The following is a 72089-nucleotide window of genomic DNA, read 5'->3' on the forward strand; positions in this document are numbered from 1 at the left end:
GAGAGGAGGAGGGGTGTTATTTTATATTGCAGACACCTTACAATTTACACTGTTAAATTGCCCCCCAAGCCCACCCTCTTTTGAAATCCTAGTTGGCAGAATATGCCTCCCCTTTTCTAAGCCCATCTTGCTTGCTGGCATCTACCACCCCCTAAAGCCCATCTACAATCCCTGACTGATATCACCCAGTTTCTTGGCTCCATTTCTTCTCTGAATGAGAAGAGTGAGCTGCTAGTTCTTGGGGATTTCAACTTCAATTGGCTCGACCCTAAAAACCACAAAATCCAGATACAAATCAAATCGCTTAACCTATCGCAACTAATTTCCCAACCCACACGGACAAACCTGAAATCGCACAACCATTCCTTGCTTGACTGGATTCTCTCCTCAAATCCAAGCAGAATCCAATCCTCTGGCATCCTTCCTGACATTTTCAGTGACCATGCAATAGTGTACTATGTAAGGAAAATTAAACCGCCCCAATCAAGCCCTAAAGTTCTTCTCACTAAAACATTTAGAAACTTTAACCCACAACAGTTTCTGGATGACCTTACCAACTGCCCTTGGCACAGAATCGATTTAATTCCCGACCCTTATTCTGCGCTGTACTATTTCCAGTCCGAGTTCTTAAAACTCTGTGATACCCATGCTCCACTCCGCAGAATAAGGGTATGGAGTGCCCACTTTCCATGGGTTACACCTGACCTTATAGCACTCTACCAGTTCAGGGATGCCTTGTGGAAAAGCTACAAAGTAACTGGCACTACCAAGGATCTCAATCACTACAGATGCCTGCGGAACATGTGCACAAGGCAAACAAGGCATGCAAAGCACAATATTACTCTGACAATCTCCTCCAGAATACATCAAACCCAGCTAACTTCTGGAAGGTTATCAACAACATATTCCAGCCTTCTAACCATCAACAGCCAAGTAATATCACTAAGGGGGAAATTACTCTGACAAACCCCACCGACATTGCAAATGCATTCAATGATTACTTTGTGGGGTGTGCTACTAACATATTAGCGAAACGCAACCCAAACCACAAACCTGAATCTCATCCTGGGAGTACCCATATAGCCCCACCCCTTCCCAACATTGCCCACAATTTTCAGTTTGGCCCAGTATCCGAAGAGGAGATTACACAAGCGCTCCTCAAATTAAAACTAAGCAATGTGGACCTGACCTATTACAATCTAGGTTCCTAAGACTTGGTGCCCCAGCAATTGCCAAACCAATTGCTTCCATAGTCAACTCTATCCTGTCTGCAGGCCACATCCCTAAGACCTGGAAAACTGCCAGAGTTGTCCCAATCTTCAAAAGTGGAGACAAAAACAATGTCTCAAACTACAGGCCAATCTCCCTTCTCCCAAAGTCATGGAAAAATGTGTCCACTCCCAATTAAGCGATTACTATAACAAGACAAATTTCCCTAGCCAATTCCAATCAGGCTTTCGCCCCAAACACTCCACGGTAACTACCCTGCTAAAAGTTTGCAATGAAATCCAGTGTGGAATGGAACAGGGTCAACTCACTGGTGCAATATTCCTAGATTTTGCAAAGACTTTTGATACTGTTGATCATGTAATCCTGCTTAACAAACTACAGAGCTCTGGAATAATGAAGCATGCTTTAAACTGGTTTCAGTCCTACCTATCATTTAGATCCCAACATGTGTCCATCTCAGGCTCTAACTCCAACCCCCTGGATATCACATGTGGCGTCCCGCAAGGCTCTGTTCTGGGGCCCCTACTCTTCTCAGTGTTCATCAATGATCATCCCACAGCTTGTAAGGAAGCCTCAATATACATGTATGCAGATGACACAATCCTATATGCACACAGCCATAGCCTCTCTGACCTTGAACACAAACTTCAGTCTGACTTTTTGAGACTTGAAACCTGGATTTCCCAAAACAAACTGTTTTTAAACACCGACAAGACTGTAACAATGGTATTTGGGACCAAGACTAATTTTTTTTAGAAAGCTTCCAGTGACTGAGCTCCAGATCAGAACCAACGCTAACACCACCCTAACTCCTGTTACTGTTTTTAAATACCTGGGCATATGGTTTGACTCCCACTTAACATTTGGAATGCACATTGATACCCTGACATCCAAAACCTTTGCCAAACTAGGGGTACTTTACAGGAACAAATCCTCCCTAAGCCTGCTGGTCAGAAAGCGTATTGCACAGCAGATGCTAATGGCAATTATCGACTATGGAGACATAGTATATGGCTCGGCACCCCAAACCCACCTTGGCAAACTTGACACCCTCTACAATTCAATTTGTCATTTCGTTCTCCAATGCAACTACAACACACATCACTACAAAATGCTCAAAGAACTAGATTGGTCATCACTCGAGTCTAGGCGCAAAGTTCACCTTTCCTGTCTTGCCTTCAAATACTTTCTGGGCAAGCTACCCACCTATCTGTACAAGCTCCTCACCCCTACCACATGCAGCATTTATCATCTGAGATCTGACTCCAAAAGTCTGTTCATGGTCCAAAGGCTCAACAAAGTATCCGGTCGCTCCTCCTTCTCTTACCGTGCACCCCAAAACTGGAACAACCAACCAGAGACTCTCACATCCACCACCATTTTAAGTTCTTTCAAAACTAAGGCTGTCTCACATTTTAATCTGGTCTTTAACTGTTACATAAGCCTATAATATACATCTTCTTTAACTGTGCATGCAATGTATTGTATATAATGTATACCCTGTTCATTTATGTAACTGTATTTGTAACCATGTATTATTTGTCATATTAACTATGCCCAGGACATACTTGAAAACAAGAGGTAACTCTCAATGTATTACTTCCTGGTAAAACATTTTATAAATAAATTAATAAAAGTCTCGCAGCTGGAAAACTGGGAGAAAAACAGCACCGGATTTAGACCTAAACCTTTCCCATTAAAATATACTGTTTGTTTAATATGAGGCAGTGTTTTAACACCAGTTTTGCCCATCTTGTTGCAGCCAAATTACTTTGATAAATGTCCCACTATGTGATGTATATTTGATGTAGCATTGGGTATTTTTGTCTTTTGTTGTATACATTTGGCCACGCCCAGTACCACTCCTTTTGACAAAAATATATGTATATATACAGTAAATATGATATGATGTGGTGGGTGCTGGGCTTAAAGCTTGCAGGGATTGTGTATTCAGGACAAGATACAGCCTTTGTTATCGTATTATTGTGATATACTGTATGGACTTGATATTTGTGCTGATTATGCTGTAGCAAGGCTCTTTGGATTTGTTCCATGCCTGGTGTCTAAACCCTAATTATTCCACTACAGCTACAGGTGTAATGAAGATACTTTCATTGCAAGAGAACAGGGATCCTTGGAGGGAAAATTTGATGCTACAAAAGTAATATTTAACCTGAGCGCGAGGTGTGGTATAATGTAACTTAGTTGCTGAAGGATCCATCCACAGGGTGACATGTGGGTTGTCATGATGGGTGGGGGTTGGAAAGTTACTTAAGGAGGGTTAATTAGTGTTTTCAGTTCACCATCTTGAAGAGTATCCCACCCTCTCTCCTTTAAGATGAATGAATATCAGGAAAAAATATAAGAGAAATAGAAAAGAGGAAGGCTGTGATGTGGTCTTGAGGTAGTGGGAGGTTTTAGGATTCTGTTTAGGGTTATCTTGTTAATGTGTGAGTTGGGTGTCACAGTTGGCAGGAAGAGTGTGCCATGGGGTAAGGATTAAGTCAGTCTTGGCTCATGTAGATGAGGTGTGTTTACCTTCTTCTTAGATGTTATAGGCAAGGTTGTGTCATGCCTTTCTTGGCGGCCGTTATGGGAGTTTTTTTATGGGCCATATGGTACCACGAGCAAGCTTCCATACGAGTCTACTACACTAAAGACACCAACCCCAGTTTGGGGCTTGAGGTTTGTATAGTACAGTCACATTGTGTGTGTTTTTTGGAGAGTGCTTATTCACCCACCTTATCCCTGTGTCTTAATACAGTAGGATTGCACTATTATTGTGTTTCTTTTTTCATGTACCAACCGATGGCTTGTGCTCCCTGAGTTTTCCATTATCACTGTCTAAGAGAACCAAGGAGAGAGGTTTATCAAAGGTTGAGACGCCATCATCGAGTTGTGTTTATTTGTATATATATTTTATTCCATTTATTTTTGCTTCCCCACTATTGATGTCTGGCTTACAGATCTGTAATTCCCCAGTTGTGATCTAGCGCCCTTTTTAAATATAGGCACCATGCCTGCTTTACGCCAGTCTTGTCATACTAAGCCTGTGGAAATGCAGTCCTTGAATATTAAATGTAATGGTTTGGCTATTATTGAACTTAACTCCTTATCTCCAATAATTTGCCTGCTCATCTCACACTGAAAGGGTCCTATATTTTCTTTTCTATTTTTTTTGTTATTAAGGTACTTAAAGAACTTTTTAGGGTTGATATTACTTTCTATTGCAATCCTTTTGTCATTTTACATTTTTGCTAATTTGATATATATTTGCTAATATATATATATAAAAACACAAACATAACCGCATCAAAAAACAAAAAGGGTAGATATGATCACAACCCACAAATATACCGAAATACAGGTAAGTGACGGTGCTTTGGGAACTAAAGTATGAAAATGCAGAAAGACAGAGAAATCCCAACACAAGCACTCTGACCATGTAAAGTAATAATAACCAAAACAGTTTATTTTGTCATGGACTGAAGCAACAACGAAAACAAGGTGAAAAATAACATACAATAAAAAAAAGAGAGAGAGAGAGAGAGAGAGAGAGAGAGAGAGAGAGAGAGAGAGAGAGAGAGAGAGAGAGAGAGAGAGAGAGAGAGAGAGAGAGAGAGAGAGAGAGAGAGGTGATCGAAACAGAAGTAAAGTTGTAAGCTGAACATAGAACATACAGAAAAAGCACTCTCTAAACAAGACTTATTGGATATTTCAATTTAGTACTCTAACTCGGGTTGCTAAGGCTAGTTATTGAACTTATTATTAAGTCTCTTACCCGGAGATGCTGCTCTGCTCTGGATGAACTTGGGTGTTGATGTTATCTGTGAGTGTTACGGTATGACATGTCCCAACTCTAAATGTGATTCCACGTGCAATCATCCGGCCTTACAGAGGGATGTGGCTTGCACACTGGGACCTATATTGGGGCTTACCTGATGTCCACACTTCTGCAGTGGCCAAATCACTACCCACTCTCCGCTGCCATCCATTCTGACTGTATCATTTCGAGGGTCCTTCTGCCTTGGAGACGACTTCTATACGGTTTTATACCAAAATGATTATTTAATTATTTATTCTGTACATGCATTCATCACCTTTTTATACCACAAAAAAATGTTAATACTACATTATGAGATTTCACTTTTCTCCTTTTTTTAATTATTGTATTTCCGTGCATAAGCGGCCTCTTTGTTATGTAAAACGTTGGTATGTTAGTATATGGTAGTTAATTCAGTTAACATCTGAGAAACTATTGGAATCAAAAACAAAGAAAATAAAACAACACAAACAATTAGCAACACATTTGTACAACATGATGCTATTAAGGCTTAGACATTGTAATGAAATTCTTAGCATGACTAGATTGCTTAGAGTAGTGTGATCGACCATGGACAAAACTACAGTAAACTCCCATTTTGCTTGAACGCCACAACTTCTGCATTACATTTAGTGGACCTATTCAGTTTTTCCTCATTTTCTACAGCAGATTGCGTTCACTGCTTCAGGAAAGATGTGAATGAAAGTGAAGGTCAAAACTGAGTTTTTGGGAACTCAGTATGGGAGGACGAGCCTTCCTCTATCTCCCAGGCTAACAGAAGGCCCAGTGTAGAGCAGACCACAAGAAACTCATTGTTAATGGCAAGGACTTTTCAATTAAAGTTCAGATTTGCTAGATCCGGCAGGGTGATTTTTGAGCAAATCAATGTGATTGAAAGGTTGTTGTTGCTGTACAGTTAAAAAAAAATAGATTTTCTTCTTTTTCTTAAGTCTATATTCACATAATTGAACTAAATTGACCACATTTCCAAAGTTTGCCCATACGGTATATACCATTTGCTTTCACAAAATATTGGTCTCAAAGAAAAATGTACAGCTGGTGATTCTTGGCAAAGTTTCACATACAGTGTGACCAACCCAGAAGAGTGCCAGCGGTATAGGCATAATCTGGGGGGGCAATAATTTTATCTGGATCTGTTTAACCCACAAATGTTATTCACATATCTACAGAGACACACAGGGTATATGTATCACATGTGGTAAAAAAGACCATTGGCCCAAAAAACCTGTGCCATTTACTCTGCATCACAATCTGTCAATCATGGGGATTTAGTTCAATTTTTCCAGCATTTTTGGAATGTATATAGGAGGGGTTAAGGGAGGAGTGTGTCAGTAAAAAATGATAATGGGATATATAAAAATGTGTGAATTTAACTGGTGCAGTTTTCCATTCTGTTTGCTTATTCGTTTTATTTAGGTGTGACCATACCTTAAGAAGAGAAACACATGTAAACGTAGTAACAAAGGAGGGAGAGGGAGTAGGTGGTATGATAACTTTTATTGGACCGACAAGTAGTTGATATTTTACAAGCTTTCATACCTCTCAGGGTCCATGATCCAAGGTCTTTTAAAATCATGTAAATAATTATAAACGTCCACTTATACCAATATTTGAGTTAAAAAGTTTAGTTTTCTATTATTTCAGCATAAGTTGAACTATCCATAAATTATTCAATTAATATTGTTGTTACTGACAAAAGGAGAACACCTTCTATAACGTCAGTAGCAACAAATCCCTAATTGTTTTGTTCTGTCAGGATCAAATGTTTCATCTCAATTCTTATACCCCAAAACAACATTACAGATGTACAGTATACCCCTTTTCGCATTAGATTAGAACTATTTCCTTTCTATCAGCATCCAGATACATTTCTTTAGGACTTCTCTGATCTCCCGATTTCTCAGGCTATATATTATAGGATTGAATAATGGAGTCACTACTGTGTGCATCAGAGAAAGGACCATGCTTAAGTTCTGTAATTGTCCTCTGGATGGAACCATGTACTTGGCAATTAGTGTCCCATAATACATGCACACAACTTCTAGATGAGAGCTGCAGGTGGAGAAGGCTTTCTGTTTCCCAGTGGTGGAGGGGATCCTGAGAATGGTTAGTGAGATATAAACATATGTTAAAATGATGAACACAAATGGAAAAATAAATACAGGGATGGTAAGAACAAAAGTCCTTATTTAGCCCTTGTTGCTCGAGTTCAAAGCGACCCTGCAATGCGCTCCCTGTGGCGTGCTCGGGCTCCTCATCGCCATGTTGGATATCGGAACTCGGCTCTGGCTGTCTCTGCGTGGGGGGGAAGAACTTCGTTACAGGATTTTGAGCTCTCTTTTGCTTCCCTTCCATTCCCTCAGCTTCAGGTGTTGGGTTGGCAGCTTTTCTGGGTATTTTTTTGTAAGGGGTTTTGCTCTTTCTGTTGGATTTCATAGGAGGGTGCCGGGAGCTCTCTTCCTAGTCAGCCATCCACGGTGACGTCACCGGAAGTGTCCTGCCATATGTTTTTTGAGAATCACACAAGTGTTTTTTCCCTGATGAGAAAAAAGTTTACACATTGGGGCTATAGCCAAAGTAACATTAAACAGGCATATCAAAATGCAAGGAAAGCCCAAGAGAAACTCTCTTACAGGACAAAGAGAGACAATTAGGTTTATTGGGTCCAACAGCTCCTAGTCGACAGACGTTAAGAACATCTTCATTAGACACTGGCACAACCTCTTAGATGAGAATAAATTTAGAGAGGTCTTAAAGCCAAGTCCAACGATGTAAAACAGATGCTCTAAAATTCAGAAGGATTTCTTGGGCCACAGTCATTTCCAAAATCCCATTGTCTGACCTCCAGGAAATTGACTCCCCCAGTGAATAGTGGGCACCTAGAATGTGGGAGCTGTAAAGCATGCAAGTACATTACACCTAGTAAACAATTTGAGAATAGCAATTGTAATAGAACCCATACCTATCCAATGTGCAGCTTTATTAACTTTAAAACTATGAGGGTTATTTACTTGATGACTTGCACAAAACATGTGGGCAAGATGAGCTGCCAATTTCGCAGGCATACTCTTGACCATATCGGCTCTGTGAAGAACAGTTTGAACACCCCCGTATTCCAGACATGTCCGTGAAAGACCTATAGAAAATGTTGATGGGTTACATTTCCAGGGCATTGACCACATATTGTACCCCATAATAAAAGGGTGAGAGAGTGACTGGGGCAGTTAACTATTAAAAAAGGAATCACGGTGGATTTACACCATGAACACCCTGACTCCTAATGGGTTAAATTTGGATTTCCTATACTCTCCCTTCGATTAGTGTTTTTATTTTTCTGCAGACATTACATTGTTTCCTTCCTGAATATAACGGAGTATTAGCTACTCTCTGATTGATAATAGGGGATCTTCAGAATGTATTTAACAAGTGTCTTGCACATGTTTACACTCTATGTTGATTCTTGAACCAATATCTCAATAGCATGAGGATACTCAGCAACAAAGAATCACACACACTTTAGCATAGACTAGACTAATTACCTGGTTTGTGCTGTGTATAATGTACTGAACTGCAGACATTAAAGAACAGCCCATTAATTATATCAGCCCTCTCCAGACCTATCAACATTAAGCGTTTATCAGTCTCCATAGAAACCTGAGGGAATAAAACACTCCTCAGGCTGCAAGAGGATCCCACCCAGATAAATCAGATTGGTGAAACATATGTTGTGTGCGTCTGACGTAACCCACACGTGACGTTTGCTCCATAGCGGGTGTGCACAGAAGGGGCTCTCTGCATCACTAACTGATGTGATACACCAGTATACTACATCAGATAGGTTTGGAAGCCACAATCTACTTTCTGAGAGCTAAGTGGCTACGTGTCAACAATTTAGAAAGAATGATGTGTTTGTTATAGACCTCCTCAATTTTGTTCTTAGTAGCAATTATTTCTGGTTCCATGAAAAACACTTCTATCAGACCAGATGTACATCCATGGGAACAACTTGCGCCCCCACAGACGGTACACCAAATCTTTTTCTAGGTTGGTGGTAGGAATGCATTGTATGCACTGATGACATGGCAATATATACCTCACACATTGAATTATTGGTGAGGTATATTGATGATATTCTGATCCTGTGGAAGGGGACACAAAAACCTCTTCTTGATTTTATAAACACAATTGATAAAAACATCAACCTTAAGGTGACATATAAGATTTACCTCCAAGACACCGTTTTCCTATATCTAAGAATATACCAAGGGACAGATGGTAATACATTCACAAGCATGTATCATAACAAGACGGCAACAAATAGCCTCTTACCTTGATCAGTTCCTAAGAGCGAAAAATAACTGTTTCACACCCTGAATTTGAGGCACAAGCTGCCTTAATAAAATCTCGGTTTTGTAGGAAAAGGCTACAGCAAAAACAGTGTAACAACAGCCTACAAAAGGGCTAAATACACTACAAAAGATGAACTATTGGTCACTAAAAAACCTTCAAACGCAGATTCAAAAATGGTCTGGTTCAAAGCGATGTTTAACAATCAATGGTCTAACATTATCCAGAACAACTGGCATACAGTATCCGACTTGAGAATGATGACCTGGTATACAGTATAGCAATTTTGAGGCTGACACTAAAACCACATGGCTGAGTTCAAGCAAAATAGTAGACAACTTTAGATGTCACAGATGTAGGGCATGTCCTTATATTATACCATCTTAAATTTTCCCCAGCTGGAATGCTGAAAGGAACTATACCATTAGATATTTCATTAATTGTGTCATGTGAAAAGGAAAATCAAGCGCAAATAATATCACAACAGATCAAAGGTAACACAGATGATTTACTATCCTTAATGAGTGCAGCTCCTGACGTAGAATTAAAACAAAATTCAATCAGCAAACGAAGGAGAAACAGGTGCGCAAATCACACCAGGACATGTAAAAGAAAGTAAAAACACAAAATAGTGCAATATTGTCTACTTCAGCAAATTAGCTTCAATGCTGAAAGTTCTATAAAATTTGCACTCACGTGTTTAACGTGAAATGAAAGCGTTGTGGTTATTCAAAGTTACCAACTTATTTCTCCAGACAGGTACTCTAGATCCACATAGAGAGGGGGAAATTCCATATACAAAAGAGGGGAAAAGCAAAATAGTATAATATTGTTTTTAATGTTAAAAACACAAAGTATTCCACTTACATAAGTGCCTTTGTTTGAGAGCATTCAGACCACACTGGGTCATAGGGTCAGACAAAATATTCACAGCAACAGCATCTGCTCCACGGCCGTCACAGCAAGTACTGGGCTGATTAAAGTTATCCTCCACTCTAGATGTCATCAACAAGGGCTCCTTTAGTGGTCACTGATATCACCCAACACGTGTTTCCACTGTAAAGTCTTCCTCAGGGGATAATCTAACATCCCTCTCTGTATCCCTCCCTTAAATAGTGTCCCCGCATTAATTTTCAAAATTTGCAGGGCATCATGACGTCATCACGTCACGTGAAGCATCATGTGACGCGTCGTCATGGAAACATTTGCATATTCATGCCTGTCAATGCTCTGTAAAGCTCCATAGCATACACTGGCGACACACTTTATTCGAGCTTGGCTAGTCCCACGAATTCGGGTATACCCGGGTGTATTGAGGTTTGTGACTGTTTTCTGCCCGAGTGCATTGAGTTATTTTCCAAGCAGGGATTGAAGCATTTTATTCCCACTGGCTGCAATACTGCACAGTATATATATATATACTGCATTACAATTCATGAATTTATGCCATCTGGTAGACACGCGAAGCATTGCAGCCTATTAAATCCTAATCATTATCATTTAACAGATCAGCCGCCCATCAGCCAGGCATGAACCCAGGCTGGGAAGGCAAATGCAACGGGGCTTGTCAGAGGTGAGGAGTGGCGCATTCCAGGTATCTGCCAGGTACATACCGGGTATTTGCTCGAATAAAGTGTGTCGGTGCAGTATTTGCCAACCATTCTCCTATAGTAGGTCTATCAGTCCACCATCTTGTGGTTGGACTCTTCAATGCATCAAACTTTATTGAGCACAAACAAAAACGAACCCCCAAATGCAAGCCCCTGAGATTTAAGCAACACAAGGTAATGGGTTAAGATAGCAGAACGCCACTAATGACGTCATTTAGTACAGTACAATAACAAAGTACCCTTGTACTATTGTAAACAATTATATCATATAAAAAGATGTGGTTTATACTTCCACTACACACATATATTAATATATAAATGGCTATCACTGTAACAGACATGATGCCATATAGAAATATTACAGTACTTATACAATGAAAAAGACATAGCAAAAAACATGAAAGGCATAATTTAAATAAAATACCATATACATTTATTTAACCATTCATGCTTTAACATCAGTGAATATAATATATTATACATGCAATGATGCCAAACAGGAATGGATTACAAACAAAAACAAATTAACCCTTGCTACATTTTAGCTGTTGATGAATCCAAGGCGTAATAGTCTAAAAATAAAAATATAATAATTAATTACATAGAATATAAAAGAGTCAAGGTTAAATGACATATTTCCGGAATTATTAAAGAGTAAAGGTACATCCCAAAAATTAGGTCAGGAACGCATTTACAGTATGTCAAATTCGACATTTAAGCCTCTTGGCTGTAGCGTTCTTAACCTATGAATCCAGGAGGATTCTCTCCTTGATAGAGACTGAATTCTATTTCCACCCCTCCAGTGGGCTGATGTTTGTTCAATCCCCATATACTTCAGTCCAGAGGGATCTGAATTGTGACACTTTTTAAAATGAAGAGACACATTATGCGTTTCAAGCCCAATTGTAATATTACTGTACATATGTGTTCCAAGATTCTAACCCTTAATGGGCGGATAGTTCTTCCTACATACTGATAATTACAGAGACAAGTCAAGAGATACACTACATATGTGCTTTTACAGTTGACGAATCCCTTCATTTTAATAATGTCATTAGTATTAGTAGAAATAAAGGTCTCCGATTTCTCAACCCCAAATCTGCAGGCCTTACATTTATCGCATTTAAACAATCCCTTTGGTTTTCCAGGTAACCATGTTGTACTATTATTACACACACTTTTTCTCAGTGCACTTGGAGCTATGTTGTCTTTCAGGTTCCTTGCCTTTGTAAAGACCACCTGAGGATAGGAACTATACCATTAGATATTTCATTAATTGTGTCATGACAGGTGTTATATACCTATCAACCTACATTTGTGGAAAACGGTATGTGGGGAATACATATCGTTAAAATACTAGGACAATCCTTGAGCACATTGACACAATTAGAAATAAAATCTATACTCCTATCTCAAGACATATCAATGAACAACATGGAGGCAATGCAATGATTCTTAAATTTATTGGAATCGACATAGTACGTCAGAATCCACAATAAGGAGACTGGGAAATTTCAATATGAACAACCGTTTGTGGATGATAGTGATGACAAACTGGCATTAGATAATTGTATTGTATGTATATTTAAATGGTCAATTCTGAAACCATATTTCACAAATCAAATATGATCAATAATATTGTATATACAATATACAGTATATATATATATATATATATATAACTACTAAACACAACTTAAATTAGGAATGATGGGGTGTATTAACCAAAAGTACGAAAACAAAGAACTTAAAGGTGCAAATATTTAACTACAGACATGAACATAAAGCAGTGTAGACAATAATTAAAGAGGAAAGGAGGTAATGGCAGAAGTGTAGGTAGTGGATGTACTGTTCAGAATAGACATATCAATGGGTTGTAAGGGGCGAATTCAGAAGTTAACCTTCAATAATGTGTAAATGGACAAAATAAGTGGATCATATGAGAATCAATTTCAAAGTTTCTGCCATTGATTATCCTCGGGTGGAATAGTGTCAAAATAACATAACTTTCCTAAAAGCTGACCTGATCTCCTGATTCCTCAGGCTGTATATTATTGGGTTGAGCAATGGGGTCACCACAGTGTAGAGCAGGGATAGGGCTTTGTTAACTTTTAATGAGTGTCCTCTAGATGGTGTCATATATAGGGAGATCAAGGTTCCATAGAATATGGAAACCAATGTTAGGTGGGAGCTGCATGTAGAAAAGGCTTTTTGTCTCCCAGTGGAAGAGTGAATTCTGAGGATGGCGAGGATGATATAAATGTAGGTTGCAGTAATGAACACAAATGGTAGGAGAATTACCGGAGTTGATAGCACAAAAACGGTGCTTTCCACAAAGGAGCTGTCTGAGCAAGAAAGTTCCAGGATTGGAGCAAGATCACAGAAAAAATGGTCAATTACATTTGAATTACAGAACTGCAATGTATCTATCAGAATAACTGTAATTAGTGATATCATGAAGCTAATGAACCAGGACCAGACAACCAGGTGTAGACGAAGCTTGAGGTCCATAATAGAGGTGTAATATAATGGGTTACAGATGGCCAAATATCGGTCATAGGACATCACTGTCAGAAGAAGACACTCTGCAGTTTCTGAGACAGCAAAGAAGTACAATTGGGTGATGCAACTAGTGAAAGATATAGTGCTACCATCCTTCAGTATGACCTGTAACATATTAGGGGCGATATTTGTGGTCAGCAATATATCACATAAGGAGAGATGTTTGAGAAAGAAGTACATTGGAGAGGACAGGTGATGACTTGAGGAGACCAGAGCAATGATCAAGATATTTCCACTCAATGTCATGATGTAGACATGCAAAAAAATAAAGAATAGAATAATGTTCAGGTTGTGACGTTTCTCAAACCCCAGAAGCAGGAACTCTGTGAAATTCATCTGGTTTCCCTTCTGCATGTCTCAATGTTAGTATCAAAGAATTCACAGAACTTAGTCGGTCTCACGTCCTGCATTAAACTCAAGAGAGAAAAAGGAAAATTAGAGGTGTGCTAAACTGTCCAAAATGTATTAGCAACATTTAAAGTTTTTTTTCCCTCCAAATACTTTTTTTTGCAAAAATTTTCACCGAGGTCTCAAAGGGCTCAAAATGAATCAATTTTGCAAAAAAATATCGCCAGACACTAAGCAGATTCCACAACCCACTGACTGATTTTAATAATCCAATCCATGGATTGGATTCTTAAAATCCGTCTGCGGATTGTGTAAACCATGGATGGTGCTAACAGACTGCTCTCCTGTCTAATATATATTGGGCACTTGCGTTTTCTGGCAGATATATAAATACGTGAATATTACTTACCTAAGGTCTGTACAGCTGCTGATTAACTTCTGGAACTAGAGAGACATTGAGCCAGTCATAAACAGACTGCCCCTCTGTCCTGTCACGCAGTGATACACCAACAGGGACGGCTTTTAAATACCTGTCTGCAGGAATAACCTAACTGAGGGCTGCTAAGACACTCAATTAGTCATTACCTGATTAAATATACTGCACAGTTATGTCCATGGGCTAATAGATAGCGGTGTACATTACTCACCAGTAGTCCAAAGAATTGAACTAGAGAGACACTATGCAAACAGACTGCTCCTCTATCCAATCCACGCAGAAGTTTATAACCCCCAAAAGATCTTGGGGTGCTGTGAACATACTCTGAACAGGTTGTCTCACCACTAAGACAGATATATAGAGACTTATGTTCTATTGCATACAAGCACTTACACTGTATCTGATTTTAGACGCATTAAAGAAAAGTCTACCTTGCACTTACCCGACCCATGTGACACATACTCTATAGGAGCACCTGTGAAGCTACACACCCTTTATAAATTCGCTAAGTTTATTAGGCACTAATGTTCTGTTAGTTAGGTTTGCGATCCATTTTATATTATTGAGTACTTCTCACAATAAAGTTACGTTTTTAAATCCTTATCATACTTCACCGTTTCCGTTGAGTTTTTACCCTGGCTATATATCATATGTATACCACTTGGTCCCCTATTAAGGTTTAGCTACTTTTTGGAGTGCTCTCATGATAGGGGATTCTTTTCTCTGGTATATTTCTGTTATTTCCCCTGATAGCAGAACCCACCTGTAGGGCTACCTTTCCTCTGCCTCCTCCACCCTCCCTGTCCCCACTTTTGCCCTAAGTTTACTAACCCCAAGGAGGCTAAGACCAAGCAGAAAGCTTGGTATGATCAAAATGCCCGTAGCAGATCATTCAACCTAGGACAGCAGGTACTTGTTCTAAAGCCCACTCGGCAGAACAAATTAATGGCTGCCTGGTCTGGACCATACACGGTTCTCAGAAAGATGAATGAGTACAACTATATTGTACAGTTAGATGGTGAGACAGGAAGAACTAGGACGTATCACATCAACATGTTAAAGGAGTATTTTGCACTGAGTGTGGCATCAGTGCTGACTATCTGTAGCCCACCGATTGGGGATACGGGACCCGAGTAATGCTCTGCTGACCTCCTAGGGGAGACTAGGAAGGGGGGCACCGTAGAGCAGGTTGAGATAGGGTCCGAGCTCAGAGAGCGGCAGAGTGTAGAGGTGAGAGCTATGCTAGATCAGTATAGGGTTCTGTTCACGGACCAGCTGGGCAAAACACATATCACAGATCAGCCAGTGCTCACCAAGCATGCCTATCGAGTATCAGCAGAGGTGAAGGGCAGAATAGAGAGGGAGGTAGAGGAGATGCAGGCCCTAGGGGTAATTTTACTTTCCCAGAGCCCTTGAGCTTGTCCGGTAGTCCTAGTATCTAAGAAGGACAGGACCACCCACTTCTGTGTGGACTGCCGGCAGCTCAATGCAGGGACGGTGTCAGATGCTTATCCCATGCCCCGCATGGATGAGCTATTAGATGAGCTCGCAGGGGAAAAGTATCGGACAACCATGGACCTTAGCAAGGTGTATTGGCAGATCCCTCTGACCCAGGAGGCTAGGGAGAAGTCAGCATTCATTACTCCAAGTGGCCTCTATAAATTTCTATGGATGCCATTTGGGATGAAGAATGCCCCGGCTACCTTCCAATGCCTGGTCAATAGGTTACTGGAAGGGATGCAGGGTTTCACAAGGGCATACCTGGATGACATCGCAGTGTTTAGCGGGACGTGGGACAATCACCTAGTTCATGTAGCAGTGGTGCTGAAAAGAATTAGGGAGGCAGGGCTCACATTGAAACCCACCAAGTGTTTAGTATGTATGCCAGAAGTTATGTATCTAGGGCACAGGGTGGGCGGAGGGCACCTCAAACCTGAACAAGCTAAGGTTGAGGCTATAGTGCAGTAGCCAGTCCCCAAACCCAAGAAGCAGGTTATGGCTTTTTTAGGCACCGCTGGCTAGTATAGGAAGTTTGTCCCACAGTACAGCGCCGTGGCTAAACCCTTGACTGACTTGACACAGAAGTGACTCCTAGTTCTGGTAGCCTGGACTTCTGCTTGTGAAACATCGTTTCAGGCACTCAAGACAGCGCTAGGAAGCGCACACATCCTTGCAGCCCCTGACTATTCAAAAATATTTTTGGTGCAGACTGATGCCTCTGATTACAGTATCGGTGCTGAACTCAGTCAAGTGGGGGCGGAGGGGGGAGAGCATCCTGCGGTGAACCTGAGCAGAACGTTATTGCCCAGGGAAGTGGCTTATGCCACCATTGAAAAAGAATGTTTGGCCATTGTATGGGTTCTGAGGAATCTGCTGCCCAATTTGTATGGCAGGACATTCACGGTGATCACTGATCACAACCCCTTGTGTTGGTTGCAGAAGGTGCCTGGGGAAAATGGCAACCTTCTTCGCTGGTGTCTTCCCTGCAAGAATTTGACTTTACCATCAAGCACAAAAAAGGCAGTGAGCATTGCAATGCAGAAGGACTATCACACCAGGACAGTCCCAGTGAACCAATATCCTCAAGACGGGACAGGCCAGTTAAACCGCCGGACGAGGCAGTTGTAACACAGCCTGGCATTTGTGTAGGGGAGGTGTGACAGTGAAGGGTTTAACTAGGCTCATCAATAATGGTCAAGCCCACTTGGTTAACCCTGACCCATGTGTTAGGGTCTTAGAGTGTCAGCTCTGGGACCCAGATGTCGAAAATGTATAACTGCAACTGTATATCAATTTTGCAACATTAAAAATGTATGTGTCTTTTGCCTTTACTGGGGTGCTGATCTGGAGATTTCTAGGCTGTAAGTTTCAGGGTGGGTTTGTCAGAGGAAGTCTTTACAGAATGTGGCTATATATCGGGGTTACAAAGTTATGGGATATCCCAAAAGTTGTATCTGGGAATCGAGTGAGATTCTCGGATACAGACAAGCACATTACTCCGCCAAACTCTAACTCTGAAAGCATTATTGCGACTCACCGCCAGGATCCCTGCTGCAGCATCTTCCAGACAAGGTAAATGGGTATGAGGGGGTTAAACTATATCTGTGGCTATACAAGGTTTCCCTAGTATAACAGGGGTTCATCAGCATAGCGGAGATACCCAGATGTATACCCAGGTACCCTGAACCTAGTGTAGGGGTTCAGGGGCTGCTCCAGCTAGGTTATAAAGCTGAGCAGGTTTTACAGTGTTTAAAAGTTTAAAAGTATTTTTCTCATGGGTACCAAGAATGAGGCTAGTGAATGTAGGATATTTGTACACTCACTCCATCCCTGGCACCAGAATAAGGACGCATAACTTTTAGCACACCAAATACAATATATTATATTAACTGGGTATAGTTTAATAGGTATATATATTTTGTTAACCTGCATATGAACTGAGGGATTTTCTAAGTCCGGGATTCCGGCCAGCTCAGTGTGACGGTGAAGAGGTAACCAGACCAATAATAAAGGTATTATGCCCGGCTGGTTGCCCCTAAACCCTGTTGGGGATTAAGGTCAACATAATGTTATGTTGAAATTAATGCCATGTTTTCCCTGTTTATCACGTGTGATGTCCCCTGGGTCATACTGTGGAAATGGAGTGTCAGTTCTGCAGCTCAGAACCTAGCTGCAGTCCTGTTAATATATACTGTATGTGTAGAATGTGCCCGCTAAGCAAGGGTGGCTCCTAGGGCTGTACAAAGAGTTAATTGAATAAGCGTGCCTATGGTGAGCGGCAACATTGAAGCCCTGAATTACTTCCTAAACCGCAAACCCTCCGGGAAAGCCTTAACCACAAACTCAAGTGGAGAAGTGGCTTGCGGTCTAGTTGAAGTGGCGGAGTGCAAAAATGCATCCTGAGGTCTCGTTAACCAATGAAGGTCAATTGAAGTGCTTCTGCGGTTATTGATCCCGACAAGCAGTGCTACATTGTATGCCGGCTTCTGATCGCAGAACGATTATAAATCAAACCGCAAACCACATCACAGAGCCTATTCAATTAAGGGGCTAACTTGCGTTAGGAGGGAGCTACTGTAGCACTCTAATTTTTGAAATACAGATAGCTAAGGACTGGTCATACACATACATGTTGTTTTAATACCACCCCCTCATATAGAAATCACATATACAAATAAACCTTGTTTTAGGTATTTTAAAATATAAAGACAGGAACCCTTACCCTATCAGCCTGGCAGTTAAAACATTAACATGCGCATATGTTTGGGATAAATGAGCTGAGGGATTTCCAACTCCATACTTCAAAGGGCACCCTGCTGCGCTGGTGCCCCAATGTCTAGAGAAGTCCGGTGTTGAAAGCCTCAGAGACCCTAAAGTGTTAGGGCGGGCGGGATACAGTAAAGTACCCTGTACCGGTGTGAAGTATGGGCTATTATCAAATGGTAGCCGACACCCAGACTTACTGTCGCCAGGTAAGAAGTTGGGTCCCGTATGCTAAGCAGCATAGGTGCCAAGTTAGCGCATGCTCTTAGCAGACCGGAAAGCCACCTCTGCCAGGTTTTTGAGCTACTGGCAAGTCTGGGATAGGCGAGAAAAGTTATTCCCCCAGGGGGATTGGCTGTACAGGTTAAGGATAGGAGTCTTAAGCCTATAAGAATGCCTGCAGCCCGGTCTTAGATTCAGCTAAGAAACATCTTAAGTGTCAAGCAAGGTCTGTTCCAGTGTCAGCGGAGTTCTGGAGTGTGAGGGGTTAAAACATCGTAACAAAGAATTGCACCCCTCTTCTAGAATTCATTTGAGCTAAGGATTCCCGAACGAATCCTGTAAGGACTTAACAAAAAGTTTTCCTTCGGCGGAGTTACAGGGGCTGCATTCCGCACCCCTAGCCAAAGAATGTCGCACGGCTCTATTTGCACACCATCCCGCTCCCATGCAGTGGTGCCTAGAGACTTTGTTTTCGAGTTATTCGTTCCGTGGACATTATATTTAGTTTCCCCATCCCAATAAGTGTATATTAAGTGTCATTGTGAAGAATTGTGTGTTTGTCTTAAAAGGAAATAAATTACAATTTATTTTACCCTCCTTGTTGTGCTCAATCCAGAATCCCGGTATTAATGTGTTAATAAGACTTGGTCTCCCATGACACCCAGATGGTGACCAAGCTTGGTGCCTCTCTGTCTGTGTGGAATCTGTACTTGAAAGCCTCAGGGATACCAAGGTGTTAGAACAGGAGGAGTACTACAGTTATACCTCAGTATCCACGTCCTGGACTAACACAAGGCTATCTGGCGACCATTTGCCCAACCCCAGACTCTGTGGAGCCTGGACAGCGGGTGGGCTCAGTATACAAAGAGGCAGAGGTGCCAGGTTGGTGCATGCCCCTTTGGCAGACTGAAAAAAGATTCCCTCCCGGCTTTACAACCCAGCAAATTGGTGATTGGCTAGCGGGGAAATTGCCACGCTCTGAGACCTGTAGAGGTCTTGTAATGGAAGTCAGAAACCCATAAGAATACTTGCAGCTAATCAGGAGGGCAGATTCCAAGCGCCAAACCAACAGCGGCAAATTCAAAGATGCTCAGAACTGAATAGACACGAGCCGGCTTCAAATTTTTTTAAGGCAGAAAAGTGTCTAAGTCCTACTTTTTATAACGTAGTGGTCGCGGTCGGCATTGCATACCGAGATCAGTTCCAGGACTTTTGCGAGTAACTACCGGTCATGGGAAAATGCTCTTAAAAGGTCATCTGAAGGAATTTCGTTCCGGAAACGGATTTATTTTTAGCCCCATTCCCAGTAAGTGTGTTGAACTTGTATTTTGTAACATTGTGTGTTTGTCTGCAATAAGAAATAAATAAACATTTATTTTACCATCTTGTTTTGCTCAATCAATGATCCCGGTTATAAAAATGTGTTAAGAAACCTGGTCTCCCGTGACACATATCTTACACCCACCCTGAATGAAAGAGCCATTAATGTAATCGCAGATCTTCCACAGCACCTTGACCAAGATTACGAGACTATCAAAGCTGTATTGCTGCACAGTTTCAACATCACCCCTGAAATCCATAGGCTAAAGTTCAGAGCCCTTCAGCACAATGGTCCCAGCAGTTATTCTGAGCTGGTGTGGCGTCTGACATCTTTGTGCAAGCAGTGGATTGGAGGGCTGGAAGTTGAAAGCTTTGAATGGCTTTTGGAGCAATTTTGAACCCTGTGCTCACCTGAATTGAGAAAGTGGTTTAAGGACCGAGATCCTAAGTCCACCACAGAGGCTGGCAAGCATGCAGATGCAAGTACTAAGAAGAGTGATAGTGCGCAACTAATAACGTGATATAATGATAAAATGCACAATTGTGAATACAAAGTGTAATAAACAATAGTGATGACCTTGTTGGTGTAAGTGCACAAATAGTGCATCTGCAGCCTTTCTTGGGGGGTGGCTCGACACCCCTGGGACTAGAGAAACAGAGAAAAGACAAGGCGCACAACGCACATAGTGAAATACAGTTTAAAAAGTTAATTTTACTAGAAGATAATAAGTTCTGCGTACATCAAAGTGTATAAAATCAAGCATTTGATAAGTGGGGTTACCACACAGGGGAACAGCTGGACTCGTCAGGCTTCATCCACTATCAGGAGAGGAACCGGAGACCAACGATCATCCGACCAGGTAGGGGGGCCCTCTGGATCCGTGGAGGGCACTCACTCCGTTCCTGGATGCTGAGATGTTAAATCCGCAGTGTGGATATGCACAAAAGTCCCAAGAACAAGTGCAGTCGTCTCTGCTGCTGCCTTCCACTGCTACACGCCGACAGCACGCCGTTACGCCTCGTGGGACGCCCGCTGATGACGTCACTGGTTGCTCTTTCAGTGCAGAGCCCAAGGCAATGTCTACAGTGTCCACAGTATTAGCGCAAAGCGCCGCACGGCATCCAGGGAGGCACAGGATGAATCAGGCAGGGATGACTGATAACAAGGGACAGGGAGGGGTGGATAAAAGATAATAAAATATAGTTAAGAAATTAGCTGAAACACACTCCAACGCGTTTCGTAACACACAAGAAGTACCCATAAGTACCCACCTATGGTGCAGCAGTTAAAGTCAATGCACTACCGCTCCACACATATATATACACAAAGGTCACAACATGTAGCAACCGCATGGTGTAACACTTGCAAACATAGAGACTCTTAAATTCATAAGTACCCCCTCTCAGGGCAGCGCAGCATAATGTCTGCACGAAAAGCTAGGAAGCAGTACACTTAGCTCAATGTCAGATGTATCGGCAGGTACATAATGCCGCCCAGAGGAGTGGGGAGAGCAGGAGACTACAACAGCAGGGCAGCAGAGGTATAGCTCGAGCAGCTGGAATCGCCGGAACGCTGGAACGCATGTCAATAGCGTACGTCCTGTAGGGTGACGTCACGCCGTGTGATCACCTGACGCACGTTTCGCGCGGGTTCACGCTTTCTCAAAGGTGAGTGCACGTTGTAAGCATGCGCAATTTATAGCAGATGGTAGTCATGGCAGACATAGGGAAATTTAACCCCTGTGCTGCCGTATATGTACCCTCACCCCAGAGAGCCCTAGTTACGTCCCTACACCGTAAATCCACTGCCACCAACAGCCTCCTCAGAGCTGGCAGTCACCACCCTAAACACCAAATTAGGGGAATCCCCCAATGGGGTCCACGGTTGGTTCCCATGAGAAAAATGCCTTTCACGGGAGAACAGCACTTTTAACACCTTAATACCCGGATCCTTTGATTGAGCAAAGCGAAGCGGTAAAATAAATTGTGATTTATTTACAGAATGAACACACACAGTTTACAAAGAACACTTGAAATACACTTACTGGGATGGGGTAAAATGAAATCTTCTATTCCCGGAATGAAATCTTTAAAATAGAGTCTTTAGGCACAATTTCCCAGGAGTGGGAGTTGTGCGCAAACAGAGCCGAAAGCAGTCTTTGGACAGTGGCGCTGCTCGCAACCAATGTTTCTCCTCCGAAGCTGCCTTCTTCATTATACCGCCGTAGAATTGGTTCTGGATTCCTTAGTTCTAACAAACTCTTGACTTGGGTTACAATGTTATAAAATTTAAAATCCAGCTTAGATTAATCTTTCACTGCATGATGAATTTCACTCCCGATCAGCTGCAGGGATTCTTATACAGAAAAAATCCCTATCTGTAACCTCTGCAGCCAATCTCTGTAGTGGGAATAATATTCCTACCTATCCCAGAGTTGCCCATACTTGGCAAAAACTATTTAAAACACCACTAAAAAACACATCTTACTAAATAAAAAAAATAAAAAAATTGCACAAACTTTTCTAAACAAACAAGCAAATTACACTTAAAATACATTTAAAAAAAGCATTTGTAAAAACAACCATTGATTGTCCCTGTATGTGAGTATGTATGTATTTATATCCATAGAGACATACATAAATACAGTGGCAATGAATGAGCATCCAAAAATAATTTAATCACAATAAATAATAATCAAATACCTGTAAAAGAAAAATAACATACATTCCATATTTTTACTTACTTTTAGATGTCTTCATCCTCCGAATCCCGGGGACACCACATGCTCTCGAACCAATCCACGAACAGGAACCAGGTAAAAAAAAAAAAAATCCCAAATCTTTATCTTCTTTCTTTTTCTTCTTCTGTAAATTTGTAATCCAATTTGTCACTTTCTTGGGTCTTCTAGGGGTTGGTGAAGGGGGTATTAGCCCCAAGGATGGGTGTTTAGGTCTACCGGGTGGGTAGTGGGAGGGGTTAACCCCTTCATTACCTTAGCGGTATTAACCGCTAAGGTAATGAAAGGGTTAAGTCCACCCGCAACCCCATCGCAAGGCCTAAACACCCTCCAAGGGCCAAATACCACCTTCCACCACCCCTGCTACCCTCAATAAGCCTGGCACGGGTATTTAACCCCTTCATTGCCTTAGCGGTTAGCCGCTAAAGTAATGAAGCTGCTTGAATGTAATTGTTAATAATATTGTGCGGTAGCAGGGGGTCTCCTGAGCTGAACTGCTTTTATTTCAGCATCGGGGACCCCCTGCTCCCGGAGTTAGAGGACAAGATATTTTTAATCACCCAGTAACGTCACACGGACCCTTTAAAAATGGCGGCGACACTGGCGTCCGATGCCCCATAGATGAGCAGGGGGTCTTTGGAGCTGAACCACATTGGTTTCAGGTCCGGGGACCCCTGCTTCTCGAGAGACAGGCCCCGTTATGGGGTGCCAGTATCCCTGTGCAGTATTTCAATCCCCCAGTCAAGTGATCGGGACATTTCCATGCATATGAGATACCGGCACCCAATAACGGGGCCTGTATCTCAAGAAGCAGAGGGTCCCCGGACGTGAAAGATAGATCTCGCCAGGTGAGCCCTTATCGGCAGGCAGGTCCTATCATCGCCAGCAACTCGCCATGTTTAGAAATGTTGCTCTCACTGATATTCGAGCCTTTCTGCATACCGTGAGAGCAACTCGGCAAAAACATGGCGAGTTCAAAACCCTGTCTATACTGTAATGTCTATCGAGATTTACTGCATAGGCCCCTAAATTGTGTAAGGTAGTAGAATCACAGCCGGAAGTCATTTGCCTCAAGAAGGACTTGGAGAGATTTGAAACTTGGTTAGGTAAATGGCAGATGATATTGAATACATATAAATGTAAGATTATTCATTTGGGAAACAAGAATAAACAGGCAATTTGAAAATGAAATGAGGATAAATTAGGAGAATCCTTGATGGAGAAGGATTTAGGAGTGCTTGTAGACAGCAGGCTTAGCAATAGTGCTCAATGTCATGCAGGAGCTGCAAAGGCAAACAAGATCTTATCTTGAATTAAACAAAAATAGATGGAAGAGAAGTAAACATAATTATGACCCTTTATAAAGCATTAGTAAGACCACACCTTGAATATGGAGTATAATGTTGTCACCACTCCTTAGAAAATATATTTTGGAACGTAATAAAGTGCAGAGAAGAGAGGCTAGCTAAATTATAGTTGTTTGCATTAGAAAATAAGTGAACTTAAAGTGATTTGTTACCGGCGCTAACCACACCCAATCTGTGATAAAATAGTGCACAAAATTAAAATTCAAAATAAAATGTGTCAAGGTGATCACTGATCAAATTCTCAACCTTCCAGGAATGTGTACAGATTCCTTTCAATAGTAGCTTGTCCGGGATGGGAAGGGAGCGAAGATAGCAGGGATACACCATGAAAAAGAAAAAATAAATGCATACAATAGTGTAATAAGTTCTTTTCAATCTGGATAAAACATGTATGTCTTGGCTCTATAGCAATGCCTACTTACAGCAGGTCAAAAGGTAAAAAGCATTGATCTACACAGCAGGTAGAAAGGTGTCAGGATCTTCAGGAACAACAGCCCAGGTTTACAGCATAAGAAATCAGCACCTCAGCTCAGACGTCAGTAGATGTGAGTGGATCAGAGACATTCAAAAGAAAGGCAGACCATAGTGTCGATCGTGCATAAAATTTATATAAACAAACAACAAATTTTAGGAATTGTACTCACATTGTGTACATAATCATAGTTCACATAAGGCTTTACTTGAGGGAAATGGAGTGCTGGTTCAGTGTGGAGCAGCTCACCGGGGATCTTCTCCTTAGACTCACAACAGACCGGGTGGGAGATGGCGTCTGACGTCACATCCGCTGTTGGGGTGACGGCATCCGGTCTTGGAGGCAAACGGTGGGGGAACTCAGCAACTCTGAAGCCTTCAGTAGAAAGAGCAGCTGCAGCAATGAAAGTGGCTCTACGCGTTTCGTCGTACTAGACAACTTCCTCATTGCTCCTGAGGAAGTTGTCTAGTACGACGAAACGCGTAGAGCCACTTTCATTGCTGCAGCTGCTCTTTCTACTGAAGGCTTCAGAGTTGCTGAGTTCCCCCACCGTTTGCCTCCAAGACCGGATGCCGTCACCCCAACAGCGGATGTGACGTCAGACGCCATCTCCCACCCGGTCTGTTGTGAGTCTAAGGAGAAGATCCCCGGTGAGCTGCTCCACACTGAACCAGCACTCCATTTCCCTCAAGTAAAGCCTTATGTGAACTATGATTATGTACACAATGTGAGTACAATTCCTAAAATTTGTTGTTTGTTTATATAAATTTTATGCACGATCGACACTATGGTCTGCCTTTCTTTTGCATGTCTCTGATCCACTCACATCTACTGACGTCTGAGCTGAGGTGCTGATTTCTTATGCTGTAAACCTGGGCTGTTGTTCCTGAAGATCCTGACACCTTTCTACCTGCTGTGTAGATCAATGCTTTTTACCTTTTGACCTGCTGTAAGTAGGCATTGCTATAGAGCCAAGACATACATGTTTTATCTAGATTGAAAAGAACTTATTACACTATTGTATGCATTTATTTTTTATTTTTCATGGTGTATCCCTGCTATCTTCGCTCCCTTCCCATCCCGGACAAGCTGCATTAGAAAATAGGCATCTAGGAGGGGATATGATAACTATATACAAATATATATTTGGGGACAATACAAGAAGCTTTCAAAATAACTATTCATCCCAAGGGTAGTACAAATGACACAGGGTCATACTTTGAGATTGGAGGAAAGGAGATTTCACCAGCAACAAAGGAAAGGGTTCTTTACAGTAAGGGTAGTTAAAATCATGGAGACTGTGATTGCAGGTATAATAGATATGTTCAAAAAAGGTTGGACATCTTTTTAGAAAGGAAAGGTATACAGGGATATACCAAATAACTAAACTTGGGAAGGATGTTAATCCAATATATGGATTCAGGAAGGAATTTATTTTTTCCCTTATGAGATAAGTAATAATCCCAGAAGAACAGGGCATTACTGGCCAATAATGCCCTGTTCTGAGGGGATTATTACTATTATAGGCGGAATGTAGGCTTTTTTCATAAATAATAGACACTTTTGTATAGTTATATAGATTTTGTTATTAAAATAAAATGGTAAATACATTAAACCACCTGTATATACGCTTATACTGCAGCTATCTATATCCACACACTGCCGCCCTCTCTGTGTACACACACACACACACACACACACACACACACACACACACACACACACACACACACACACACACACACACACACACACACACACACACACACACACACACACACACACACACACACACACTCTGCTGCTGCTGCTGCTGCTAAACACACATACAATACAACAGCACACCACACACACACACACACACACACAAACTGCGGCTACACACAAACTCTGCTGCTGCTAAACACACATACAACACAACAGCACAGCACACCTCACACACACTGCTGCTGCTACACCGATAAACACTGCTGCTGACACACACACACATTGCAGCTCTACACACACACACAGCAGCTCAACACACAACAAAGCAGCTCAAAACACATCACAGCACCTCTAAACACACAGCAGCTCTACACACAATACAGCAGCTCTACATACGACACAGCAGCTCTACATACAACACAGCAGCTCTACACACACACAAACTGCTGCTACATACACACACAATAGCACAGCACACCACACCACACACCTGCTAAACCGATAAACACTTATTTTTTTTAAATTTTTCATAAAAAAGATACATTTTTGTAGTCATATTGATATTTATCAGCATGATCGTCTGCATTCTTTTGCTTTTACTGCAAGTTTATTAAAAGGAAATTGTACATACACGCAGCCCCCTCTATACACACACACACACACAAACACACACACTCACACGCACACACTGCAACCCTCCCTCTATATACACAAACACACTCTGCAGTCCCCCCTACACACTGTGCAGCCCCTCTCCTCTACACCCACAAAACATAATGCAGCCCTCCTCCACCCTCTACACTCACAAAACACACACAGCAGCACCCCCTCTACACTCACAAACACAGAAACACACTGCAGACACACACACATACACACACACACACACACACACACACACCAAAACACACTCTGCAGCCCTCCTCCACCATCTACACACACACACACACACACACACACACACACACACACACACACACACACACACACACACACACACACACACACACACACAACAAAGCAGACTGCTGCCCCCTCTACATCCATAAAACACACACCGAAGCCCCCCTCTTCACCCACTGCAGAGCCCATGTAAACCCACACACTGCAGACACACACACACACACACACACAAAAAACACTCTGCACCCCTCCTCCACCAAACAAAACACACACACTGATGACACACAATTGGCAGCCCCCCTCTACATCCACAAAACACACACTGCAGACTCACGCAAACCAACAGACTCTGCCAGCTCTACATCCACAAAACACACACTGCATACACACACACACACAAAAACCCCTGCACCCCTCCCCCACCCACAATACACACACTGCAGTCCACCCCCCCCCCTCTGCACCTACAAAACACGCACAAATCAACAAAACAGACTCTGCCACCTCTACATCCACAAAACACACACCAGCAGCCCCCTCCCTACACCCACTGCAGCCCCCTGTAAACCCACACACTGCAGACACACACACCAACAAAACACTCCGCACCCCTCCTCCACCAACAAAACACACACTGAAGACACACACATTGCAGCCCCCCTCCCCTCTGCACCAACAAAACACACACAGCAGAAACACACCAAGAAGACTCTGCTGCCTCCTCTACACCCACAAAACACACACCAACAGAAAACACACACTAATAAAACACTCTGCTGGCCCCCTTTAAACCCACAAAACACACAACAGACACATAAACCTTTCCCCTCACTCTCCTGTGCTGAGCTCTCTGAGGCAGGGAGGGGGAGGAGTCAGTGCCTTGCTGGTGCCTTCTGTCCAATCACCTCCCCTGTCTAAGAGCAAATTTCACTCTTTATGAATGAAAACTGAAAGCTGATTGACTGAAAAACTTGGCAGGGTGCCAAAATTCCGTGCCATTACTGATTGGATAATGCCCGGAATTTTAACCAATCAAAGAGCAGGGAATTCAATAATGCTCGGAATTTACCAGCTTTAGCCTATAATAGATGATATTTCACTGGGGTTTTTTTTTCTGCCTTTCCCTGGATCAAAATACTGTAAGTACAAATATAGGATAAAGTATCTGTCATCTAAGTTTAGCATAGGTTGAACATGATTGATATACAGTTTGTATCTCAAGAACCCAGGGGTCCTTTCCTATAAAATAAATGAGGGGTAAAAACATATAAAAAAACTAGCAGCCGGGAACAAAGTTATCTCCTCGTTTATACAGAAGGAAAATTGTCTTTTTCTACTTACCACAAGTTATTCCGAATCCTGTTTTTAAATGTAGAGAATGCACCAGTTTTCAGAGGCAGCCGACATCATTCTGATACAAGACACATGTCCAGCACGTGTCACCTCCTCGCTAGAGCGTGGAAAGCTGGAAGGTAATGCCACAGTATTAGAGTCCTGTCTGTGTGAGAAGCATTGCAGTCACACAGTGAAGATCACGTCTGTAACACAGCACAGAGATCAGGACTTATACACAGTCTGGAGAGGAGTCCACGAGGACCAATTGGGTAGAGAATTCCCCTATGTGCAATAACACGCAGAACAAAACATCAGATGTCACATGGGTATTAACCATTTGCTGCACACTTTGCTCTTCAGCTGCACAATATGTTTGTTTGGATTAGCTTCTGTGCTGCAAGATAAGAACATGGAAACTCCCAATACCAAGTAATAACAAGAGTAAAATACTGTGTGTACGGTATATATACAGGTCTGCCGATGAGTATTCTAAAACTTGCCTTGGGAAATCTGGGGCAATCACCAACAAGACCCAGGTACATGCTGGTTACATGCTGCAACATTTCAGTGACATTTCTGCAGAGACTAATGGCCCATCTGATTAACACAGCAGGGGATCCTGGCAGTCCCATTCAAACTGAATGGGACTGCCAGGGACCCCCACTGTTAATCTGATGGGCCATTAGTCTGTCTGCAGAAATGTCACTGAAATGTTGCAGCATGTACCCAGAATGTACCTGGGTCTTGTTGGTGATTGCCCCAGATTTGTTTTAGAATACTCGTCGGCACTACAGTATAATTAGGATGTAGTGGTTAGAACTGCCTATGAATCTATGTGTCAGTGTTGCCTCTGCACAACTCCCTTAATCTTGCTGCTGCTGCTGCTGCTGCTGCTGCTGCTGCTGCTGCTGCTGCTGCTGCTGCTGCTGCTGCTGCTGCTGCTGCTGCTGCTACACATAGATTGTGAGCTTGGGTCCTGAAACATGTGATCTTTACACAACTGATACATGGTTACGGTGCTGGCAGATCCATGGTATTCTGATGCTGGAAAATCCATGATACTATGGTGCTGGGAAGTCCATGATACTATATTGGTGGTAAGTCCATGGTACTCTGGTGCTAGGAAGTCCATGGTACTTTGGTACCGGGAAGTCCGTGGCACTCTGGTGCCAGGAAGTCCATGGCACTCTGGTGCTAGGAAGTCCATGTTACTCTGGTGCTGGGAAGTTCATGGTACTCTGGTGCTGGGAAGTCTAAGTACTCTGGTACCTGGAAGTCCATGATATTCAGGTGCTGTAAAGTCCATGGTATGCTGGTGCCAGGAAGTAAATAGAACTCCGGTGCCAGGGAGTCCATGGTACTCAGGTGCCAGGAAGACTATGGTACTCTTGTGCTAGGAAGTCCATGGTATTCTGGTGCCGGTTTGTCGAAGGTACTTTAATGCAAGAAAATCCAAGGTACTCTGGTGCTGGGAAGTGCATTGTGCTCTGGTGTTGATTTGTCCATGGCAATCTGGTGCCAGGAAGTCCATGATACTCTAGTGCCTGTGAGATCCATGGAACTCTGGTGCTTATTGGTCCATGGTACTCTGGTGCTGGGAAGTCTATCACCACACATCATTGCCACTGATTTCGGACATGCTACAAATAATGGGGAATTTGTGAGTATATCCGCTGTTGATTTACAGACCATGACTCACCATATTACAGACATATTGCACTATTGTATTTTCTTCTCTTATTCTATATGGACCTGCGCTCCATAACCTGGAAACCTGCACAATTGAGTTGGAAAGATCAATCCCTACAAGGATTTGAAATGTATTTTAAAATTGCATTTATAAGACTTAAGCGCCACTAATAACACTTTGTTTTCCATTAATCTGCCCCCCTGCCAGGGTACCCTCTCAGCCTCTGAGGCCAAATCTGAATCTGATGAGTTGAAGGCTACTGACAGCTCAAAACAGAGGGTGCAAAAAAGTATATAAAAGTAAATAATGAGTGGGACTGCTGAGGTAAGCCGCGAGGGAATTCCAAAGCGTGGGTGTGGAAAGGATGGAAGTAGATGGGGGAGACGCTGTAAGCTGCGTGTGTGTAGGAGGAGTTCCAATGGAAAACGCTACCTGAGATCCTGGAAGTATAGAAGGCCTGGTAAGCGCCTCTATGGATCCCTTCTGTAGCCCTCCTCCAGCGCAGTCTTCTCCGCAGAGGGGACGCAGCCATCCTAGGTGTCCTCTGTGCAGTCTCCCATCAGTGGCTCGGAGATCCCGAGTGCCGGAAACACGTAATGGTGCATCCGGTCCGTCCGGAAAAATCTTCCTCTCCCAGTAGACACGTGATAACACGGAGGAGAATAGACAGCCGCCAACACCCACGCAACCTCCGATCCTCAGCGCGTCACTCCAATCAGGCAGTGGCAGGAAGCAAGGTGATGATTGGAAGGTTGAGTCGCAAAAAGCCCCAAAAAAACACCGACAGCTCACCAAAATAAAGAACTAAAAACGTTTATTAAAGACTACATAAAAAAGAAAATGAGGACAAACAAAAAACTGCTACATAACAATGTTATGTAGCAGTTTTTTGTTTGTCCTCATTTTCTTTTTTATGTAGTCTTTAATAAACGTTTTAAGTTCTTTATTTTGGTGAGCTGTCGGTGTTTTTTTGGGGCTTTTTGCGACTCAACCTTCCAATCATCACCTTGCTTACCAAATCTGAATCTGCCCCCTCCAGGACACCCTCTCAGCATCTGAGGCCAAGTCTGAATCTGCCCCTGCCAGGACTCACTCTCACCCTCTGATGCCAAGTCTGAATCTGCCCCCTGCCAGGACTCGCAGCCTCTGAGACCAAGTCTGATCTTCTCCCTGTCTGGAATCCCTTTCACACTCTGAAGCCAAGTCTGAATCTGCCCCCTGCCAGGACTCACAGCCTCTGAAGCCAAGGTTGACTCTGCACCCTGCCAGGACTTGCAGCCTCTGAGGCCAAGTCTGAATCTGCCTCCTGCCAGGACTCACAGCCTCTGAAGCCAAGGTTGACTCTGCACCCTGCCAGGGCTCGCAGCCTCTGAGGCCAAGTCTGAATCTGCCCCCTGCCAGAACTCACAGCCTCTGAAGCCAAGGTTGACTCTGCACCCTGCCAGGACTCGCAGCCTCTGAGGCCAAGTCTGAATCTGCCCCCTGCCAGGACTCACAGCCTCTGAGACCATGTCTGAATCTGCCCCCTGTCAGGAATCACTCTCACCCTCTGAGGCCAAGTCTGCATCTGCCCCCTGCTAGGACTTGCAGCCTCTGAGACCAAGTCTGAATCTTCTCCCTGTCAGGAATCCCTTTCACAATCTGAGGCCAAGTCTGAATCTGCCACCTGCCAGGACTCACTGCCTCTGAAGCCAAGGTTGACTCTGCACCCTGCCAGGACTCGCAACCTCTGAGGCCAAGTCTGAATCTGCCCCCTGCCAGGACTCACAGCCTCTGAAGCCAAGTCTGAATCCTCCCCTTGACTGGACTACCTCTCACCTTCTGAGGCCAAGTCTGACTTTCCCCTCCCAGGGCTCCCTCTCACCCTCTGAGGCCAAGTCTGAATCTGCCCCCTGCCAGGACTCCCTCTCACCCTCTGAGGCCAAGTCTGAATCTGCCCCCTGCCAGGACTCCCTCTCACCCTCTGAGGCCAAGTCTGAATCTGCCCCATGCCAGGACTCACAGCCTCAGAGACCAAGTCTGAATCTGCCCCCTGCCAGGATTCGCTCTCACCCTCTGAGGCAAATCTGAATCTGCCCCCGGCCAGGACTCCCTCTCACCCTCTGAGGCCAAGTCTGAATCTGCCCCCTGCCAGGACTCGCAGCCTCTGAGACCAAGTCTGAATCTGCCCCCTGCCAGGACTCCCTCTCACCCTCTGAGGCCAAGTCAGAATCTACCTTCTGCCAGGACATGCAGCCTCTGAGGCCAAGTCTGAATCTGCCCCCTTTCAGGACTCCCTCTCACTCTCTGAGACAAAGTCTGTATCTGCCCCCTGCCAGGACTCCCTCTCACCCTCTGGGGCCAAGTCTGAATCTGCCCCCTGCAAGGACTCATAGCCTCTGAGGCCAAGTCTGAATCTGCCCCCTGCAAGGACTCACAGCCTCTGAGGCCAAGTCTGAATCTGCTCCCTGCCAGGAATCCCTCTCAGCCTCTAAGGCCCAGTCTGAATCTGCCCCCTGCCAGGGCTGCCTCTCACCCTCTGAGGCCAAGATTGAATCTGCCCCCTGCCAGGACTCCCTCTCACCCGCTGAGGCCCAGTCTGAATCTGCCCCCTGCCAGGGCTGCCTCTCACCCTCTGAGGCCAAGATTGAATCTGCCCCCTGCCAGGACTCCCTCTCACCCGCTGAGGCCAAGTCTGAATCTGCCCCATGCCAAGACTCGCAGCCTCTGAGACTAAGTCTGAATCTGCCCCCTGCAAGGACTCCCTCTCACCCTCTGAGACCAAGCCTGAATCTGCCCCCTGCCAGGACTCCCTCTCACCTTCTGAGTCCAAGTCTGACTCTGCCCCTTGGCAAGACTTGGCAGGACTCCTGTGCAGTCCTCGTCCAAAAGGAAAGTCGGGTAAGCTGTCCTTCAACCTCACCACATGTCTGTAGTAACCATTTCACATAACTTTAATGGTCTGAATAACCCAGGTAAGAGGAGATTAGCACTCCTTGACTATAAATGGAGAAAGACGGATGTCATTCTCCTACAAGAGACCCTTTTTAGTTCAACAAGTTATCCAAAATTCTTCGATATAATTCGCAGTACAGGCAGTGGTACCTCTCCACTGCCAAAGTAAAGAAAAGAGTCATTGCAATACTACTTATTAACAGATTCCCATTTACAACGGAGCAAGTTAAAAGAGATAGAGAAGGAAGGTATCTAATATTAGTGGATAAACTACAAGGGCAATACGTAACTATTGCTACCATATATGTATGCCTCCTGTGAGCATGATCCTATATTTTTCACTTCCTTTTTCAACACGCTAGGCAGGGTAACAAAAGGTCATATCATTATGGCAGGGTATTTCAATTTAGTAGTAGACAGTGAACTGGATAGTTCAGCCCACTCCAAAAGAATAAAGAAGAAAAACACAAATAAGTTCCATCGTAATGTTAGGGATAACAAATTGACGGACATCTGGAGGGACCTACAGTACATCCGAGAGACAAAGGTTTTACATTTTATTCGAACCCACATAACAGCAATAGTAGAATAGACTACTTCTTTGTATCTAACAGACTGGTTCCAAAGATCCCCGATACTCAGATCCATGTAATTTCATGGTCAGATCACGCACCCATGATACTATTTTGATGGGAAGTTCATGGAACTCTGGTGCTGGGAAGTCCATGAAATTCTGGTGCCAGGAAGTATGTGGTATTTGGATGCTGGAAAGTCCATGATACTATAGTGATGAGAAGTCCAGTGTACTCCGATTCCTGGGAAGTCCATGGTACTCTGGTGCTGGTTTGTCCATAGTACTCTGGTGCTGGTTTTGTACATGGTACTCTGGTGATGGGGAGTCCATTGTTCTGGTTCTGGGAAGTCCATGGCAATAAACAACACATGGAACCCCAGAAAGCTCATTGTAGGAACCACTGAGCCCCCACAAAATATATATGTACAGTATATAAGTGTCAAAAGGGAGAGTTATTGAGCATGGCAAATGTATACAACAAGCAACAGAGAAGCCCAATGCAACATCTAATATGACAAAAATACACAGGAAAATACTTATGTATTCTCTTGAAAAAGTGTCATTTAGTTTAACCCTTTGGCCAAAGCATTTTAAGCCTGTGAGCCACGACAAGGCAGACTCAGTTCACAGGTCCTAACTCTACCAGATAAAATACTAATATACCTCTATTAGGATTAAAAATCTCATTTACCTCTATTAGGAGGGAGAAAAACAAACATTGGATCTATATCCAGTAAAATGAAAAAGACCTGCTGACTTGGGTAGTGGGGAGGGGTGATCTTAAAACCCTGGCAAGGAGGAGCCACTAAACTCCAACAGCTGAAATGCCCCTTGTCATATGACCATGGGAATCCAAAGCATAGGATATACCGGCACTCCATAACAGAGCCTGTATCTCGGGAAGCAGGGGGTCCCCGGACCTGAAGCCAATGTGTTTCTGCTCCTGAGACCCCCTGCTCATCTACACAAAAATTAAAAATTCCGTAAGGCCTTTTCGGGGGGCAGATCCTATCGCCGGCGGGTTCTCGACATTTCTGCAAATGTTGTTATCACTGGTATTCAGGCCTTCTGCATACTGTGATACCAACACTGCCACACATGGCGATTTAAAAAACACTGGCAATTTTTTCTATTGGACTTTACTGCACAAGGCCCAATATGTTCTCAAGAACAGACAGGTTCCTGATCTCAGCTAACTTAATGCAGATAATAAACCTTGCTAAAATAGAAAATATAATAATTTCAGACCATGCACCGATATGGATTAATTTAAGACTAAGTAAACCCAAAACTATCTCATGAAGTTGCCACATGCCTACGTATCTAGCCAACTCAAAAGTGTTCAAAGCTTATCTACAAAACCAGTGGTCCAACTATGAGATGGACAACCAGCAGCATACTGTAGAACCCATTCTGTAGTGGGAAGCATTCAAAGCAGTACTTAGAGGCCATATAATTGCTTACAGTATTAGGAAAAACAAAACCCTAAACACCAAACTGAACAACCTAAACACACAACTAACACAGGCATTCCAAATATACAAAACAGATAATACAGAACAAAATAAGAAGCAGTATTTAGAAACCAAAGAGTTGTACGAGGCACTGCTGACAGAAAGTGCACAAACCCAACTTATGTATAAAAAAAACCTGTTATTTTAGATGGGGCTATAAACCTGGGAAATTGTTGGCCAACTACCAAAGAATCCAAAATCACTAATCAAATAGTGTCCATTAGCACTAAGGAGGGTAGCAGAACAACAAATGCCAAAGAAATGTATGCAACATTTCTAAATTACTACAAAGAACTCTTGTAACAGAGGAGTAATCCCGGTTCAAGTAATGTGCCTTTAATCTAGCAGTGTGATGGTTAACTGCTGGTAGTCAATTAATAAACACCACCTGCCTGATTTAGATTGCTTACAAAAGCCTTTCTGTTGAGACAGGAAGTGTCTCCTTAGCTCTGACTGAGAGCTGAACTTTGGAGACAGAGGAGTATTCTTGAGTCTCCCAGGAGAGACTGACCAAGAGAACACACATCTCTGGAGCTGACCGGTCTTGAGCTCTGCACAGCATAGCTGATTTCAAGACACCAAATAAGACTTCTAAACCTGGATGCTGATTTTCTGTGCACGCATGGGTGAGGTTCCAGGAGAGCAGAGAAGCTTACTTTACAGCAGCTAACAGATAAGACTTTCATTATTAAGAGACTGCTTATATCTGCTTATTTCATGCTATATGTTTTGGGGCTGCGAGACATGCTTTTCTAAGTGAGATGTGAATTAATTGCATAGGATTTCACTAGAAATACTCCCAAGTGAATAGCAGCTTTGTTCCCCCCCCCTGTGTTTGGATGATTTCCTGATGAAAAGGAAAAGGCACAATAAAGCCTATTATGATTTCACCTTATAAAGTCTCCACTTGTGTACCTCTGTGAACGTCCGTCTACATATGGTGTCCGAAGTGAGATGAAATGTGTCTTTGTAGTTAAAAAGGACCGGAGATTTTTTATGTGAAATTTTTTTTATGCTTTTTGCCTACAAACAAGTCTGAGAAACTTAGAAAAAAAAAAAAAAAAACCTCATGCAGCAGAGATCAGAGTTAAAGGGACACACCACTGAAACTTACACTGCATTGAAACTTACAAAACCACAGATGGACTCTTTGCCCCACTTCCAAGAGGAGAGAGACTGCTGAAAAAGCTGAAACCTTATTTGGCTATCACAAAGTGTAATATGGTCATTGAAATAGAGGTTTTGCCTTCCAGCCATAGTCAGGGTTCAAGAAGTGAGTCAGCCCTTAAAAAGGGATAGGTGTTTTTTGTTTTCAAAAGTTTCGCTGAAGCAGTGAATACAGATGGTGACCCACGAGTGGTACTGATTTTGCCAATAAAGGTTGCCACAGCGCATAGGGCTACCAGCTGTGAATGGAGTATATGCAGAAAAGTGTGAAAATTGATACAAGACTGTGCTGAAGCAGGGGAATTTTTAGCAAACAAATGCTGAGTGTAAAATTGCCCTATAGGGGAAAAAGTGATTTCTGAACTGTGTAAAAGGTTTTTCAAAACCAATTGCTGAATGTTGAGTCACCCTGCCGGGAATGAAAGAAATAGTCCACTGCAAAGAATGTTATTTTTTCTGCAAGTAAAAAAAGTCTGCCTATATATATCTTGGGAGCAAAAACAGACACCCAAAGTGTGAAGTGTGAATGCCATAATACCCAAAGATGAGACTGAAAATTACTGAACTCAGGCAGAAAACCAAATTCTGTTGCTAAAGCGGAGAGATTGGACCTAGCAAGTAAATGGTGTAAAGCAAACAGAAGTTTTTTCCTAGCAACTACACATTCAGCATACCTAATGAGAGTTTAAACCTAGCAAGTAAATGGTGTAAAGCAAATATACTTTTTTACCTAGCAACTGCACATCTTGTATACCTGATGAGAGAAAATGCATGCACAGTACTGCTGATATTGTAAAACTTATCCAAGAAAGAAAAATTCTACAGAAATGCCTGTGAGAGCTACAACCTCTACAAGCAAAATATGCCCATCTGTAGGACTATCACAATTGGGGGTTCTAGCAAATACAGTGGCAACAGCTGCAATAGCGCCTCCTGAGGTTAGGAAGAAAATGACACCTGATAGCCTAAAAATGGAGGACAAGATGCAGCGTTCCTGTAATGAACCCTACCCTACGGAAGAGTGGCACTTCCAGTCCAATAAAGAGGAAGACATCTCTTACAGGGAACCCAAACCGAGTCACACCCACAAAACACCCCAAGAATGGTGGGGGTGCCTGAACTCGGCACGAACAGAAAAGACCGCTCCCTTTGATGACGAATATGATCAGCAGGAGACAGAGCGGGAGCAGTAGATCACCGAATATTTCCGTCAGCTATTACAGTTGCAAGAAAAGCCGGGTGGATCCAGTGACGCTGCTAAAACTTCAAATGAAGATGGAGACCCCAATATCCCTGAAGGGACGGTGTCATCCAAATCAAAAAGGAAGAAAAAGAAAAAGAACAGCGGTTCTTCACTTACCGTGGAAATAACAGACACGTCCGCAGATCCTGTGGAGAAAAAGGGGGAACGAGATACCCTGCAGGCTAGAGAAAATGGAGAATTCGTCCCGCGTATAACGAAAATCCAGAGGGCCCAAGGCAGAAGTCGTGTACCCCGGTGCCAACAGTGAGGAACCCTCAACCAGTCATCCCAGGGAAGCGGAGCCGGAACCAGTGAGTGACGATCCCTTTACCAGCCCTGAAGACGCCCTGAAAATTGCCAGGCGTGACTGTGATTTACTCCGTGAACAATTGAATCAAAAGAAAGATGGTTACGCGGAGCTACTGAAAAATAACGTGAAGCTACAGGAATATGTGCTCGCAATGTACTCTACAGCCAGGACAGAATTGGACGATCTCAAGACTGAGCTAGATACTGCAAAGGCTGCTATTTCTGCCATGGATGAAAAGCAGAGCCAATCTGATAAAATGATGGCTACGCTAAAGCGGAAGTATGAGGAGGGATTGAAGCAAATGACAGTCTTCCAGCAAGAGGTTCACACTCTTCGCATAGAGCTGAATGCCTCACAACAGGAGGTCAACAGTGTCCAGATATAGGTGGACGTAGCTCAGAAAGAGGTTCAGACACTCCACAGAGCACTGGATGCCTCACTTCATGAGACCAACAGCTGCCGCACAGACCTGGATGTTTCCAGAAAGGAACTACACAGTCTCACGGAGGAGCTGGACATTTCAAGGAAAACTATCCTACATCTTAACTTAGATCTCAAAGTCTCTCAGAAGGAGCTTCAGAACTTAAACCTGGAGATGGAAGTCTCACGCCAGGAAACAGCCCGCCTCCAAGCAGATGTGCAAAAATGGAAGGTGGACTGCAAGGAAGCCCTGAATAGTACAGAGACTGACAAAAGAGAAAATTTAAGATGGAAAAAAGAAAATTCTGAGTTGACAGAATACGTCAAGGGAAAGAATGAAGAGCTGCAGGCTCTTAAAGAAATAAATAAACTTTTGAAAGAGGAAATGTTTGAAGCAGAGCGCCGACTGCAGAACCAACTGCAAGGTCTGCGTACACACCTCCAGTATGCTGAGGAGAAGCAGCAAACGCTGCAGGAAGAAAAGCTGCAGGCTGCTAAAGAGGTACAAGCGCTGCAGGAACGTCTGAATACCCAGTACGTCCCCACAGAGCAGTATGAGGAGCTAAAGGCCACGCTGCATGTCTTCAGAGCATCATTGGAGGCAGAGCTTCGATACCAGGTGACTCTGTATGAGAGGGAGCGTGAGAAGGCTCAGAAACTGGAGCAAGAGCTGGTGAGACAGAGAGACTGTTCCATTCCCTTGAGTCAGTACACCAAGGAAACAGACGCAGCGGCAACCTTGACAACAAAAATTACGGAGCTCCAGAATATGAAGGAGACTCTAATACAGCCACCTAAGAAAGCACTAGCCAAACCTACAGCTACCCAACAGGCAACAAACAGAGGTAGGAGTGCGGAAACAAAGCCAGAAGAATCCTTAGCTGAGGAAGCTGAAAAAATAGGACGTTCTCTGGAAAAGGAGGTGGAGGTGCAACTCAGTCCCAAGAAGGTGAACTGGCGACTCCGTGGTGTGGAGAAGAGCAGAAAACTCTAAGGGCTAGTCATAACTTCTCTATAACTGTTGCCATACACTTTGTCTATAAAAAGAGGAGTGCCCGACGCAACAGAAATCTCATGACCACGCACGCGATAAAAAGACTTTACGTGGAAAAAGTCCTCCTCGAGCGACTGAGGAGTTCTGATCTCAAGCACCTTCGGGAGGAGACAAAAATAAACTGGAGAAAGGGCTCCAATCCCAGCAGGACAGAGGGTTCTCTTCCTCCATCCACTCTCATTCAAGTCACAGAAAGATCTCGAATGAGAGTGGAAGGATGGGCTTTGGCCGTGGTAAGCCCGAGCTTCCCACAAACAGGGGAGGTATGTAACAGGGGACTTATCCCTGTTCACTAAGGTGCCTCTAATCCAGCAGTGTGGTGGTTAACTGCTGGTAGCAAATTAACTAGCACCACCTGCCTGATTACAGGTAGTAGAAAAAGCCTGCCTTTGAGACAGGAAGTAACTCCTCCCTAGCTCTGACTGAGAGCTGACCTTTGGAGAGAAAGAGCAGAGGTTCTTGAGTCCCAGGAGAGACTGACCAAAAGAAACCCCGATCTCTGGAGCTGACCGGTCTTGAGCTCTGCACAGCAGAGCTGAATTCAAGACACAGGGAAAACTACTACACCTAAAGCTGAACCAGGAAGTGAGATTTTCCCTCCAAGAAACAGATAAGACTTTTATTCTTAAGAGACTGCTTATATCTGCTTATTTCATGTTATATGTTTTGGGGCTGCGAGAACTGCTTGACTAAGGGAGATGTGAATTATTGCATAGTGTTTCACTAGAAATACTCCCAAGTGAATGGAAGCTTTGTTCCCCCCCCTGTGTTTGGATAATTTTCCTGATGAAAAGGAACAGGCACAATAAAGCCTATTATAATTTCACATGATAAAGCATCCTAATTGTGTACCTCTGTGAACGTCCGTCCACACATACCATCTTTTGTTATGGTTAAATTGTTATTGAATGCTTTCCAATATGACTGTCCATTCTGAACTATCTATACTAACCCATGTGTAGGATTTATGATAGTATTTTCTACACACTAGTGGTATATTAGTATGTGTGTTTTTTTGTGATGGGCTTTGTTCTCTGTCACACGTAATTAACCTTTGTTGGGTGAGTCTTTTTACCCATCCAAGTTACAATTTTCATATACTGGACACAATTATTGTTAAGCATTTTATTTCTTTCTTTACTTTATTTTTCTATTAAGAGTTAAGTTGTCTCTGCTGTTTCATTCTTTTGCAGTGAAGTTTTCTTTCTTTTCTTTTTTCTTTTTCTTCTTCGTTTTCTTTTCTTTTCTTCCTGCAAGACAAGATTAATTAATTATTTAAAACAGCTGTCTTGTATGACGGGTAGTGTGTTAAATACCCAGGGCGTTCCCCATCTCGTCACTCCTTGAGAAAGCGCCATAGTGGGCGTGAAACGCGTGGGAGAGTAGTTTGTGTTGTTTGTTTTTTCATTTTTTATGTAGTTTAATAAAGAAGATTTTTAACCTCTTTGCTGGTGAGTTCTTACCATTTTTTTCACGGAGCGGATGGACAACCGATCCTTACCCTTTCCTGGAGAAGATATAGGCTAGGGGTGAGGAGGGTAATCCTTTGAGAGGAATAAAATGTGCCATCTTGGAAAACCGATCCACCACTACTAAAATGGTGTTCATGCCATTCGACCTAGGCAATTCGACAATAAAGTCCATGGATATGTGGGAACAGGGGCGCTCCGGGATGGATAAAGGCAAAAGAAGACCCTGGGGTCTCTGGTGAGGAATCTTATTGCGTGCACATACCGGACAGGCCAAGGGTAAATTCAAGGGTGGATTTGGCCATATTGGGCCACCAAAAGGTGCGAAGGATGAGATCCAAAGTTTTCTTGTATCCAGGATGTCCTGCCGAACGGGAAGCATGCCCCCATTCCAGAATCTCCGGAATAAACTTGGCTTCCACGTATAAGGTGTCCTTCGGGATCTCAAGATCGCTAGGAAGGTGACTTTGAGACTTGATGATCTTCACAAGATTCTTGAATGTAGCGACCGCGAGGATTTTTTGTTTGGAAGGATAGACTCTGTAGTCTTCTCTGGTCTCTCATCAGAAGAATATTGTCTAGAGAGAGCATCCATCTTGATGTTCTTAGAGCCGGGAATGTAAGACAAAATAAAATTAAACCTGGAGAAAAATAACGACCAGTGGGCTTGGCGGGGACCTAAACGACGGGCATTCTCGATGTATAAAATATTTTTGTGGTCCGTGATAATAGTGAACGGCTCTTTTGACCCCTCCAACAGATGCCTCCATTCCTGAAGAGTCAACTTGATGGGCAAAAGTTCTCTATTGGCCACATCATAGTTCCTCTCAGCTGGAGAAAACTTCTTTTAGAAAAACCCGCAAGGGTGAAGTTTATCCTGGGGAGAAAATCTTTGGGATAGGACAGCGCCGGCCCCGCAATCCGAGGCGTCTATCTCTAGGGTGAAAGAAAAATTGGTGTCCGGGTGTCGAAGGATGGGAGCTGAGACAAATGTTTGTTTCAGTGTTTCAAAAGCTGTGACTGCCTCAGGAGACCAAGACGAAGGATCAGCTCCTTTTTGGGTCAGTGCTTTGATCAGGGCGATGATGGTGGAGAAGTTGCGAATAAACTTCCGGTAATAATTGGAAAAGCCTAGGAACGCTGAATAGATTTGAGGGAGTCGGGTTGCGGCCAATCTATTACGGCTTTAAGTTTCTGAGAGTTTTCTGAGAGTACCGTCTTTTTTCTTGACGAAAAAGAATCCAGCTCCTGCGGGTGAATTGGAGTGCCGTATAAAGCTCCATTTTAGGTTCTCACGGATATATTCGTTCATGGCTTCCGTCTCAGGAAGAGAGAGGGGATAGGATTTGGATTTGGGCAATGTGTATCCAGGTACCAAGTCTATCGGGCAATCGTAAGATTTGTGGGGAGGTAATAGTTGGGTCTTGCAGAAGACATCCAGAAAAGCAGCATACGGAGCTGGTAAGCCTCCCTTAGAGTTGGATGTATTGGCAAGCAGTCGAGGCGGAAGTACGGCTGGTGGAGATGTCTCCTCAGACCTTGACCTCCAAGTAATAGGATCTTGGGATGACTAGTTGATGAGAGAATTGTGATTCTGCAACCAAGGTAAGCCGAGAGTGACTGGGGTTCCAGGAGCGTGGATTACATCCAAGGCCAAGGTCTCCTCATGGGAATGAGAGGAAAGGGTGATGGGGCAAGTCTCCAAAGAAATGTATGCCGAGGTGAGCGGACACTCGTTGATCCCGACCAAGGCAACGGGAGACTTTTTCCTAACGAGTGGAATCTGATTCTGTTCAGAGAAGGTTTGGTCCATGAAATTTCCTCCTGCACCGGAATCGATAAATGCCGCCGTGGAGGTGTGGAAGGTAGAACCCGAGAGAGAGACGGGAATGGTCAATTTCTTGGGAAGTTCCTTCCTGGAAAGGGGACAAGGAGATTTAGCACCCAGGGAGAGCCCCTTCGTACTCACTGGGTTTGGTCGTTTCCCGGGCGTAGTGGACATTCACGGACCAGATGCTCGGAGGATCCGCAGTAATAACATAATCCACCGGCTTGGTGAGCTTGCTGTATCGGTGTCCGGGAACGCTGGACTCCAAGTTGCATCGGCTCCGGAGCCTCCAAAGCGGGTAGCGGGTAGACGGCAGGTCCTGTGGTTGGAGAGAATCTGGGAAAAGGAGCACAGAAGGGCATAAATCGGGGAAGCTGGCGCTGGGCGCGGCGTACCTGAAGACGCTGATCCACTCGATTGGCTTGGGAGATGAGTTCCTCCAGAAGACCTGGCCTGGGTTGTGAGGTGAGCTCGTCCTTCAAGGAATCCGTTAAGCCTCGCCAGAAGACTGAGACTAAAGCCTCCTGGTCCCATCGTGTCTAAGCTGCTATGGTCCTGAACTCCAAGGCGTACTGGGCCACGGAACGACGTCCCTGAAAAAGCTCAAGCAACGAGACAGAGGCAGTTTCTTGGCGTGCGGGAGTATCGAATACCTGTCGAAAGTCTCGTCTAAAGGCCGCGTAGTCGCGGATGATATCGGGATGTAGTTCCCAAATCGGGGAGGCCCATGCCAGCGCTTTCCCTGTAAGTAGGCTGTACACATATGCCACTTTCTTGCGACCAGTGGAGTACTGCTGCGGAGCCATCTCAAACTGGATCTCGCATTAATTGAGAAAACCGGCACAGGCGTGCGGATCCCCCGCATACGGTTTAGGTGCCGGGATCTTCGGACCTGAGGTCACAGCGGATACTGGTTCTGGCGTCAGTGGTGGTGCGGCCTCAGGTGGTGCCTGAAATGAAATGTCCTATACCTGTTGAGTGAGGAGAACCATTTGGTCAGTTAGGGCCTGGACTTGTTAATACATGGCCGTCATCATGGAGGCCATGTCAGTCTGGTCTGCGTATTGTGGGCTCGACATAATGTTACGCCGGTGCTGCCCGCAGACCAGATTCGTCCCTTATACTGAGGTGGGGACGTATATGTGCACGCACCCGCAGCAGAAGGAGCGTGTCCGGAGTGTGGTTTTTGGCGTTGCCAGGCTAGGTGTGTATAGGTGTAGCAATACTTGCCGGTACCGGTACTGATGAGGCGAAGTCGTTGCCATTTAGCCAAGGTCGGGGATTGAGAGAGATCCGGAAGGTCGAGGTCCAAGCTGTGGTCAAGGGATGATAGAGGCTGCAAAGTCAAGTGGGAGCCGGGATCCGGAGCCAGGTAGGAACGTCCACCAAGCCGGGTTGTAACCTGAATACACGAAGACAAAGGGAGAGCCAGAATAGACGTCTGTAGCAGAGACTATGTCGAGCGATGTGAGAGAGGTAGGACAGGGATTAAGTACTGTGGCTGACCAATGGGTAGCGGAGGCAGACCTGGAGGAGCCCTAGGAGCTGTCCAGGATTGGTCCCCATAATAGGACACCAGGAGGTAAGGTTTAGGGTTAACTGGTAACCAGCATGTGGGTGTGGGGCATGGCTTCACTGCAAGAGCAGTGAATAAATTAACTGGTGCCGCCACACGCTCCGTAACGGAGGGGATGCGCATGCAGGGGCAATGGCAGGCGCCCGAGCATCAGCCGCACGTGGAGCAGCGGCAGCCCGACGGAGAGGATGGGGAAGCCCCTTCACCACGGGGGTTGGGAGGGAGCGACGAGGACGGAGCCACACAGCAGCGGGAGTAGAAAGAGGTGAGGGGAGGTCACGCTGCGACCGCCGTGACCCCCGAGTCCTCACAGTTTCACGCTTTGTTGAATTTAAAGAAGGGACAATTTTATTTGTACCGGATAATCAAGGCAAAATGAATACAAAAATACAGTAGGTCGCCTCTTCTTCCAAATTTAAAATCCTGTCTTTATCGTCCTCGTAATGGCTGCATTACATTTTGTACTGTCATTTTTGTCATTGAGAGAGTGGGGGGGGGGTTAGGGGAAATTGCTGATTTTTTCTATAGTATACACACAGTACTATATTGTACGTTTGCACATTCACTCCCTTCCCCCTTCCTGTAGTGCTGCAGCTCTGGAAAGAAAAAAGGACCAGACTAAATTCCTCGAGACACAAAAGAAATAGAGACACCCCTGAGAATAGACTCCCCCCAAAAAAAAAAAAAAATTCACTTCATTAAAATCCACTATCTAAAGACAAAGACTAAATAAAACCCAGAAACATAATTTGTAGACATGATCCAAAAAATGTTAACGCCAAATGGCATTTAGTTTAATAAGCGCTCCCATGTTTGAGGGAGTGGTTAGTGCTTCTGGGAGTCCGAGCTATAAAGGAAAAAAAAATTAGGTGATATAAACTCAGATCACAATGTATTACTTTATAGAGAAAACCTGTAACTGTCACGGGAGACTCCTGTGGCAGGTAGGACCTCAGTAGCCGGAACAGCGGGAGCAGGCAAAGATTGTTGGGGTAACAGGCTGAGGTCAGTGGCAGGCAGCGAGCAGGATCATCGTGGCAAGCAGGGGTCAGTGGCAGGCAGCAAGCAGGATCGTCGTGGCACATGCAGAGGTTCAGCAACAGGAAGACAGGAGCAGGAACCGGGCAGGGAAGCCGGGAATAAGACCAGGGAACAAACAGGGACAAGCCAGATTACCAGCAAGGGCCTTTAATGGAACAGAACTCCAACACGGAACAGAACAGGTACATGTTCAGGAACAGAAGCTGCAGCACGGGCATACTGTAGGCATGGAGTCTGATTCAAAACAAAGGCATGGTACTAACAGGAAGCAGAACTATAAGACAGAGAGAGGAACAACAAGAAGACAGACAGACAGAGGTACCCTAGAGCAGACAGAAGCAGCAGCACACACGGTGGACAAGGAAAGGAACTATGGCTCGGCAGGATGTCTAGGAGACCCTGACAGTAATAAGCATATATATATATATATATATATATATATATATATATATATATATATATATATATATATATACAGTGTTCGACAAACCTATACATTTGTTGGATTTAACCCCCGGGCGAGTAAATATTGGCCCAAGCAGCACACGTTTGGTACTAGGTGGCGAGTAGATTTTTTTGTGTGGCGAGTAGATTTTTTGGTGATTTGTCAACCACTGTGTATATATATATATATATATATATATATATATATATATATATATATATATATATCAAAAGAAACAAAAAGCAATGAAGTAGCGCCTCTAATATAACCTGAACACAAGCTAATAAAATGAAGAACTAATTAACCCTACCATGAATTAGTGTATTGGGGTGGTTAAATGATGGCCAATGGCAATACTAAAACCCTGTAATCTCAAAGGAGATATGGTAGTGCATATAATGTTTAAATAAACACAATACTACAGTATTTAATAAAGATAATAAATATATAAACAATATTAAAACTCAAAATGTATAAATGCAATTGAAAAGTTCTTCAAAATTGAATGAATAAAAAACCTTTAAAAAAACCTCTGAAAAAACAAAGTCCCGTTCCAAAAGCAATGACATCCAGGTGTTTGCAGCCCATTTCAAAGGGATCACTACTCCCTGAATAAATCTGTGAAAAAAGAAGAAAAAAACAGGCGCACACCTAGTGCATTAACGTAATAACATATATTTTATGGAACTTAAAATCAAGCAAATGCCCACTCACAAAAGTACTGTAAAAATAAGCAGGTATGAGATTGGCTCTCATCTGCCAGCAAAGCCGTCTGATTTGAAGTGATAGCGTCCTCCTGTGTGTCTCCTTCGTGTAACCGGATTGCCGGTAGTGAAGTCCTTCCAATTCGGTGTTCAGTGTATGGAGTCCCTCCGGGAACCAGCAGCTCAAGGATTCTTGTGCTGGCAGCAGTATCACGGGAGAACAGGAACCAGTGTCGCACTACCAGCAGTACCAAAGTTCATAGGCAAGTGACGGCCTCAGTTAGACCACGCCCTACTCGTTTCGTCATCTATACTCATTCACCAGACGCTGGACTCTACTGATCTGCTCGCACGCCTCTCCCCCACATGTGGTATTGGCACATCTGAGCTACCGTCCAGCAGGAGCTTCAGAAAATGCACAGCTTCTCCTGATGTCGAACGGACACAAACTGAATCATCCAGGGGTTGATAGGAGAAAAAAATAGCAGGACCTTGGGGGATAGATCGTCAGCGCGTGGCAGTGTCTCAAAGTCTTATTAGAGTCCAGGGTGTAGGTAGGTCTGGTGTAATCCAGTATAACTCATTACATGCTTGATTTACCATTTTTGTTTGTGAGTTTAAATTTGTTGGATTTTTACTGGGAAAATTAAATTGTATTTTTTTTATATTACACTAGAATCGGGCGCTTTCTTTTTTCTCGTTTTTCATAGATCCACTGGGAGGTCGTTGTTTCTTTATAGAAGGCTGCCAGCATCCTGAAAAGAGGGCCATCATCCATTTTTTAGTTTATTACAACAGGACTATCCACTCATGGTTTCTTTTTGGACTCTATTTTGACCATTCATTGTGTAATCCCATTAATGTCATATACATTTTTTAATTCATTTTTTACAATTACATATTTTTTTTATATATATTTATATGTTACCAATATATAACTAGTGACTAATATATATATATATATATATATATATATATATATATATATATATATATATATATATATTATTTTAGTCACTAGCTATATATTGGTTATTATTATTTAGGTATTGCATTTTTTATTATATTTGTGTGTGTTGATTATCTTATTTACAGTTGCTATATCATCATTTTTGTAAATTCAATACAATAGTGACCCATATATAGGGGTTTATATTAATAGATTCATACTACGCTATTGCAGTTGATATAGATACCAAAGGCGCAGTCTTTTTGTCTGTATATATATATATATATATTCCTTTTTTTAATTCATTTTTTACAATTACATATTTTTTTTATATATATATATGTTACCAATATATAACTAGTGACTAATATATATATATATATATATATATATATATATATATATATATATATATATATATATATATATATATATTTATTTTAGTCACTAGCTATATATTGGTTATTATTATTTAGGTATTGCATTTTTTATTATATTTGTGTGTGTTGATTATCTTATTTACAGTTGCTATATCATCATTTTTGTAAATTCAATACAATAGTGACCCATATATAGGGGTTTATATTAATAGATTCATACTACGCTATTGCAGTTGATATAGATACCAAAGGCGCAGTCTTTTTGTCTGTATATATATATATATATATATATGTAGTGCAGAATAAATTAGTTCTTCAGTATTAGGCGATACCTTTTTTATTGGACTAACAATTTATGTCATAGGACAAGCTTTCGAGATTTCTCCCTTCAGTTCCTCCACCACTGCCTTTAGGTCACCCTGCAGGGATTGATGGAGCTTTGCATGCATATTGGTCATTATCTCTTCCAGGTATATGCGAGTGACCCCTCCATCCTTCTCCGGAATTATATTGGGCCGGTCCCAGCCGTCGGCCCCTGAAGTAGGGCGCGTGTACTAGCGCCATCTTGGCTCGCAGGGGTCGCACACGACCCGTGCTGCTGTGGCGAAAAGTATTTTGTAACTGGCTGAGCTGCCCGTTTCTTTGGCTTGTTGGACATACTGGCAGGTTTAGCTGTCCTTTTGGGTTGTTTTCACGGGAAATCCTCTGGGGGGAAGGTGCAATAAAATCAGTTTATGGCTGAGGGTCCCCGGAGCTCCTCTTCTACAAGTCCGTCCCAGTTGACACCACCGGAAGTCCCCCCCCAACTGAGGCCTTTTTAAGGAAGAAACCACACGTGGAATCAGCAAAACGGTGAGAAAAATAAGTGGCCCTTGTATCAGAAGGGGGGCGTCTAGAAACCAAAATACAAAAACATTCAATATATCTGTAACGTTTATCATACATTACATTATCCAATAAAGTGTGTGCAGGCATCAGTGTAAAGAATAAAATATTGTGTATAGAATAAAGAATACACTAATAAAGCGCTGTGTACGTGACTTAGAAATATAAATGTGATGAAATGGTGCAGGGGGAATAATGGAGAGGCTGGTACATAATTTACTAATGTGAGCAAGATAAGTCTAATTATGTCTATGGGATGTACCAGATACTTCATTGAAGCCAGCGCATAATGCTTTTCCCAAAAGGGCTGTCCATTTATTTGTGAAATTATACATTTTGGATCATGTCCTAATTAAATAATTGATCATTTGGTTGCATCCCATTGAAGAAGATACCTCCACTAAAACTCCATGTTTCTCCATGTCTGGTGGACTAAACCCCTCCCACAGTTACAAGACAAGACCGCCAGCAGGTTCTCCCATATAATTATTATCCCTGTAACATTGTATGTAATGCCAAGCATGCAAAGCGGCTTATTATATTACTTCATTATAAACTGTATGAATGAGTACATGCACTTATGATATACAATAATAGGGACTGTATGACATGGGCAAATACTAGTTTTTAAGGGAGGGAGAGGGATGGTGCGTCCAGCCCTATCAAAAGGGACGTGAAGATCCCCTACTTCCTGTGTCTGGGGTATAATCGCATCCGGGGAGCGATGACAGGATGGCGCAGTATGTGTGTGTGCGTGCGTGTGTGTATGGGGAGTAAGGGGGCAGTCTGTTACAACCCCTACACCTTGCTCTGTAAAAGGTAATACTTTCTTCTTCAGAGAGGAGAATTATTTTATATTATTAATATCGTTATCATTGTTATCAGTAAAGAAGCCCATGCAATTGAGCAGAATTTTGATAGTAAAAACTCAGAGACTATTGTACTATAATGATAAAGATTCACCATTATATTTATTTTCACACAGTATTTACACAGTGCTGCAGATGAGGTTGTAAAAATACACATCCATCAAGTTTAACATGTATTAAATTATAACTAAGATAATCATTATTTTTATTTATATTGTTACATATTAAGAGAAATAAAAATCTTCAGGAAATGTATGTAAATCATAAGGTAAACCATTTCCTTCTTGAATCTAGTATTGGCAATCAGATTTCTCTTTGGATTAACATGCTTGCTATGTTTAATTTATTAAATATATCCCTGAATTTATTTGAGATACCCTGTATCCCTGCACATATTTCCTTTCTAAAATTATGTCTAACCTTTCATTAAAGAATTTTACTGTACGTATCAGCCATCATAGTCTCCATGGGTAGGACATTAAGCAGGCTCATATCTTTTTCTGTGTGAATGAAACTTGTTTAGCTATGTTATGCTTCTCTAATTTTCTTGCTAACCAGTTTCCTTAAGGCTTCCCTAATCTCCTGGCTCCTCAGGCTGTATATTATGGGATTAAACAATGGGGTCACCACAATATACAGCAAAGACAGGACTTTATTGAGATTCACCGATTGCCCTCTTGATGGGATCTGATATATGGTGATCAATGTTCCATAGAATAAGGACACAACTGACAGGTGGGAACTGCAGGTGGAGAAGGCTTTCTTTCTCCCACAGGTGGAAGGGATCTTGCGGATTGTGAGGAAGATACGGACATAAGTTACAATGATGAAGATAAATGAGAAGAAGGTTATAGGAACAGAGAGAACAACTTGTTCCAATTTCAAAAAGGAGGTGTCCATGCAGGACAACTCTAGAAGGGGAGCTAAATCACAGAATACATGGTCAATTACATTGGGGCCACAGAATTGCAACATACCTATCTGGGTAGTTAAAATTAGGAATATTGTGAATCCCAAGAACCAAGACCAGAAAACAAGATGATACTGGAGCCTAAAGTCCATAATGGAAGTATAATGCAAAGGGTGACAGATGGCCAAGTATCGGTCATAAGACATCACTGTAAGAAGGAAGCTCTCTGTAGCTACTGAGACACCAAAAATATCAAATTGAGTGATGCAGCCATTAAAAGAAATGGTGGCTCCTTCTTTCAATATACCATGGAGCATGCTAGGGACAATAGTTGTTGTAATCAAGATGTCAGTTACAGATAGATTGCTGAGGAAGAAGTACATGGGAGAGTGGAGTTTGTGACTGGTTGACACCAACACGATGATCAGGAGGTTTCCAGTTAATGTCATCATGCAAATCCCGAGAAACAGAAAGAAGACAGGAATCCTGAGGCTCTGAAGATCCTTGAATCCCAGGAGGAGGAATTCTGTAGCTCTTGTCTGGTTCTCCACATGCATTGTGATCAGATCCTTCCCTCTTCCTGTATTATGCCAAAAGGGAAAGACGTTACAGGGAGTCTATTCAGTAACAGATAATAATCATTACAATGGGAACGCAGGAAATCCGATAACAGGAGCACAAAAAGGGTAATCTTAGGACAGGCCTGCACAACTCCAATCCTCGTGGGCCGCAAACAGGCCAGGTTTTCAGGATTTCCCTACTTCAGCACAGCTGGTTCAATTAGTGGTTCAGTCAAACTTGAGCCAGCTGTGCTAAAGTAGGGATATCCTGAAAACTTGGCCAATTTGCTGCCCTCGAGGACTGGAGTTGTGCAGGCCTGTGTTAGGATCACTAACTGGTTAGAATAAGTAATGTAAATAATATATCACAAAATAAAGAGTATGGAAAAGAATCTCCTTAAACTGGTAAATAATAATATAATAAATTATTGATTGAGGTCACATTTGACGGAAACTCCTTTGTGGGATACACATTTCACGCATAAAAATACCACCATACATAATGTTACATTTTCTAAGAAAAATACAGATTCTATAACACTTAACTATTTGAAAGAAAATAAAAAAAATGTAATTAAGAAGGATTTGCAATATTTGGCGAACATCTGGACATCAGGCAACAGAGTTAGTATCAGTGCTGTTCTGGAGCAAAGCGTGGGCATAGAGAGTTATTTTCCACTTGTGTGTCTTGGCATCTGAAGGAAAGCAGGAGTCTCCTAGTAATGTAGGGACACTTTATTGGAACGGGTTATACAGAATTCAATGCGCTAATACAAGTACAGATGGGAGGGTCAGCTTTAACATGTCGCGTGTGCCTGATATGTAATAAGGAGAGCGTTGATAAGATGTACTAAACAAGCAAAAATCTAAACATTATAAGCTATATTTACTAAGTGATGTCACTCCATAAGATAGCGCTGCTTAGTAAATATGACGCTTCATAAACCATTCAGGTAATTAGGCTGTAAGGGGTATTCCAGCTGCTAATGTGTAATAGAATAGCATGTCTTAGTAGACATGGCCATACATGTGTACAGTGCGCAGACTAAAATTTTTTTTTTATAAAGGTTCTCACTGCCATCCTGATAATTACAGGGCTTCTTATAAACAGGATCCCCCTTGAAGGTAAGATCGCCCCCCAAGAAGAAAGATAAATGTTTGCACCTAACATGTAGGGGCTGGTACTACAGTTACAGTAAGGGCAGAAGGAGGGAGATAAGGAAGAACATACACTGTATAAAGAGATAATCAGAAGCGCAAAGCAACACAATCAGTACAATAATGAATATACTGCATAGAAACATACTGAAGTGATTAAAAGTAAAGGAAGTAGTTTAAGCTGATGCGACTATAATATTCAATGTATCTGGCATACCTGTTCATTTTTTATATGATCAAATGCATCATATCTAACAATTGAAACAAACACAAGAACGTATTTTAAACCCAAGATACATCTTAATATATCTTCCCTAGAAATCATGTTTGACCCACTGTTTTTCTACCTTCTAGATAAAGAAAGCTAGATACTTTTTAATAACAATCTTTAGTGATACAGAATATGTATTATAGAGACTATTGTTAATATTAAAATTTTTACTTTTAATATTTTCAAAATCTTTAAGCCTGAAAAATAATTTCCTGAGCATGCGCAGAACTATGTGCGCTGATCTTGGGAGCCTCCATAATATATGGTGTTTAAAACAATATACTGAGAATGGATTGTGCCCTTATGGACTCAGGGAGACAGAGATAAAGCCAGCTGATCCCATCTTCGTCCCTCTAATAAGCCTTCTGTATGTGATGATATACACAACAAGATATTGTCCTTTGAACAACACAGTCATCTGGGAAATTAATAGCATTATACACCCACCTGCTTCATTTCAAACATGGAGACAACATATGAATATCTTGCTGCCCTTTTTCCATCTCACATATTGTTTAGGGAACTTGGAGGGTACCAGGAAAAGTTGACGTTGGTTGGTGTACAGTAACATTATCCTAGATTTCTGACCCTCAATGTCTGCAATTCTGTTATGTAACCCTCATCTCTAATTCAATAAATCTGTAACTCTAATATTCATATTCTTGTTAATTTACTTAAATCACAGAACGGTCAAAAGTTTCCAAGTATTTAATTGAATCGTACCAATGCCCATCCAGAGCCAGAAAATTGTTTTTTTCTGGAGGGGAGAAAATGCTTGCTTATCTATTGCAAATACTGTTATTGGAAAAAAAGTGATTTGATGGTAAAAATGTGGGATTTTTTCAAAACTTTTAGCCCTTAAAAGTTCTGCCAACTGGTCCACTCGAAATCAATGCATTTTGGAAAGTTTTGCACATGTGTATGTACAATCTTATTTATATACTGTTATATAACCAGTCAGCATTGCAGCCCAAGTCAAGAAGCCTGTTTAAGTAGGAAGCATAGTGGTGTTTAAAAGGGGGTTCAAAAGGAGTGAACAAGTGGACGACACCTACTGGCCCTGATTCCTGGATTTGATCTATGCTGGAAAGGAGGATATCATCTACTCCAGACTGCACATCGCTACAGTTTAATATTGCTGTGATGCCACCTCTACTATTTATATTTGCTATGGCCTCAATTCTTTTCAAATTATGCACTTCCTTTACCAGCCTCATTATGTCTCCAAACTCTATTCAGTTATCTCCATCTCTCCTCTCTTTGCCACTTCTCAGTTCACATTAACTACTTTCTTACCTGCGCCCTCTGTTACTACACAGCTATACCCCTTGCACTAAAACACACCCCTACAAATCATCCTCACACATCTTCTTTCTGTCCATGCTTCTCCTCCTTGCTTCTGGGTATATCTCTCCCAATCCTTGCCCCTGCCTTATTTCTACATGCTCTCGTCCTCACCTGCCAAATGCAACTTCTACTCCATCTGGTGTCAACCCCTCTTACCTCATACCCATCCCCTGCCACCATCCCTCCTCTTTGACTTTCTCCTGTGTCCTGTGGTATGCTTGCCCTCTCTAATAAGTTCTCTCTGTGCATGACTTCTTTCTCTCTCACTCTCTGCTCCTCTTTGCTATAACTGAGACCTGGCTCACTCAGTCTGACTCTGCTCTGGAAGCTTCTCTCTCTTATGGTGGCCTTTCTCTCCCCCACACTCCGCGCCTTAATGGCATGGGTAGAGGTGTGGGTGCCCTCCTCTCCTCTCTCTGCTGTTACCGACCCCTTCCTATTCCTCCCTCTCTTGCTTTTCCCTCCTTTGAGGCTCACACTGTCCAGATCTTCTCTCCTCTCCCTATCCATGTGGTGGTCATCTATCACCCACCTACCTCTACTCATACCCCCTTCTGTCTTTATCTCTCACATTGAATCCTGGCTCTCTTTCTTTCTCTACTCAGACTCCCTGTTCTTCAACTTGGTGACTTTAACTGCCACATTGATGACCCCTCTCTCCCTTGGGCTTCCTGCTTTCTCTCTCTCACCTCTTCTTTTGGCCTTCAACAGTGGACTGCTGCTAGCACCCACAAGCATGGCCACTATCTAGACCTGGTTTTCACTAAAAACGTCTCTCTCTGATTTTTCCATTTCCTCTCTCTGACTATCACCTCGTCTCATTTTCTCTCTCTCGCTATTCTTCTCCATCTCTATCTACCCCTCGTTTCTGTAGAAACCTGTGCTCTATTAACCTACCAGCTTTTGATTCCACTTTACGCTCCTCCCTCTCCTCTCTCATTTCTGCTCCAGACCCTGACAACCTGGTCAGGAACTACAACTCTGCCTTATCCTCCTCTCTTGATCTACATGCCCCGCTTTCTCTCTGCCGTCCTCACCCTTCTAACCCCAGACCCTGGCTAAAATCCCACACATGCATGCTGCGTTCCTCCACTCGTTCCTCTGAATGCCTCTGGAGGAAATCTCATATTTTCGCAGATTTTCTTCACTAAAAATTGATGCTGTCCTGTTTCAACTCTGCCCTCTCTCAGGTTAACAAACCTACTTTTCTTCACTAATCAACATGCACAAGTCTAAACCACGCTGACTCTTCTCAGTCTTTGACTCTCTACTCAGACCACCCTCAGCTGCCTCCTCTTCTTCCACCATCTCACCTCAGGACTTTGCTGGCTATTTTAAGGAAAAGGTGGAATCCATGTGTCAGAACATCTCCTTTGTTTCCTTCTCCAATCCCACACCACTTCCTAACTCTCCTCCTGCCTTCCTTGACTCCTTTTCCGCTGTCTCAGAGGAGAATGTGTCATTGCTGATCTCTTCTCCCTGTACTAACTGCCCTATTGACCCCATTCCCTCTCATCTCCTAAAACGTCTTGCTCCAACTATAATCCCTACGCTCACACAGATTTTTAACTCTTCCCTCTACTCTGGTACCTTTCCCTCATCCTTCAAACATGCAACAATTATACCATTAGTCAAAAATAACAAGCTTGACCCTACCTGTCTTTCTAATTATTGACTTGTCTCCCTCCTGCCTTTTGCCTCCAAACTCCTTGAACATCTTGTATTCTCTCATTTGCTCAATTTTCTCAACACCTATTCTCTCCTAGACCCTCTACAATCTAGCTTCCACAGTGCTCACTCGATTGAAACAGCCCTCACTAAAATAACTAATGACCTCCATGCTGCCAATGACAGAGCTCATAACACGCTGCTCATACTACTTGACCTCTCTGCAGCATTTGACACCGTGGACCACCCTCTTCTCCTGCACATTCTCCATACTCTTGGTATTCATAACAAAGCTCTATCCTGGATCTCCTCCTACCTCTCCCATCATACTTTCAGTGTCTCTTTTGCCAAGACCTCCTCCTCCTCTATCAATCTCTCTGTGGGCATACCCAAGAGCTCTATCCTGGGACCTCTTTTCTTTTCTCTCTACACACTTTCTCTAGGTGACCTAATCACATCTCTTGGGTTTAAATATCACCTCTATGCTGACGACACACAAATCTAAACCTGTTGCTTTTTCCTCTGCAATATTTCAAAGATACACCCTTTCCTCTGTTACTCGACTGCTAAAACTTTCATCTCAGTCCTAATTTCTTGCTATTCACCATGCCGACTATTGTGTTTTGCACCCCCTTATCTATACCACCTTTGTATCTAAAGCCCTCTCCTGCCTTAAACCTTTCTCACTGACTGCCCCGCACCTCTGGAATGCCCTTCCCCTCAATACAAGCACCCTCTCTATCCACCTTAAGACACACTTGCTTAAAGAAGCATGAGTAGCACCGTGGCTAATACGATACATAAAGCTTGACCCCTTGCAGATGCACTTACCAGAATGCCCTCCTACTATCTCTGTACGTTCTCCCTACCAATTAAATTGTAAGCTCTTCAGAGCAGGGACTCCTCTTCCACAATGTTACTTTTATGTCTGAAGCACTTATTCCCATGACCTGTTATTTGTCATTTATATGATTGTCACGTGTATTACTACTGTGAAGCGCTATGTACTTTAATGGCGCTATATAAATAAAGACATACATACATGTCACAATTCCAGGTCGGTGATACAGGACAGCAGAGGTTAACGTTCAAATGCTTCCCATTTGAATCCTGTGTGGCAGATTTTCATACAATGCTGGAACAATGTCTCCCGGGAACAGTCGAGGAAATTAAACAATATTACAGGAAGCCTTTAGTTGGTCGATGTTGCGGCCAGGTATTCTGCTCCCATATGAAGAGTGGTGAAAATACTCACAATGCTTATGTATTTATATTCTTTTTTTACAATGTAGAGATACAGTGTGGGACCACGTGCACTGAATCCCTTCATGGCCAATTACAGTTGAATCCATATGTACGTTTGTACGGAGTTGTTATCGGATTGTAAGAGGGGACAAGGGACATAATTTGTTGTTTACATAATTATGATAAAACATTCATATCTCACAATGATTAACTCATTTGAGATTTGCACTTTGATTAACCCCATGATAAAACTGACACATCAATGGATATTAATACTAAAACCATTACATCCTCTTTGTTAGAAATGTTTTGTTATGTCAATATTCATTTAACCATATGAGGTATTGTGACCATGCCTGGACATTCAAAGGGATTGTCACAAAGTTGAGGTATATACCAGGTTCGTTGTCACAGAGTGTGACGCAGTCACGTGGTGCGGAAGAGTGAGAGAATCAAACCCGGAAGTTCTGTGGTGGCGTGCAGTGGAGGAATCGCCGGCGCAGCTTGACCCCCTGCAGCAGTTTCACCACTTACAGGTTTTCTACCTCCCACAACGGAGACTGACAGTGCTGTATTTCCATTGCCTGATTTCTGGGGCTTTTTTGTAAGTTCCCACTGCATCTGTGTGCTCCATGATGTTTACCTACTAAACTTATTTGTTATTTTATCCTTCTGTGTGGCAATCTTCGTTTTTGTCCACCTTTCATGTTTCCATTTTAGTTTTACCATCCATCAATCATACAGTATTGCACTACCATCTGTGTTATGTTCTTTTCCTTTCATGTTTACCCTGGTGTCTGCGCTCCCTGACTTCTCGACACTGCAATTCAAAGGGATTGGCCCAAATATTGTAGTTCAAATAATCCTTTATACATTTAATAAACAGTAGAGATAGGCAAGTGTTTTTTGTGGGTTTGGATCCACCTTGCATTGTTCGGTTTCTTTGATCCACAGATTTTTCTAAGAAATGCCAATCCGCCTTTTCTGTTTTTTTCCCCTATCATTTGCAATCCCCACGACCGATTAATAACTTGAACCAAAAACCATAATCATCGGATAAGGATAAGCATAAAAGGCATAGCCTCAAGCTGCAGTCATTTGTTGCAGTGTTTTGCTATCGATTGGTTAGGCTGCTTGTTTCAGGGTTAGCTGTGGGTTGGTTAGCCTGTGTGTAGCAGGGTTTAGCTGAGAGTTGTGTAGGCTGTGTTGCTGCAGCACTTTAACTTAAAATTAAAACAGTTACTAATGTTTTTTCATTAACCTGCTGTGATTCAGACTTTGTGACATGGGCACTCTGTTCCTCAGGCTGCAACTTTACTGTGAGTTTTAACATAACAGCACCTATTATAATTATTATTGAAAAATGCCAAGAGTAATTAAGCTTCAAGTTTAAGAACAGTTTATTAATGGTAGCAAACAAATTTTGTAAGGGACAGTCAGAGATAATATATCCAGTATTCTACTCCAACTTAATTTATCCTTCCTCTCCTTGTATATTGGTGGCAAAGGGCACTGGTTTAAACACTTGGTGATATCAATCTTAAAGTGTGAAAAAGTTTTTTTTTAGTTACATAAGTGTGATTTAGCTGAACCATTAAACCACCAGGCTTTTAACCAGTGGTGATGGACGGTATGTTTAATGGAGTGGGTTCCACCAGTGCCTAATATGGCCCTCACGCGTTACGTTTTTGCGGTTGTACTACAGTATATCAAGAATTGATCTTACTGTGGAAAATAACTCCAGGAATTATTAAGCTTCAACAATTTGTGCTGTTCCTTTTTGGATAATCAATGTGGTCCCAATTGGAGTTTGTACATCATTCTCTGCTGCAGAGCAGTGCGTTCGGTCCATCACTCCGCATCTGCATGACAAAACAAAAGCATCAAGAGCAGTCACTGGCTGCCATTGCATAATAATTACAACTATATAACAAGAGTAAAGCCAAATAATTAGATCAACATGTCCAATAGGAGAAATACAAGTTAGTCTTTTGAATAACTATTGGGACAGTAGATGTAGAGGTGGGCGTAGTGGTGATGAATCAGATCAAGTTACATTTGTTAACAAGGTGGTACTCCTGTTAGTGTTGACTCTGCTACCACCATTACAGTCATCAGCCACAGCAAGAATAAGCAGATATATAACGACATGGCCATGAATCCCATTCACAGCCTCACTGCTGAAGGCCCACTTCCCCCTGCCCCCCTCCTCTCCCAAGCCATCAAGTAGTTAATGAACTTCCAGTTGCTATAAAAAGCAAACTGAAAGAGAAAGTTGGAGTCAGCCGGCTATGTCCTTATACCTAGCAAGTGCTTTGAAACTAAAATGGATAATGTGGAACATTATTGATCATCATCATGTTCTTGTATTTCGCTGCTAGTTTTATGCAGCGCTTTACAGAGACATTTTGCAGCCACAGGTCCCTGCCCCGTGGAGCTTACAATCTATGTATTTGGTGATTGAGGCACAGGGAGATAAAGTGACTTGCCCAAGGTCACAAGTAGCCGATGCTGGGAATTGAACCAGGTTCCCCTGCTTCAAACTTAGTGTCAGTCAGTATCTTTACTCACTGAGCCACTCCTTGATAAAAAAACAGTCAGTTGTAAGGAGATGGCATTGTGTGTAAAGAATATAAACTCAAAGGATAGTGTTACAACTACTTGTTGCTTATGAAGAACAGTTGGGAAAGGGGGTTAAGTCGGGTACCAATCTCGGCACCTCTTTAAGGGTGCACATAACTTGCCACCTTTACAAAGTGGTAGGTAACCTAAGATAGCCAGTGCAAGAACAAAAAAAAGGAAGGGGGGGGTGGGGGGGTGGGGGGGTGGGGGGGTGGGGTGTGGGGGGGTGGGTGTGCAGCAATCAGACTAATTTCATAGGTGGAGATTAGCCCATTGTCTATGTATTCATAGACTTCCTCACCACCAACACCATCACTAGTGTCTCCTGCTGGCAATGTAGATTTGTGCAGCAGAGATGAATAGCCATGATGCATTAATTTTAAAAACGTGTCAATGACCAGTTACCAGAAGTTGGAAGACAAATTACAGAAACACAATAATTTGAAAAGCTTTATTTCTACACAGTTTGCAAATAAGATCTCTTCTTAGAGACGCGATACAGTCACAATAACGAAAGCCAATATTATAACGGACACAAAACCCCCACTGCTGCCATCACCCAAATCTCAACCATCGGTTTGGATTCCTGTTTTGTTGCAGATACTTTGTTGTCAGGGGGATCAATAACCAGCAGGGAGCCCAGGGTGGCAAAGGTTTGTTCTTGCTCAGTGTTTGTGCCTGCATAGGAAAATTAGGTTAGTCCAGCTAAGATAATGGTTGGTAGAACAGCTGTGACTTTAGCTTTGAAGGTTAAGATCTGCTATGGAATGGAACATTTTATTTACAGATGCAGCCACCAGTATCCGATCACTTGCCTGTGTAAAACCTAAGGCATCTCACAGTAAATGCCTCAACATTTCTAATGGCCCATTGAGTTAGCACAGCAGGGGTCCCTGCAGTCCCATTCAGTTTGAATGGGACTGCAGGGACCCCCCTGCCCCCCACTGTGTAATCCGATGGGCCATTACGAATCCCACAGAATTGTTGAGGACACACACACACCCACCCACACTTCTTATTAGATCCCCATGTAACTGGCTCCATTGTTCCGGTTTGGTGGGAGCGTCTCATTTTGCACCAACATGGCTCTTGAAGTATTCTGGGGCTTATGCAGAGAGGTAAAGTAAGGACAATTGTGCCAGGTTTGTGGCAAAAATGTCCGCATTCAAAGAGTTTGTGGCGAGAACTTGGCGGGAAAAGTCAAATCCGCCAGAATTATGTAGATTCCAAAATTATTAGCCAGACGGGTGGCGAGAAGCTTGATTTCACCATTTTAAAAACACGCACTATTCCAGTAGCTCCGATGCGCCAATCGGAGCTACTATATGGCGCGTTTGTGTAAAATTTTGCCCGCCAGAAAAATTGGCTTTATGGTGGCCAAATACCGCGCGCCTCTGAATGCCGAGTTTCACGCCAAGTGAAACTCGCCAAATTAACAATTTACTGCACACGGGGCTATTGGAGTACCCTGCATAGGACGAAATTAAATGCCAATCCTGTGGCGAATTTATTGCCGTTAAGCCTTTCTGGTACGTACCTCTCTGCATAAGCCCCTCTGTGTTCTAACAGCATGTCATGTTACCTGGTGGAGAGCTGGCTACAGCTACACCGTAGAAAATAGATTAGTAACAAAATAGTGGAAGGGTTATGTACCACCCACCTTTTTTTTATCCTGACGGTTGCCCACATTGATCAACCTACAGTATATCACCCCTTCCAGTGCATACAACTCTCAAGGTGTCTTGTACTGTAGAACACCAGTGCTTGGTCAATTTTACTCCATATGCATTATTACAATGATGTAACGTACATTGCACCTGTTAACACGATCTCAAAATAAACACTGGAGTGCAATTTCAGAACAATGGCAACTTGCAGTATTTGTCGGTGATGCCAGCGTCATCTGGAGTAGTTAAACACCATTTTGCAAACTGAAAATAAAGACAGAACCCACGAGTGTGCTTGTCTCTCAAATAACCCACCGGCTTCATTGACACAATACTGGGCAACTGCAAGTCACTGGTTGTAAATTAGCATGTGTGGACAGGTCACATATTTACCCCCATAATCTTGTGCTTCGATCTCTCAGCATCTTAAAACCAGTCTCACCGACTGCCCCACACCTCTGGAATGCTCCTCTCCTCAAAAGCCAACTGGCACCCTCTCTAACTACCTTAAAGACTCATCTTAAAACTCACCACTGTAATGAAGCATGAGTAGTACCGTGGCTAATACTTTACACCTCATACATAAACCTTGGTCCCTTGCAGATGCACTTACCAGAATGCCCTCCTGTCTCTGTACGTTCTTCCTAACAACCAATTAGAGATTGTAAGCTCTTCGGAGCAGTGATTCCTTTTCTTAATGTTAATTTTGTCTGAAGCACTTCTTCCAATTGTGTGTTATCTGTATTAGGTCAATGTACTGTATTACTGTTGATGCGCTATGTACATTAATGGAGCTATATAAAGATATACATACATTTTATCCGCAGTCGAAATGTAAAGACTGCAGAAAGCAAGGTCTGCATTCACCATATATCGCTTCTCCTCTCCAAGGTCTTCTATTCGGCAAAGGGTTAGTTCTCCAGCTCTGCCCTGAGGGCACCACACAATTTACGGTTTCACAACAGCTACTGTACACACATTATTGGGACCTTCCACAGGGGACTAACTCTGCAGAGATAGACGCAAATGGCACAGAACCAGTGGGACTGTTTATTCACTCAGCCAGTGTAACAAGCATTTCAGATGGAATCTGGTGTCAAATGAACACCAATTATATTGACTGTGCCCCCATTTACAGCATAAACTGCCCCCACATTAAGGGTTTAGTCAACTAAAATTAGCTCAGACGTGAGGTCACAGCAGTAACTAGAATGTATTAAACCTGCATGAAAATAATCTGCCATGTTGAAGGTCGCAAATCCTAAGAGTCTGTAAGTGCAAATTCTAGTTGCTGCAGTAATTAACCAACAATGCGCTGTGGGCTCATTATATACACACAGTAGGGTAATATTTTCAGTAGTATGGCTATGATAATTCAATTTATATCTATCAATTATTTCATTTAAATTGCGTCAGTCAACATTGTCCGTTTAATAAGTCCCTGAAGAGTTTCACTCACATGCTGCGTTGGCACCAAAATTCGATGGTCCTACTAAGTACAGTAGGTCGCTTCATATACAAAATCGTGGTTTTAGATCATACATCGTTTAATTATCCTAAAGATGGCATTTTTAGATTTATATAACGTACCCTCCTACAGTTTCCTATGTACCAATTAGATTGTAAGCTTCAAGTGGCAGGGACCACTTTTATGAATGTTACTTTGATGTATGAAGTTCTTATTCCTGTTATGGTCATGTGTATTAGCCTGGTGTCATATCTCTGCGCCTGCGTGTAATTCTCTTTTGGACCTTGTTGATTATTAATGCGCACACATGTATAACTTCACATTCATTTAGAAGTTCTGAATTTTTTTTGTTTTTGTTTTTTTTTGTTTCGTTTCCAGACATGAGCCTGTAAAAAATTAGTGATATTCTGATATTCAATCGATACTGTAGCTTTTTAATGCGACACTAGGCATGCACATGCTTATTTATGTGATTTTTATTTATTTGGGGTTTGGGGGGATCAAAACATATGATGACCTGTTGAAAATATTTCTTTGAACGACAGTACAGCTAATCCTTCATGCAGCTTTACCCCCCTCCCCGCCCACACACACACACACACACACACACACACACACACACACACACACACACACACACACACACACACACAAGGCTCAAGGATTTGATTTCAACTTCTTATCGACACAGACCATTCATTTTCAAATGGTTGGCTTTGTGGTTGTAATCGTCCCGAACCTGGTGTCACATCTCTGCGCCTGCGTGTAATTCTCATGACTCATCCATCCACCCCCCCCAACCCTTTGAGGCTTTGTTTAGGGTAACGCATGTGCATGTGTGATAATGCCTTTTCAAATTTAATATGTTAATCTGATTAGCCCTTCTTGGCAACTACAGAAACTAGTGTAGACTTGTGAGGATCACAACGTACTGTACTGTTTAGATAAATGTAATGAAGAGAAATGTGTATCCACACCTTCCGGAATTTAATATGTTAATCTGATAAGCCCTTCTTGCCAACTACAGTAAGTAGTGTAGCCCACCTCTAAGCACTTCACACACAAACCCAAAGCCTTCTTGAAAAATCTCCCCCCCCACACACACATTCAAAGTGAATTTAAAGTTCAAAGAAAAAAAAATACCTTTTAAAAAACCCATCATCATCTGAATCATGTTTTTGATAAATTACCAATTTTTGTCATCCTTTCTTTTTCTTTGGGGTGGGGGGGGTTCAATGATTATGATTATCGTGAGTGTAATTAAATATTTATTTTATTTTTCAGGAATAAAAAATACAAATAATACAAATAATCATGAATAATACAAAATTCAGTCTTTATCTTCTTTGTACATGTACTGTAGTTCTTTCTGTCAGTTGAAAATTGAGGGCCGGTGGATAATCATGGAAGAATGAAAAATACAAGTAATCATGAATAAAACAGTAATATAAATTTTTAGTCTTCTCTTCTTCGTCATGGCCACATTTCATTCTGTAGTTCATTGAGAGAGGGGGTGGGGTTGTGTAAATGTGTGTACTGTAGATACACTATACACACAGTTCACACAATTTACACATGATACTCCCCTCCCCTCGCCCGTCCTTTTTTAGTGCAGTGAAGTGCATGCTGTATACTGTAAAACAATATGTGCCATACTTACCTGTATCATACTGGTGTGCCTGTACTTACCATACTACAGTACTGTACTGTACCATACTACCTTCCTGATACATGTCCATTACGTTGTATCACAATGGGCAACACAGTCGCAATATGGTCGATATATTTATTACATCGTTCCACGGTGAGTACATCATTCCAAAAACTCATTATGCCTTTCGACAACTCATCCTTTTTGGAGGGTTTCTGTCATTGGAGGGAGAAAAAAGGAAAAAAAATAGTTAAAGAGATACACAGTAAACAGTGGAAAAAAATGAGACACGGTTACCGTACTTACTCCACTGGCGTCTTCACCCAGTTAATACCGCAGGCAAGAATATGCGCAATTGACGCGGTGTGCTTGGGATCGTTGTCCTGGTAGAAACGGTGACCATCTGGGAATTCATGTGTGATGTATTCCACAATCTCAGGCACTTTTTTCTCTTAAAAAAAACTTTATTCATGATTCCTGTAACAAGAAAAGAAAAGTGCTCAAAATAATGCACACTACAGTAGTACAGTACAGTGCATAAGGCTACAGCATGGGACTTTGTGCATTATTTTACCATCAAATATGACGATGCATCCTGGTCCACGCCTAGAGATGGCACCCCACACATCCATCTTCACTGGGTGTTTTGGATGTGGCTTCATAGATATGCGTCCTTTTTTGTGGAATGCAAAGGTGGCAAATCTCTCCAGCGATACGGTAGACTCGTCAGTATTGATGCAATCCTGAAAAGTTTCGCAACTGTCAATCCATGCCTGTGACTGGACCACTCTCTTGATCTTGTTGATGTCCCTTATCATAGGGTACACTCTGTAATGACAAGGAATAATTTTATAGGTACAGTTTATTAAACCACACTTTTACCTCCTGTACTGTCCAGTACTAACCTCACACGTCCATATTTCCATCCAATTCTGCGTCTCATCTTCTTGATGCTGGTCTCTGATACGGTTAGATTGTGATTTTCATGCAGAGTGTCTTTGACCCTTAAGGCACTCTTCTCATCATTCTCTTCACTTATTTGGTCAACCAGAAGAGTTGTCTCCCTACAGGAAACAACAATATGTTACAGTAGGCCACAAGTACAGTACATAATTTATGCTCAGGCCTACAGCATGGCTAAATATATATATGCTACTGTAATATAATAGTTATATAAATATACAGCGATAACAATAATAATAGATAGATATAGAATAGAGTTATATACTGTAGTGCCCACGGTAATTCTAACACAAACCAGTGGCAATCGCCAAAAAGACCCAGGTACACCCAGGTACATGCTGAATACATGCCTTAAACTTGCCTTAAACTAGACCCAGCATTTCTGCATTGATTAATAGCCCATCAGAGTAATAGCGGGGGTCCCTGGCAGTCCCATTCAAACTGACCCCTGTCAGGGACCCCTGCTGTGTTAATCCTATAGGTCAATAGTCAATGCAGAATGCCTTAAACTTGCCTTAAACTAGCCAGGTTACACCCAGCACATACCCAGAATGTAACCGGGCTAGTTTAAGGCAACCTTTAGAATACTCGTGGTCTCGTCTGTAAATATATAGCGATAACAATAATAATAGATATATAATTACAATAATAACAATATATATATATATATATATATATATATATATATATATATATAAATAAATATACAGTATAACAGATATGTATATAACATACAGTATATATAACATATCATATTAACTGTACTTAATGTGTGTGTGTGTGTGTGTGTGTGTCATAATGTGAGTGAACTGTGTACTGTAATGGGGGTTGTGAGTGTGTGAGTCATAATGAGTAATAATGAAGTGAGTGATAATTAAGGAAAAAGGTGCAACTCATTTTCAAATAGAATTGATAATAAAATGTAGGAATGCAATTATGATAATTGAGGAAGGAGGTGCAACACAATAACAAGTAGTACAGTACAGTTTATCTAATAATTGCTAGGAAAATGATTCTGTTAAAAACAATAAGCCATCTAACCAATAAAAGTGCTATTGCAGTACTGCCCGGTACAGAAAACATACAGTATTCAAAATACTTTACAGTACTTACACGGTAGTAACCGTTGTTGTCCTCGTGACTTTTTTGGTCTTTCCGTGTGCATGATAGCTCACGGTGGCTGCTGGTACAACGAGGCCAGAAGTACTTAACCAGCGTTGAATATCTGCAATTCGTTGTCCTCTCATGTACTGCACCGACACACTTTATTCGAGCAAATACCCAGTATGTACCTGGCAGATACCTGGAATGCGCCGCTCCTCACCTCTGACAAGCCCCGTTGTGTTTGCCTTCCCAGCCTGGGTTCATGCCTGGCTGACGGGCGGCTGATCTGTTAAATGATAATGATTAGGATTTAATAGGCTGCAATGCTTCGCGTGTCTACCAGATGGCATAAATTCATGAATTGTAATGCAGTATATATATATATATACTGTGCATTATTGCAGCCAGCGGGAATAAAATGCTTCAATCCCTGCCTTGAAAATACCTCAATGCACTCGGGCAGAAAACAGTCACAAACCTCAATACACCCGGGTATACCCGAATTCGTGGGACTAGCCGAGCTCGAATAAAGTGTGTCGCCAGTGTACATCTCCTTTATTCTCATGCTGAGATCCTTAGAAATCTTTTTAATAGACATCGCCGCGTGTAGAAAGAAATACAAGCACAAGAATGTATATTCGATGTTTAGTTGATGTGTATTGAATGTGCAGTCAAGCCACAAAATGTATGGTGTATTTATACGTTAATGAGTCACTTTAGAGTATGCCCACTTTTAACACCTGCACCTCATTGCCATGCATAAAAGGTGACACACATTGCATAGCCTCCCACTCGATGATCTGTATCTGAGCTTGCCCTTGTCCAGATACTGCATGGTGCCATCTGCTTCCATGGATAAACCCCGATTCTATGGACGCAGGAACCCACTCTCTTCTGCCGTGCCTGTCATGCCGAAAATCGAAAGGCTGAAGCCATTTCCAAGCCAAGGCCAAAGCGAAAGGCTAAGGCTTATAAAGAAAACCTTCTGACGACTCCAAAGGCTAGGGCTTTTAAGAAGCCTTATTATGTCAAGAAGAAATTCGCTGATGTAGACACAAAGCAAAACAAATGGAAGCCAACCAATCAAACCCACCGAACCCACGGGTCTCCTCCTCCATCACTCCTCGACGACGCTGCCGCTTCTCTCCCGGAAATCCGCAGGTCACCTTCTCCATTACTCTTCGACGATGCTGCCGCTTCTCTCCCGGAAATCCACAGGTCACTTTCTCCATCACTCTTCGACGACTCTGTAGCTTCTCTCCCAGAAATCCACAGGTCACCTCCTCCATCACTCCTCGATGATGCTGCCGCTTCTCTCCAGGGAACTCCCATCTCATCCTCTTCAGCACCCATCCACCCAGATGTCCACAGCACCCCATGCACATGATCCAGCTCCTTAGACCACATTCTGAATGGTTTAAGTGTTGATATCCCTGGGAACTCTATGCTGGTAAAGATAGATCTTCTTTTAGAGACCATGCTAAATATGGATCAACGGATGGAGAAGATGGATCAACAGATGGAGAAGATGGATCAACGGATGGAGAAGATGGAGAAGCGCATGGAGAAGATAGAGACTGACATAGTGGGGATACATAATTTGCTTGGAGTTCATGCCCCTGTATCTCTGACGCAGGAGCAGGAAGTGGCATGGATGGGATGAATGAGACCTTCAACCTTCCATCACCTAGAGCACCCCCTCCATCAGAAGAATATGTGTTCATGTATGCCGTTGACGAGGATGACATGACAACCCCGTCAAGACCACGCCAGGAGACAACACAGACAAGGAGACCAAGACAGGAGGAAAGCATCCTCCAAGACAACCTACCCTCGCTCTCCGCCACAAGCATACCCGCTCCCAGAAGCAAACCCGCTCCCAGAATCTCACCCACATACTCCTTGCATTGAGACGGTGCCCAACATCACCTTGCGCGAGCTGTCCCAGCCAGTCAGGGAGAAGTATAGGTTTGCAAGTGGTGGTGTAGCACAGAAACATGCCATGTACATTTTCAAGCACCACGTTCCCACAATGTAAACAACTAAAGGAATCGCGTCAAAAAGGCTCTTCCTGAAAATTTAAGAAAGACTATTGTGGAGGAATTGCGGTGCTATTTTACAATTAGCGATCATTTAATGAAGATCGTGAGAGACTCCATAAATGGCATTTTGCGGCATACAAGGCACCGTCCCTGGAAGGACGATCTGCTGGGGATCGAATTCGCTGCGTGATTGGTCGTCTTTTCAAATGTTGAGTCGTTTTTGACTTGTTGATTGTTTTATGTCGTATTCTAAAATGTTTTTACTTACAGTACACCGTGAATGTTTTTTACTTACTGTACTCCACCAATAAAAAAAATGCTGCTTGTTTTAAATTTTATTCTTCAATGTTTTTACTTACAGTACACCATGAATGTTTTTTTACTTACTGTACTCCACCAATAAAAAAAAATGCTGCTTGTTTTAAATTGTATTCTTCAATGTTTTTACTTAAAGTACACTGTTGCAGAGTACATGCAACTACACACGCTGGGTCTCTTGACAAGGCTTATTTATTTAGCCTTAAAAAACATACAGCACACAAAACAAAATAGCTTCTCTTCAGCAGACAAAACAAAATAGCTTATCTTCAGCATGACAAACAAAACTGGTTCTCTTCAGCATGGCAAACAAAGCAGTTTCTCTTCAGCATGCAGGACACAACAGTTCATAAACCATGTACTTTGCAAACAGACCTTATATCAGTAATCTCTTCAGTAACTCACTCCTGTCTCCTGACCAGCTAGCCTGCATGTGTGCACATCCTGTGGTTTTTAACACACCTTGATTAGGCAGTGGGATCCAAATAATTGCCATGAGCTTCCCAGCTGAAGTTAACCTATTCACTGCTGCACTGCAGACTAAACATATGTCTGCCAGGCATATAGCTGGTGGCTTTTATTTACCCTGTCACATACACATGAATGCTTTTTTACTTACTGTACTCCACCAAAAAAAAATGCTGCTTGTTTTAAGTTGTATTCTAAAATGTTTTTACTTACAGTACACCATGAATGTTTTTTTTAACTTACTCCACCAATAAAAAAAATGCTGCTTGTTTTAAATTGTATTCTTAAATATTTTTACTTACAGTACACCATGAATGTTTTAATACACCTGGATCAAGTAGGGTTTATTGGAGGCAGGAAGGCAGCAGACAATACCAGACGGATAATAGATTTGATCGATTTGGCCAAAAACCAGAATATCCCGTCATTGGTATTAAGTCTGGATGCAGAGATAGCCTTCGATAGCATAGACTGGCCGTACTTAAGAGAAACACTGAATGGGTGTATTCTATGTGAATTTTGTATGGAAATGCATTGTTTTTTATGCTGTATTATTGCCCCTGTTTTTTATGTATATGTATCGATATGGATAGACATAAAGGGATAATAATTGATTGTTTTGCTAATGTTTATGTTTTTTTCATGTATGGCTAATGTATTTATCAGCTTTATTTTGTCATTGTTGTGAATAATGTAATTTGTATTTAGTTACAGGTTAATTGTAATGGCTTCATTATTTATTATTTTATTTTTATTTATTTATAAAATATTTTACCAGGAAGTAATACATTGAGAGTTACCTCTCGTTTTCCAGTATGTCCTGGGCACAGAGTAAAACAAATAGTACATGGTTACGAATACAGTTACATAAATGAACAGGGTATACATTATATACAAGACATTGCGTGCACAGTTAAAGAAAATATATATTATGAGCGTATGAAACAGTTACAGACCAGGTTAAAATGTGAGACAGCCTTATATTTGAAAGAACTTAAACTTATGGTACTTAGATTAGAATGATGGTTGTTACTTTAAATTAGAATTGTTTTGGCAATGGTTTGGCTTTAGGAATTGAATAGGGAATTGTATAATTGATTTGTATAGTATTGTAATTGTTTGAGGAAATTGATTAATTGATTGATGCTAATTGTATTGATGTTGCTCAGTTTATACTGTATTTGATTTTCATGATGGTATTGCTGGTTAGGGGACATTGTTCATATTGTATTTTATTCTTACATATATTTTGCATAGTGTTACATGATGCACAGATTAATTGCATCATTTACACACTCAATGCAATTGTGTGACATTTCATATACATTTGTATAGCTGCTGGTTTCTTGGGTTATATTTACAATGGCTGCTGGATTTATTTTAACATGCAATGTGGTGATTTTAAGATTAAAAATTCATATTTTGATATATGCATGTTTATGTGTTTAATAATGGGCAAATAATCTATTATCCATATCTGGATAATAGTTATTTTGCACATTATTGTACAGTATGTGTTTGGGGGGGGGGGGGATGTATCTATTGAATGTATAGGTCAGGTTTATTTATTTTACATTCAGGGTTGGTTCCTTGGTTCTGCGTGAGACCTCTGGAGACCACCTGAGGTATCCTCTGGTATCTCACGGGTATCAGGCTGGTGGGTCCACGGGTGACAACTGCGGGGAAGAACCGGTGGCCTCACATCCATGGGGGCACCGCAGATCCGTAGTGAGCACCCGTGGGTCCACATATCCCAGTGGGAACAACCTGAGGCCCCTCAGACACCTGTGGGTCTGACCCGGGGCTCCCAGATATCCGCGGGCCTACCGTGGGGACCCAATTGTGGCCCACGGTGACCCGCGGAGACAACCTGGTGGGCAAAGGTGCCTGGCAGGACCCACCAACAGGCCTCCAGAACCTGTGTGAAACAAGTTGATGGTACCCTGTAGGTCTGTGAGGTGACCCGCCGGGCCCACTGGGGACTCACGTGGGGCTGGGGTATGAACCCTGTATGTAAAATAATAAATCATGTATTTATGTGGGGGCACAGGGGGTGGGTAATGTATTTAATAAATAGAATGATGCTTATTGTGGGGCTGTGTGTTGTTTTTATTGTGGGTACTGGGGGTGGAGGGAGAGGGTATTGGCCCCAAGGGTATGTGGGTAGGACTCCCGGCTGGGTAGTGGGTGAGGGTGGTTAGGCCTCACAGGATGGGGGGGTTAGTGGGGGAGGGTATGTAGGCCTCCCGAGTGGTGGGTGAGGGTGGGTTAACCCCTTAATGCCTGTAGCAGTTAATAACCGCTATGGTGATTAAGGGGTTAGGGGACATTACATTGGCTGTTTTTATTCTTGTGTATATCTTGCAGCATCGAAAGGGGCATGGGCAGGATGAAGATGATGGTGAAGACGGCCTTCATCATGGGTGTCTGTAAAAGGTAAGTGTCATATATATTGCCTGTATTAATTGTAATTTATATGTATTTAAAATGGGCAAATGCATTATTATCCATATGTGGATAATAGTAATTTTGTCCATTAGAGTACTGTATGTGTTAGGGGGCGGGGGGGGGATGTGTGTTATTTATTGGGGGCAATTGTCCCCAATAAACATGCTAATGTGTCTTAACCCCTTCATTGCCTTAGTGCTACCCGCTAAGGTAATGAAGCTGCATTAATGTTAATTTTAATAATAGTGTGCGGGAGCAGGGGTCTCCTGAGCTGAACCGCATTGATTTCTGCCTCAGAGACCGCCTGCTTCCAAGTTACAGGCCCCGGTTTGGGGCATCGGTGCCAGTGTGGACGCCATCTTTATAGAGCCCACGTCGCGTCTTGGACGCTATAAAGATGGCGGTGGCACTGGCACCCGATGC

General features: G+C 42.6%; 2 protein-coding genes across 4 annotated transcripts; both read right to left on the reverse strand.

Moving 5' to 3' along the window:
- Positions 1-8377: 8377 nt before the first annotated feature.
- On the reverse strand, positions 8378-28950 carry LOC142470690 (olfactory receptor 11L1-like). Of its 3 annotated transcripts, XM_075577312.1 has the most exons (3): positions 28711-28950; positions 14589-14721; positions 8378-13997 (listed from the first exon to the last, which is right to left on the reverse strand). In XM_075577312.1, exon 3 carries the CDS (start codon positions 13945-13947, stop codon positions 13024-13026), a length of 924 nt encoding a protein of 307 aa, XP_075433427.1. In that variant the 5' UTR covers positions 13948-13997; positions 14589-14721; positions 28711-28950; the 3' UTR covers positions 8378-13023. The 3 variants fall into 3 exon arrangements, with proteins under 3 accessions (XP_075433427.1, XP_075433428.1, XP_075433426.1); XM_075577313.1 differs by lacking the exon at positions 14589-14721 and having other exon boundaries at positions 8378-14007; XM_075577311.1 differs by having other exon boundaries at positions 8378-14721.
- A 21170-nt stretch (positions 28951-50120) lies between these two features.
- Positions 50121-51240, reverse strand: LOC142471358 (olfactory receptor 11A1-like). The gene has a single exon (XM_075578173.1). It carries the CDS (start codon positions 51221-51223, stop codon positions 50285-50287), a length of 939 nt encoding a protein of 312 aa, XP_075434288.1. The 5' UTR covers positions 51224-51240; the 3' UTR covers positions 50121-50284.
- Between the last annotated feature and the right edge of the window lie 20849 nt (positions 51241-72089).

The sequence above is a fragment of the Ascaphus truei genome, chromosome 20 (genome assembly GCF_040206685.1).
Source record: "Ascaphus truei isolate aAscTru1 chromosome 20, aAscTru1.hap1, whole genome shotgun sequence".
Lineage (NCBI taxonomy): Eukaryota > Metazoa > Chordata > Amphibia > Anura > Ascaphidae > Ascaphus > Ascaphus truei.

Bases quoted from the DNA above. Each gene is read 5' to 3' on its own strand.
- LOC142471358 (XM_075578173.1), bottom strand. From the start codon at position 51,223: ATGCATGTGGAGAACCAGACAAGAGCTACAGAATTCCTCCTCCTGGGA.
- LOC142470690 (XM_075577313.1), bottom strand. From the start codon at position 13,947: ATGCAGAAGGGAAACCAGATGAATTTCACAGAGTTCCTGCTTCTGGGG.